The sequence below is a fragment of the Arachis hypogaea genome, chromosome 17 (genome assembly GCF_003086295.3).
Source record: "Arachis hypogaea cultivar Tifrunner chromosome 17, arahy.Tifrunner.gnm2.J5K5, whole genome shotgun sequence".
Taxonomy (NCBI): domain Eukaryota; kingdom Viridiplantae; phylum Streptophyta; class Magnoliopsida; order Fabales; family Fabaceae; genus Arachis; species Arachis hypogaea.
The window spans coordinates 100,755,973-100,828,061 of NC_092052.1; the positions used below are offsets into that span (position 1 = coordinate 100,755,973).

Here is a 72,089-nt window from a genome sequence, read left to right on the forward strand (position 1 = left end):
CAATTTAAATATCAAAATGAAGGTCAAGTAGACTTGCAAGAAGAACGCTCTTGAAAGCCAGGAATCAAGGAATTGAGCATCGAACCCTCACCGGAAGTGTCTGCACTCTAGTCGCTCAAGTGTGTAGGGTCGATTCCCTCAATTCTCCCCTAATCATGCTTTCTAAGATTTGTTTTTCTTCTAACAATCAACATATATTTCATGCATGCATAAAATTATCATGAGGTCTTTTCTTTAGGGTGTAATGGGACTAGGGTCAAGGTAAGGATGCATATTTGGTCAAGTGAGCTTGAAATTTGAATCTTTGATAAGCTTAAAATTTCCACCTAACCTATGACATCCTATACAATTTCAAAGCTAACCTAACTACCCATTTTTCTCACTTTTTCACATATTCATGTATTCCTTTTCATTTCACAACACTTATGCATTGACCCTTATTGAGCTTTGCTTTGGGGCATTTCATCCCCTTTTATTTCTTTCTTTTTCTTTATTTCTTTATTTTTCTATTTTTTCTTTTTCATATTGTTTTTTTTTTCTTTTCCTTTTCCATTTTCTCATTTTTCTTTCTATATACATGATCATCAATGCATAAGGTTTTACATTCATTACACATGAGCATGTACCCAAATCCCAATATTTACAACAAAAATACAAAACTACCCTTTTATTCACCCAATCTCCCAAGATTTCCCACACTTAAATGACACACACACACACACACTCGCTTAAGCTAATCAAAGATCCAAATCAAGGAATTTTATTATTTTCCGCTTTAAGGCTTGTAATGTGCTAAAATTATGAACAAAGTGAGTTAAGCATAGGCTCAAATTGGCTAACAATGGAAGATAAAAGGTAAGGTCATTTGGGTAAGTGGGCTAAATGAAATGATGGCCTCAATCATATAAATGCATGAATATACAAAATAATGGACATAAAGAATCAAACAAATCAAAGATCACAATAATAGAAAGAGAACAATTGCACACAAAAAGGAAAAATAAGTGGTCATAAGATGTAACCACACCATTAGGCTCAAATCTCATAAGCTTGTGTTCTTAGCTCAAAAACCATGTTCTAAAATAAATTCTTTCAAGCAAGTTCAACAAAAAGTTTTCAAATTGGTAGGTTGCCCTAAAAACAATTTCTTGGAAAAGAAATCATCACCCTAACCAAGTAGTCTTAATAAGAAAGAAGTAGTAAAGATATGTACAAATTTTAACTAACATGCAACCTATCATGCAATGCAACAACTATCTAATGAAGAAAATAAAAAATTGGTGTTGAAAAGGAAATTGTTACCCATGGAGATCGGTCGAATGACCTCCCCACACTTGAAGATTGCACCGTCCTCGGTGCATGCAAAGAAGAGCAAGGTGGATGGGTTGCTACAATTGATGAGCTTCTTCGAAAGGTTGTGCGGATGACTTGTTCGTTGCCCCATTTTGAAGCTTTTCCTTTTCCTCCTTTCTTGATGGCCAACCTAAAGGAAAAGAAAAAGAAAGAAAATTAAGCCTATAACAAAGATATCAAAGCAAATAGAACATAGGCGGGGGCTAATGCCAAATAAGGGTAAGGTTCTCACTACATGGTAGCTACAACATGTGAGTGAGAAAACAATGTAAGCTAAGGCATATCAAGAAGTTTGATGCAAGAGTAAAGTCAAAGCATGAAGAACATATTAAGCATCAAGTTCAAATAAGAAAAAGTGGGTCATGAAGGACAATATGAGGTCATATCAATGCACAAAGACACAAGATTCATACGAGATGAAGCATTGATTTAAAAGTTTCATCACCCAACAATGTCAAACAAGTCAAGAGGCACCAAAATAATGCAAAAAAGTCTTAACAATTGAGTAGGGGAATGCAACACCATTATTAAAATAAGAAACTCGGAAAAAAATAAAGTAAAAACAAGCTATAAAAACAAAATGAAAATGTAAAGAATAAAAGTATGGGAATACAATGGACAAAATAAAATGGAAGATGAGAAAAAAAACTCCTTTTTTTTTACCAGCACGGACGCATCGTACACGCTTACGCGCCGATGTGCATTTTGGCCGAAGGGCGCGTACGTGCCAGGTGCGCGCACGCGTGAGTGAGGTTGGGCGTGGGGCACAGCGTCAGCCCAAGGTTGGCCCAACTCTCTAGTAAATGTACCAGGAGGGTAGGTGGCACTATCGGTGCACGCGCAGACAGCGTGTGTATGCGTGCATTGCGTAATTTGAATCAAGCGCGCGTACGCGCCAGAGGTGCACGTACGCGCGGGTTGGTTTGTGCCTTAGGCCCAATTTTTGCACAGTGCAGGCCTAACTCTCGGGTTTTTGGCTGGGGTGGATTTTTTTTGCATCTCCGACAATGGTGCCATTTTGATGAGAGGACTTTTGACGGTTTAGAATTCACAATAAATTCTCATTGCAATATAATTTCTAAACCAACATTAATCCTTTCATACAAAAATTTGTTTGTCACAAGTAACAAACCCCTAAAATCTATAAACCGAAGTATTGAACCTCAAGTCGTTCTCCCTAGGAATTGTAACAAAGTGTCTTGTTATTGGTTATGAGGTATGTTTTTGGGGTTTTGGATAAGAAACATAAAAAGTAAATGGCAATGAAAATAAACTAACAACTAACAAGGTCTTGACAAGGTTTGGTGGTCAAGGGTCTCTATCCTAATCACTAACCACAACATGAGAATTGGCAAGGACCAACCCACTAGGTTAACCCCTAACTAATAGTAGAGAAAAGTCAAGTGAGCTATGTCAATCCAAGTCCATAAGTCCTAGTTCTCCACCAAATCAATTAGTGAGATCTAGAGTTAATGGCTCCCAATCGTCAATCACTTGGACATTAGTAACTCAAGAGTTCCTAAGTTACCTTCCCAAGCCAAGAGCACTAAAATCTACTCTAAAATCCAACCAAGCATTTCATCAAACACTTGGAAGGCACAAAAGAAAAGCATAGTAAATTGCAAGAATTAAAGGAATCTACAACTACAAAAGTAAGAGATTAACAATAGAAAGGCAAAACAATAGAAAATTAAACTCATAACTAAAAGAAGCATTTTAACAAACACATAGAAGGCAATAAAAGTACACAACATGAATTGCAAGAATTAAAGAGAGATCTAACTAAAATAGCAAGAGATCAACAATAGAAAAGGAAAACAATTATGAAACAACAAAGAACTTACCAATTGCATTGGAGAAGTAATGTAGATCTACAAAAGAAAGTTCATAAACTACAAGTAACAATACAAAGAAATTACAAGAGAAGAAGAATTCTACAACTACAAGAGAACAATTAAGGAAAGGAAAGCAAAATTAGAAGAGAGAAGAAGAACTAGATCTAGATCTAAAACCTAATCCTAATTCTAGAGAGAAGTGAGAGCTTCTCTCTCTAGAAACTAACTTTAACTACTCCTAAAGCTTAAACTATGACTAATGATCTAAAGTATGTAAAGTATATTAATTCCCCTTCAATCCTTGGCTTAAATAGCATCAGAAATGAGTTGGATTGGGCCCACAAGGCTTTAGATTTCGCTGGCCACGAATTTGCATTTAATGAATCACATGCAAATCGACGCGTACACGTACCGTGTGCGTGCACGCCCCTATCCGCGCTGCAACTATGGCAAATCTTATATCATTTCGAAGCCTTGGATGTTAGCTTTCCAACTCAACTAGAACCGCATCATTTGGACCTTGGTAGCTCATGTTATGGTCAATTAAGTGTGAAGAGGTCGGCTTGACAACTTTTGTGATTCCTTCATTTCTTCATGAGTTCTCCATTTTTTTCATGCTTTTCTTTCATTCTCTTGATCCAATCTTTGCCTCCTAAGTTTGAAATCACTTAACAAACATATCAAGACATCTAATGGAATCAAGGTGAATTAAATTTAGCTATTTTAAGTCCTAAAAACATGTTTTCACTCTTAAGCACAATTAAAGGAGAAGTTATAAAACCATGCTATTTCATTGAATAAATGTGAGGAAAGGTTATCAAAATGCTCTAAAATCATTGCAAGATAAACCCTACGAATGGGGTTTATCAGTAGTTAGCTTAGGTTTTCTCTCTAGTTCATTAGGGTTTTAATTAGGTTTTCAATGTAGAGTGTTATACTTCAAGTTTTGATTTAGGATTATAGCAATTTTATTGTAAGTATTTCTTTAATTCTCTTTCTTTTATTATACCACTTGTTCTACACTTTCTTTTATTTTCATCTCTCTTGTCAATATATACATAGTTTTGGAATCTTGATTTCTAGTTGTTAATTTGATGTTTGATGATTATTACATGTTTGTTTATGTTGCTTTTATTGATTTTGAGCATTTGTGGTTCATAGCTTTTATCATTTTCCCAATTTTGCCATGTTTTATGATTATGCCCTCTATGTGTTTGATGAAATGCCAATTTTGATTATGGGATAATTTCCACCCCTTGGCTTGGGAAAAGTGAGTTTATGGATTACTAGAGCCATAATGTCTAATATTTAGTGATAATTCTTGGGTTGTTAGTTGTTATTGTTTCCACTAACGCTAGCTTTTTATCAATTAATTTGGTAAGTTAACTAGGATTTGTGGATTAATAACAATTATGCTCACTTGACTTATCCTTCGATGTTAAGGGTTGACTTAGTGAGATTAATCCATCAAAATTATCATAGTTGTAGTTATGATAAGGAAAGGATTCCATGACTCATCCCAAGTCAAGGTTTCATTTATGTTTTAAACTACTTTTCCATCAATTTTGAGTCTTACTTGTTTATATTATATACATAGTTCTTTTGTTCTTTCATTAGTTTATTAATTGCAAATTTTGTCTTGTTCTTTTATCTCGTTATTTGTTTGCTTCAATCATTGAAACCCTCTTGCTTCTCACAACCAAAATTGTGCTCCCTAGTTGATTTAATGAGTTCTTGTTGTGATGGTCTAGAATTTCTCTTCTAGAAATAAAAACTTCGTTGTAAGCATAGTTCTACACCAACAAACAATCCTCCCAATAGAAAATTTGTGGTTTTGTGTCACGAATAACGAACCCCAATAAGAATTAACCGAAGTATTTGGACTCCAGGTTGTCTCCCTAGGAAACAATAGAATTTTTAATTATTGGCTATAAAAGGGTAAGGGGGTTTTTGGTTCATAAGAGGGCAAGAAAAGTAAATTAGGCAAGTAATTAATGAAAACAAGATAAAGAACTCTTGGCTAAGACTTAGGTAATTGAGATCACCATCCTTGTCAACAAACCAAATATTGATAATCATGAGAGGCCAACCTATTAAGTCTACTTCCCAAAACTTTAAGTACGTAACATTTACTCCTAAGCTTTGAAGTACGTCAAATAGGTTTGATTATATCAACCCGTAAGTCCCAACCTACCTACTAATTAACTTAGTAGGGGGTTAGCGTCAATGGGTGTCAAATTGATCACCAAGGGTTCTCAAATCACCAAATCCATTATATCCAATAACTCAAGTTTACCCAATTCCCTTAGCTTAGACCAAGAGTTAACCAAACTAGTCAAAAACTAAGGAAAGCATTTCATCAAACACATAGAGTGCAATAAAAGTAAACATCATAAATTGCAAGAATAATAAAATCTACCAACTATTAATTGCAAGGGAAGGTAAATTCATAACTCAATTCATCAATAAAAAGAAACATCAATATCAAATTGCATTAAATGTAAACCAAATCCAACATGAGTTCATCATCACAAAAGAAGGCAAAAGGAGAAATTAACATCAGAAATAAGAGAATCAAGATGTAGAAATGAGAAATTATAAGGGAAATAAGAAGAGATCAACTAATTAAACATGGATCTAAGACAATCTAACCTAACCCTAACCTAATTCTAGAGAGAAGAAGGAGCTTCTCTCTCTAGAAAACTAACTAAAGGCTCATGTTGGCTAAACTAATTGCTCCCCTTTGCTTGGACTTCAATTCTGCATGAAATACACTCAGAAACAAGTTGGATTTGGGCCTGGGCAGCTCAGAAATCGCCCCCAGCATTTTGCCTTTAAGTGGGCCATGTGAGAGTATTGGCGCGTGCGCGTCGATTGGTAAATTTTTTCATCCGCACGTATGCAGCATGTACGCGTGCGCGTCTCTATGTAAAACCACTTTTGCGCGTACGCGCCTTGTACGCGTGCACGTCGATTGATGCATTCCCAATCTTTGTTTCTTCATGCATTCTCCACTTTGCATGCTTTTCTCCTCATTTTTTCCATCCAATACTTGCCTTATGAACCTGAAATCACTCAACAAACACATCAAGGCATCGAATGGAATTAAAGTGAATCAAAATCACCAATTTAAGGGCCTAAAAAGCATGTTTTTACACTTAAGCACAATTCAAGGGAGAATTACAAAACCATGCTATTTCATTGAATAAATATGGGAAAAGGTGGTAAAATCCTCTAAAATAAGGAGAAGATAAATCATGAAATCGGGGTTTATCAAATCTCCCCACACTTAAACTAAGCATGTCCTCATGCTAAAATCAAGAAAGAAGCAAAGGGTATTATCATTTATTGAATGCAAACTAACTAAATGCAATCTATCTATATGCAACCTATTCACATGAATGCAATGGTGTTGAGTTAAGAAATTAACTAAATTAATTAGTGATGACAAACATTATTTTTGGGCAAAATAAATAATTAGTGTTAAGTGTTAATAATTATATGTTGCTAATTATTTATTATATGTTGCAGGCTAAAACGTAGTTCAATAGCCCAAATTGGTATGAAAATAATATAGCAAGGCTGGTGGGTCAATAAATAAACAAAGCCCATGAGGAAACAAGGCTGAAAAATCAAAACGGGCAAAAAGAAGTGATCCGATCCAAGCCCGTGTCCATCAATTCAAGTTGATCCAAGCTTCTCATACAAGATTGAAGTCCTCATTCCCTCTCACTTGCTTTTACCAAAGCAACGTTCTTCTCCCCTCTAACCATGTCAAATCACAGAAGCAAGAGAAAGTGCTTAGCTCCTAAGCTATTCCTAGAAGAGGAAAGAATGATAAGGATAGGCAAGAAAGGTTGAGGTCAAATCAACAAGATCAAACCAAATCCAGCTTAGGTTAAAGGTAACCCATTTCCTCTTACATGCAACACACTTTCTTCTCTTCATCTTCAACTCTCTGTTTCTCCATTTTGAGCTATATGGAAAAGAGGATTTCTGTTCCTCTCTGCTGTGAATCCACGGTCTCAAACATGTCTTGGGGACCAAGTTGGTTTTCAAGGGCTCAGATTAAGATTACCATTGAAAGATTTTTGTGGTTGCTATTTTATGGCTTTCGGTCAAGGTGAGGAAGTCAGAAGGAGAGTTTCTACTCTAAGTTTTATTGAGAAAAAGTGAATCTGGGGGTTGGTGAAGCTCAAGGCTCAAGGTGTTGACCTTGGAAGAAGGACCCAACAACATGCAAGGAGATAAAAGAGGTTTGCTGTTCATTCAGAAACCAAGGAGAGAAAACCAGTGAATAGAGGTTTTGTTCTGAGAAGGGCTCTTTGAAAAAGTTCAACTAACTGGACAGTGTAACCTAATCAAAGGTGCATTCCGCCAGTATGAAGAACTAAATCAGAGGCTTGCTAATCTGGATTTTCGCATAGCACAGAGGTTGTTGATGATGTCAATCTCCTTCATCTTTTACAGATTGTGATGTACTTTTCTATGTTTATCTTTTTGTAATTTCTTGTGAGAAAAGGCATTGTGAGAAAGCTCAAGTAAAAGCCATGAGTGAAAAAAGGCTGAGTGAAACACTTGAGAGAAAAGCCTATAGTTATTTTCAGATTTCTTTAGGTATGTCTATGTCTTGTATCTTGTACTTGTGAGGTATCCCTTTCTTAGTTGGGTTAGTGATGCGTGAGCATTTTGTCTATATTTTTCTAGTGAATTTGCACCTAAATTGTTGAATTTAATTAAGAATTAATTATATTCTAGCCACTATGGATGCTATTTTGAGTTTCTGCAGAGAAAGAGAAGAAGTCAAAGAGATGACCAGCGAATACCGACGCGGACACATGGCTCACTCGACCGCGCGGAATGGAGGAAATCGCAATGACGCGATCGAGTGCCTGACGCGAACGCGTGGACTGGAATCTGCACAAATGACGCGAACGCATGGACGACACGGACGCGTCACATGTGCCACGTGCAGAAAAATGCAGAAAATGCTGGGGGCGATTTCTGGGTTGTTTTGACCCAGTTCTTAGCCTAGAAATCACATATTAGAAGCTGCAGAATGGACAAATCAAGTGGTCCCACCCATCAGCTAAAGACTTGTTAATTAATTCGAATTTAAATTCAAATATTAAATTAGGAAAAGATATTATTTTAAGTTTAATTTTAAATATTAGATTTTAAATTTATTAGGATTAGTTATAAAAAGGGATCTGATGCCATCAGATTGACGGACTGCACATTTTACCTGAATCCTTATTTTCTCTTTTCCATGAGCAACTAAACCTCCACTATTAAGGTTAGGAGCTCTGTCTATTTCTATGGATTGATTTTATTGCTTTTTTATTTTAATTTATGTATGGATTTATAATTTAAGAATTATTTTCGCTCTTTATTTTATGAATTTGGGTGGAACGGAAGTATGACCCTCTTTCTATTTGAGTTCCTGTAAAACTTGGAAAAGCTCTTTACTTGAACAACAGCTTGAAAACATATTCTCCTAAATTTTAATTATTTGGACTTAACGGGATACGTGACATATAATCCTTTTATTTTTGGGTAATTAGAGTTTTTGTGGCATATAAACTGAAATTTGATTTTCACCCTCTAATTGGAATTAATTGACCAAGGAATTGGCTGTTGATGAATTTTAGAGGAGACTAGGAAGGTCTAAGGAATTAGGGTCTAGTCACATATAGTATGCCATAAATTAAATCCTACATGATTAAAATAGTTAGTAAGAAAAATTAATCCGGAAAAATAGATAACTCTGAAACCTTAACTATTTTCTACATATTTTATTCCCAATTAATTATTTGCCCTTCTTCAATATTTTTGATATTGTTTAATGTCTTTTATACTGCATCTCAAACACTATTTTCTGTTTGTCTAACTAATCCTATCAAACGCTATTGTTTCTTAATCCATCAATCCTCGTTGGATCGACCCTTACTCACGTAAGGTATTACTTGGTACGACCCGGTGCACTTGCCGGTTAGTAAGTGTGGTTGTAAAAATACCGCACCAAGTTTTTGGCGCCGTTGCCGGGGATTGACTGTCATTAACAACTATTAGTTGCTTGATTGCTTAGATTAGATGTTTTAATTTTAATTAGTTTTATATTGTTTTATTTTTGTTTTATTCCCGTAAAAATTTTCCCTTGTTTTCCTTTTTTTGTTTCCCATTCCCCCTGTCCCGTTTCTTTATTTTTGTTACTTCTTTTTAAAATTTTTTTATTTTCTTAATTCTCGTCATTTTTTTCTTCTTTTTATTCTATTCTTCTTTTCATTTTAATTTTTTCTATTCTCGTTTTACTTAGTTTCTTTTTCGTTATATTATATTTTTTACTTTTTTATATTCTATTAGTTTTATTTTCTTTTTGCCTCTAAAAAAAAGAAATTTATATTTTAGTATTAATATTTTTCTTTAATTTCTGAAATTAAGTATGGTGTTACTCAGTTGATTCTATTTTAATTTTTCTATTTAATTTTTCTTTTAAATTTTTGAAATTTTTATTTATTTTCAATTATCATTTTCGAAATTTTATTTATTTATTTAGTTAGTATTTTTATTTTATTATTTTACACAGGTTACCTCACAGGGACTTCTCTCCACTCTGACGTAGAGAGTCCCATTTTTTTCTTGTTTTCTGCTTGTGTATGTGCAGAAATAGAAACAAAGAACATCTCTTAGACTTTGATCCTGAACCTGAAAGAACTTTCAGGCAACGTTTACAAGAAGCAAGACTTTGCAAGACTGCAGAATCCACTATGGCAAATAATAATGCTAATGCCAATGTGGTAAATCCGAATGGGGATGATCAGCAGAGAAGAGTGCTTGGCTCTTATTCTGCCCCTACTGCGGATCTTTATGGAAAAAGTATTGTGGTGCCTCCTATAACTGCAAACAACTTTGAGTTGAAGCCACAATTGGTCACCCTGGTGCAACAAAACTGCCAGTATCATGGACTTCCTCATGAAGATCCAAATCAATTTATTTCTGATTTTCTGCAGATATGTGATACTGTGAAGACAAATGGAGTAAACCCAGAGGTGTACAAACTCATGCTTTTCCCATTTGCTCTGAGGGATAAAGCAAAGCTATGGCTAGATTCCCAACCAAAGGAGAGTCTGAATACTTGGGAAAAGGTCGTTACTGAATTTTTCACTAAATTTTTCCCACCAAAGAAGCTGACTACGCTTAGGTTGGAGGTTCAGACTTTCAGACAGAAGGAGGGTGAAACTCTTTATGAAGCTTGGGAGAGATACAAGCTATTGACTAGGCAATGCCCTCCAGACATGTTCTATAAATGGACCCAACTGGATATCTTTTATGAAGGCTTGGGTGAGATGTCCAAGATGAGCTTAGATACTTCTACAGGCGGTTCATTGCACAAGAAGAAGACACCAGAGGAGACTATTGAGCTGATTGAATTAGTTGCAAGCAACCAATATCTCTAATCATCTAACAGGAATCCTGTGAATTCTGAGACCTCTCAAAAGAGAGGTGTGTTGGAAGTAGAAGCTGTTAATGCTCTTCTTGCTCAAAACAAGCTTATGTCTCAATAGATAAATCTACTTACTCAACAGATGGGTGGCATGCAAGTCTCAGCTATCAACACTCAAAATCCACCCCAAGATACCTCCTATGATATGACAGGTAACTTTATGCAAAATGATAATTATGATTATGCTCAACCTTCTTCTGAACAGGTGAATTACATGGGGAGTGGTCTTAGAAATCCCAACAATGATCCATATTCTAAGACATACAACCAGGGATGGAGGAATCACCTAAATTTTGGATGGAGGGACCAACCTCAGAGACCTCAGAACGTCAACAATAGTTCTCAGGGCGGTTTTCAGCAGAACAATTATTTGGAAGCAATATTGACAGGTTTTAGATAGGAAACCAGAGCATCCATCAAGAACCTGGAAATTCAAATGGGTCAATTAGCCACAAAGGTCAATAAAATTGATCAGAGGACCACTAATAGCCTTCCTGGTAACACAATTCCAAATCCAAGAGAGGAATGCAAGGCTATCACCATAATAAGTGAACAAGTGGCAAGTGCGGAAGCACAATTTATGCAGGAAACCAAGGCCTCCATTAGAAACTTAGAGGTGCTAGTGGGCCAACTGAGCAAGCAATTACTTGAGAGGTCTGCAAGTACAGTTCAAGGTGATACAGTGGTGAACCCAGGAGAAGATTGCAAGGGTATTCAATTAAGAAGTGGTAAAGTAGTTGGCTCGGAGACCAAGGCCAATGAAGAGCTAGTTGAAAAGGAAGCTCCAAAGGAGAAGAAGGAAGAAGTAGAACACGCCCCTCCCAGACTCTCTTGACACTTATCCTACTTTGCCAAAGGCTCCTGAATACAAGCCTAAAATGCCATATCCTCAGAGACTTCAAAAGGAGACCAAAGACAAACAATTCTCAAAGTTCTTGGAAATCTTTAGAAAGTTACAAATCAATATTCCTTTTGCTGAGGTTTTGGAGCAAATGCCTATCTATATCAAGTTCATGAAGGAGCTGTTGTCAAAGAAAAAGTGTTTAAAGGGAGATGAGACAGTGGTCCTGACTAAAGAATGCAGTGCCATCATTCAGAATAACTTACCAAAGAAGATGCCAGATCCAAGGAGCTTTCAAATTCCATGCACCATTGGGAGCACAACCTTTGAGAAAGCATTATGTGATCTGGGAGCAAGCATCAATTTAATGCCCTTGTCTGTGATGAAGAAACTGCAGATCCAAGAGGCACAACCCACAAAGATAGCATTACAGATGGCAGACAAATCCATGAAGCCAGCATACGGATTAGTGGAGAATATCTTGGTCAAAGTGGGTAAGTTCTTCCTCCCAGCAGATTTTGTGATTCTTGATACAGGGGAGGATGAGAATGCCTCTATAATTCTAGGAAGACCATTCCTAGCCACTGGAAGAGCTCTGATTGATGTAGAAGTGGGTGAATTAGTGCTTAGAGTGCATAATGAGCAACTGGTCTTTCATGTCTTCAAAGATGTACATTCAACAGGTGAAGAAGAGAGGTGCATGTAGGCTGAGCTTATTGATCCAAACCTTCAAGAGCCCCCTGATGATGCACAGTAGAATTTGCAACTCAAACCTCCTGTGGTGACAACCGATAAAATTCCACCTGACATCAAACCTAATTTTGGTGTTGGAACTGCATCATCCACCAAGGAGGAGGTCCCCAAAAAGAAAAAAATACCCAGAGGATGGAGAAATAAAAAGATCCCCACTGAAGGTTTCTCCCCAGGAATGAAGGTGGTGTTGACCAGCAATCTAGCATGGGTTTATACAGTAATCAGAATCCTCTCTCTGAAGCATATTGAGCTACGTTATGGAGACACAGGAAAGAAGTTCAAAGTAAGGGGTGAAGAGCTAAGCCCCTATGATCCTCCTCCTTAGAGGAGCTGACTGTCAAGCTAGTGACGATAAAGAAGCGCTTGTCGGGAGGCAACCCGATAATTTTGTATCCTTAGCTATTTTTTGTATTAGTAGTTTTCTTAGTTATTTTATTTTTTTTTTTGAGTTCTTACTAATTTTCTGATCATACAGCTATGTTCTTCCAGGAACCGAACACCTCAAGCTATATTTCAAAAAAAAAAAAAGCACTCGACGCACCAACGTCGCTGACGCAAATGCATCATCTAGGGGTGCGAGAAAAAAATAAAAAGTTACAGAGAGTTGCGCGGGAGTGGCGCCAGAATCGAGCCTTTCGCACAAACGATCCCATGCGATCGCGTACCTCACGCGTTCGCGTCGTTTGTAATTTTCGTCATTCACGCGGTCGCGTCACCGACGCGATCGCGTGACCTGCAAATTCGACGTAAAAGAGCGTTTGGGCAGAGAGTTGTGCCAGCTTGGGGCAAAAAGTGTGCTAAAAGCACAAATTTGGTCACGCGGACGCGTGACTGACGCGTTCACGTCAGTTGCATATATGGCCATCCACGCAAATGCGTGCCTGACGCTATCGCGTCATTATGAAGAATGCGCGACGTACGCGATCGCGTCATTGACGCGAACGCGTCGCTAGCGCCGCCCAGTTTTCTTTCTCTCTCTCCCAATCTTAATTCTCTCTTATTCTCTTATCCTTTTATTTCTTCTTTCATTTTAATATTTGTCTCTTCTGTTTTCAGTTCTTCTTTGCTTGAGGACAAGCAAACCTTTAAGTTTGGTGTTGACGCTGCGCTTATAGGTTTTCTAGTACAAAAGTGAGGTGAATCATCTTCGCAAAGGAGCACAACCTGAAGAATAAAGCGACCGCTAGGATAATTAAGGTGGTTGGGTTCCTTTCATTTTTTATTCCTCCCCTCTTTTTCTATGTTATGTTCCGGTTTCCTGTTATTTTGCTTTGTTTGTTGCATGATCCTTTATTAGTTAGAATCCTAGGACTAGTTTAGTTTTCTTTTATTTCTTTAATTCTGAAAAGATGTCTCATGTATTACTCACTGAGCTTAAATTCAAATAAAAAAAAATACAGGAGTGATATATTGCATGAGAAAGTGGGTCTATATTGAATAATAGTTTTATTTACTTAATTGTGGTGTGGTGGTATTTTCTGTGATTCTGAATGCATGACATAAATAGTGCATAATTTTTGATAGTGAAGTTTACGAATGTTAAAATTGTTGGCTCTTGAAAGAATGATGAAAAAAAAATGTTATTGATAATCTGAAAAATCATAAAATTGATTCTTGAAGCAAGAAAAAGCAGTGAAAAATACAAAGCTTGCGAAAAAAAATTTAATAAAATAAAGGAAAAAACAAGAAAAAGAAAAAGCAAGCAGAAAAATCCAATAACCCTTTAAACTAAAAGGCAAAGGGTAAAAAGGATCCAAGACTTTGAGCATTAATGGATAGGAGGGCCCTAAGGAATAAAATCCTGGCCTAAGCGGCTAAATCAAGCTGTCCCTAACCATGTGCTTGTGGCGTGAAGGTGTCAAGTGAAAATCTTGAGACTGAGCGGTTAAAGTCGTGGTCCAAAGCAAAAAGAGTGTGCTTAAGAACTCTGGGCACCTCTAACTGGGAACTCTAGCAAAGTTGAGTCACAATCTGAAAAGGTTCACCCAGCTATGTGTCTGTGGCATTTATGTATCCGGTGGTAATACTGGAAAACAAAATGCTTAGGGTCACAGCCAAGACTAATAAAGTAGCTATGTTCAAGAATCAACATACTGAACTAGGAGAGTCAATAACACTATCAGAATTCTGAGTTCCTATGGATGCCAATCATTCTGAACTTCAAAGGATAAAGTGAGATGCCAAAACTGTTCAGGATTGCAGTTGTAAACCCCATTATAAGAAAAAAAAAGGCACCCGACGCGCCAACGACGCTGACGCGAACGCGTCATCTAGGGGTGCGAGAAAAAAATAAAAAGTTACAGAGAGTTGCGCGGGAGTGGCGCTAGAATCGAGCATTTCGCACAAACGATCCCACGCGATCGCGTACCTCATGCGTTCGCGTCATTTGTAATTTTCGTCATTCACGCGGTCGCGTCACCGACGCGATCGCGTGACCTGCAAATTCGACGTAAAAGAGCGTTTGGGCAGAGAGTTGTGCCAGCTTGGGGCAAGAAGTGTGCTAAAAGCACAAATTTGGTCACGCGGACGCGTGACTGACGCGTTCACGTCAGTTGCATATATGGCCATCCACGGGAACGCGTGCCTGACGCTATCGCGTCATTATGAAGAATGCGCGACGTACGCGATCGCGTCATTGACGCGATCGCGTCATTGACGCGAACGCGTTGCTTGCGCCGCCCAGTTTTCTTTCTCTCTCTCTCCCAATCTTAATTCTCTCTTATTCTCTTATCCTTTTATTTCTTCTTTAATTTTAATATTTGTCTCTTCTATTTTCAGTTCTTCTTTGCTTGAGGACAAGCAAACCTTTAAGTTTGGTGTTGACGCTGCGCTTATAGGTTTTCTAGTACAAAAGTGAGGTGAATCATCTTTGCAAAGGAACACAACCTGAAGAATAAAGCGACCGCTAGGATAATTAAGGTGGTTGGGTTCCTTTCATTTTTTATTCCTCCCCTCTTTTTCTATGTTATGTTCCGGTTTCCTGTTATTTTACTTTGTTTGTTGCATGATCCTTTATTAGTTAGAATCCTAGGACTAGTTTAGTTTTCTTTTATTTCTTTAATTCTGAAATGATGTCTCATGTATTACTCACTGAGCTTAAATTCAAATAAAAAAAAATACAGGAGTGATATATTGCATGAGAAAGTGGGTCTATATTGAATAATAGTTTTATTTACTTAATTGTGGTGTGGTGGTATTTTCTGTGATTCTGAATGCATGACATAAACAGTGCATAATTTTTTATAGTGAAGTTTACGAATGTTAAAATTGTTGGCTCTTGAAAGAATGATGAAAAAAAAATGTTAATGATAATCTGAAAAATCATAAAATTGATTCTTGAAGCAAGAAAAAGCAGTGAAATATACAAAGCTTGCGAAAAAAAATTTAATAAAATAAAGAAAAAAACAAGAAAAAGAAAAAGCAAGCAGAAAAGCCAATAACCCTTTAAACTAAAAGGCAAAGGGTAAAAAGGATCCAAGACTTTGAGCATTAATGGATAGGAGGGCCCTAAGGAATAAAATCCTGGCCTAAGCGGCTAAATCAAGCTGTCCCTAACCATGTGCTTGTGGCGTGAAGGTGTCAAGTGAAAATCTTGAGGCTGAGCGGTTAAAGTCGTGGTCCAAAGCAAAAAGAGTGTGCTTAAGAACTCTGGGCACCTCTAACTGGGAACTCTAGCAAAGTTGATTCACAATCTGAAAAGGTTCACCCAGCTATGTGTCTGTGGCATTTATGTATCCGGTGGTAATACTGGAAAACAAAATGCTTAGGGTCACAGCCAAGACTAATAAAGTAGCTGTGTTCAAGAATCAACATACTGAACTAGGAGAGTCAATAACACTATCAGAATTCTGAGTTCCTATGGATGCCAATCATTCTGAACATCAAAGGATAAAGTGAGATGCCAAAACTGTTCATGATTGCAGTTGTAAACCCCACTATAAGAAAAAAAAAAAGCACCCGACGCGCCAATGTCGCTGACGCGAACGCGTCATCTAGGGGTGCGAGAAAAAAATAAAAAGTTACAGAGAGTTGCGCGGGAGTGGCGCCATAATCGAGCCTTTCGCACAAACGATCCCACGCGATCGCGTACCTCACGCGTTCGTGTCGTTTGTAATTTTCGTCATTCACGCGGTCGCGTCACCGACGCGATCACGTGACCTGCAAATTCGACGTAAAAGAGCGTTTGGGCAGAGAGTTGTGCCAGCTTGGGGCAAGAAGTGTGCTAAAAGCACAAATTTGGTCACGCGGACGCGTGACTGACGCGTTCACGTCAGTTGCATAAATGGCCATCCACACGAACGCGTGCCTGACGCTATTGCGTCATTATGAAGAATGCGCGACGTACGCGATCGCGTCATTGACGCGAACGCGTCGCTAGCGCCGCCCAGTTTTCTTTCTCTCTCTCCCAATCTTAATTCTCTCTTATTCTCTTATCCTTTTATTTCTTCTTTCATTTTAATATTTGTCTCTTCTGTTTTCAGTTCTTCTTTGCTTGAGGACAAGCAAACCTTTAAGTTTGGTGTTGACGCTGCGCTTATAGGTTTTCTAGTACAAAAGTGACGTGAATCATCTTCGCAAAGGAGCACAACCTGAAGAATAAAGCGACCGCTAGGATAATTAAGGTGGTTGGGTTCCTTTCATTTTTTATTCCTCCCCTCTTTTTCTATGTTATGTTCCGTTTTCCTGTTATTTTGCTTTGTTTGTTGCATGATCCTTTATTAGTTAGAATCCTAGGACTAGTTTAGTTTTCTTTTATTTCTTTAATTCTGAAAAGATGTCTCATGTATTACTCACTGAGCTTAAATTCAAATAAAAAAAAAATACAGGAGTGATATATTGCATGAGAAAGTGGGTCTATATTGAATAATAGTTTTATTTACTTAATTGTGGTGTGGTGGTATTTTCTGTGATTCTGAATGCATGACATAAATAGTGCATAATTTTTGATAGTGAAGTTTACAAATGTTAAAATTGTTGGCTCTTGAAAGAATGATGAAAAAAAAATGTTATTGATAATCTGAAAAATCATAAAATTGATTCTTGAAGCAAGAAAAAGCAGTGAAAAATACAAAGCTTGCGAAAAAAAATTTAATAAAATAAAGGAAAAAACAAGAAAAAGAAAAAGCAAGCAGAAAAAGCCAATAACCCTTTAAACTAAAAGGCAAAGGGTAAAAAGGATCCAAGACTTTGAGCATTAATGGATAGGAGGGCCCTAAGGAATAAAATCCTGGCCTAAGCGGCTAAATCAAGCTGTCCCTAACCATGTGCTTGTGGCTTGAAGGTGTCAAGTGAAAATCTTGAGACTGAGCGGTTAAAGTCGTGGTCCAAAGCAAAAAGAGTGTGCTTAAGAACTCTGGGCACCTCTAACTGGGAACTCTAGCAAAGTTGAGTCACAATCTGAAAAGGTTCACCCAGCTATGTGTCTGTGGCATTTATGTATCCGGTGGTAATACTGGAAAATAAAATGCTTAGGGTCACAGCCAAGACTAATAAAGTAGCTGTGTTCAAGAATCAACATACTGAACTAGGAGAGTCAATAACACTATCAGAATTCTGAGTTCCTATGGATGCCAATCATTCTGAACTTCAAAGGATAAAGTGAGATGCCAAAACTGTTCAGGATTGCAGTTGTAAACCCCATTATAAGAAAAAAAAAGGCACCCGACGCGCCAACGTCGCTGACGCGAACGCGTCATCTAGGGGTGCGAGAAAAAAATAAAAAGTTACAGAGAGTTGCGCGGGAGTGGCGCTAGAATCGAGCATTTCGCACAAACGATCCCACGCGATCGCGTACCTCACGCGTTCGCGTCGTTTGTAATTTTCGTCATTCACGCGGTCGCGTCACCGACGCGATCGCGTGACCTGCAAATTCGACGTAAAAGAGCGTTTGGGCAGAGAGTTGTGCCAGCTTGGGGCAAGAAGTGTGCTAAAAGCACAAATTTGGTCACGCGGACGCGTGACTGACGCGTTCACGTCAGTTGCATATATGGCCATCCACGCGAACGCGTGCCTGACGCTATCGCGTCATTATGAAGAATGCGCGACGTACGCGATCGCGTCATTGACGCGATCGCGTCATTGACGCGAACGCGTCGCTAGCGCCGCCCAGTTTTCTTTCTCTCTCTCCCAATCTTAATTCTCTCTTATTCTCTTATCCTTTTATTTCTTCTTTCATTTTAATATTTGTCTCTTCTGTTTTCAGTTCTTCTCTGCTTGAGGACAAGCAAACCTTTAAGTTTGGTGTTGACGCTGCGCTTATAGGTTTTCTAGTACAAAAGTGAGGTGAATCATCTTCGCAAAGGAGCACAACCTGAAGAATAAAGCGACCGCTAGGATAATTAAGGTGGTTGGGTTCCTTTCATTTTTTATTCCTCCCCTCTTTTTCTATGTTATGTTCCGGTTTCCTGTTATTTTGCTTTGTTTGTTGCATGATCCTTTATTAGTTAGAATCCTAGGACTAGTTTAGTTTTCTTTTATTTCTTTAATTCTGAAAAGATGTCTCATGTATTACTCACTGAGCTTAAATTCAAATAAAAAAAAATACAGGAGTGATATATTGCATGAGAAAGTGGGTCTATATTGAATAATAGTTTTATTTACTTAATTGTGGTGTGGTGGTATTTTCTGTGATTCTGAATGCATGACATAAATAGTGCATAATTTTTTATAGTGAAGTTTACGAATGTTAAAATTGTTGGCTCTTGAAAGAATGATGAAAAAAAAATGTTATTGATAATCTGAAAAATCATAAAATTGATTCTTGAAGCAAGAAAAAGCAGTGAAAAATACAAAGCTTGCGAAAAAAAATTTAATAAAATAAAGGAAAAAACAAGAAAAAGAAAAAGCAAGCAGAAAAATCCAATAACCCTTTAAACTAAAAGGCAAAGGGTAAAAAGGATCCAAGACTTTGAGCATTAATGGATAGGAGGGCCCTAAGGAATAAAATCCTGGCCTAAGCGGCTAAATCAAGCTGTCCCTAACCATGTGCTTGTGGCGTGAAGGTGTCAAGTGAAAATCTTGAGACTGAGCGGTTAAAGTCGTGGTCCAAAGCAAAAAGAGTGTGCTTAAGAACTCTGGGCACCTCTAATTGGGAACTCTAGCAAAGTTGAGTCACAATCTGAAAAGGTTCACCCAGCTATGTGTCTGTGGCATTTATGTATCCGGTGGTAATACTGGAAAACAAAATGCTTAGGGTCACAGCCAAGACTAATAAAGTAGCTGTGTTCAAGAATCAACATACTGAACTAGGAGAGTCAATAACACTATCAGAATTTTGAGTTCCTATGGATGCCAATCATTCTGAACTTCAAAGGATAAAGTGAGATGCCAAAACTGTTCAGGATTGCAATTGTAAACCCCATTATAAGAAAAAAAAAGGCACCCGACGCGCCAACGTCGCTGACGCGAACGCGTCATCTAGGGGTGCGAGAAAAAAATAAAAAGTTACAGAGAGTTGCGCGGGAGTGGCGCTAGAATCGAGCATTTCGGACAAACGATCCCACGCGATCGCGTACCTCATGCGTTCGCGTCGTTTGTAATTTTCGTCATTCACGCGGTCGCGTCACCGACGCGATCGCGTGACCTGCAAATTCGACGTAAAAGAGCGTTTGGGCAGAGAGTTGTGCCAGCTTGGGGCAAGAAGTGTGCTAAAAGCACAAATTTGGTCACGCGGACGCGTGACTGACGCGTTCACGTCAGTTGCATATATGGCCATCCACACGAACGCGTGCCTGACGCTATTGCGTCATTATGAAGAATGCGCGACGTACGCGATCGCGTCATTGACGCGAACGCGTCGCTAGCGCCGCCCAGTTTTCTTTCTCTCTCTCCCAATCTTAATTCTCTCTTATTCTCTTATCCTTTTATTTCTTCTTTCATTTTAATATTTGTCTCTTCAATTTTCACTTCTTCTTTGCTTGAGGACAAGCAAACCTTTAAGTTTGGTGTTGACGCTGTGCTTATAGGTTTTCTAGTACAAAAGTGAGGTGAATCATCTTCGCGAAGGAGCACAACCTGAAGAATAAAGCGACCGCTAGGATAATTAAGGTGGTTGGGTTCCTTTCATTTTTTATTCCTCCCCTCTTTTTCTATGTTATGTTCCGGTTTCCTGTTATTTTGCTTTGTTTGTTGCATGATCCTTTATTAGTTAGAATCCTAGGACTAGTTTAGTTTTCTTTTATTTCTTTAATTCTGAAAAGATGTCTCATGTATTACTCACTGAGCTTAAATTCAAATAAAAAAAATACAGGAGTGATATATTGCATGAGAAAGTGGGTCTATATTGAATAATAGTTTTATTTACTTAATTGTGGTGTGGCGGTATTTTCTGTGACTCTGAATGCATGACATAAACAGTGCATAATTTTTTATAGTGAAGTTTACGAATGTTAAAATTGTTGGCTCTTGAAAGAATGATGAAAAAAAATGTTATTGATAATCTGAAAAATCATAAAATTGATTCTTGAAGCAAGAAAAAGCAGTGAAAAATACAAAGCTTGCGAAAAAAAATTTAATAAAATAAAGAAAAAAACAAGAAAAAGAAAAAGCAAGCAGAAAAAGCCAATAACCCTTTAAACTAAAAGGCAAAGGGTAAAAAGGATCCAAGACTTTGAGCATTAATGGATAGGAGGGCCCTAAGGAATAAAATCCTGGCCTAAGCGGCTAAATCAAGCTGTCCCTAACCATGTGCTTGTGGCGTGAAGGTGTCAAGTGAAAATCTTGAGACTGAGCGGTTAAAGTCGTGCTCTAAAGCAAAAAGAGTGTGCTTAAGAACTCTGGGCACCTCTAACTGGGAACTCTAGCAAAGTTGAGTCACAATCTGAAAAGGTTCATCCAGCTATGTGTCTGTGGCATTTATGTATCCGGTGGTAATACTGGAAAACAAAATGCTTAGGGTCACAGCCAAGACTAATAAAGTAGCTGTGTTCAAGAATCAACATACTGAACTAGGAGAGTCAATAACACTATCAGAATTCTGAGTTCCTATGGATGCCAATCATTCTGAACTTCAAAGGATAAAGTGAGATGCCAAAACTGTTCAGGATTGTAGTTGTAAACCCCACTATAAGAAAAGACATGGGCTTAATTGAACTCTCATTCTCATGCAAATTCACATCCTAAGCTTATATTAGTGTTGGTTGCTTGAGGACAAGCAACAGTTTAAGTTTGGTGTTGTGATGCGTGAGCATTTTGTCTATATTTTTCTAGTGAATTTGCACCTAAATTGTTGAATTTAATTAAGAATTAATTATATTCTAGCCACTATGGATGCTATTTTGAGTTTTGTACAATACTGTTTATTTTAGGTAGCATTTGGCGAAATTTGATGGAGTTTCTGCAGAGAAAGAGAAGAAGTCAAAGAGATGACCAGCGAATACCGACGCAGACGCATAGCTCACGCGACCGCGCGGAATGGAGGAAATCGCAATGACGCGATCGCGTGCCTGACGCAAACGCGTGGACTGGAATCTGCACAAATGACGCGAATGCGTGGATGACGCGGACGTGTCACATGTGCCACGTGCAGAAAAATGCAGAAAATGCTGGGGGCGATTTCTGGGCTGTTTTGACCCAGTTCTTAGCCCAGAAATCACAGATTAGAAGCTGCAAAATGGACAAATCAAGTGGTCCCACCCATCAGCTGAAGACTTGTTAATTAATTCGAATTTAAATTCAAATATTAAATTAAGAAAAGATATTATTTTAAGTTTAATTTTAAATATTAGATTTTAAATTTATTAGGATTAGTTATAAAAAGGGATCTGATGCCATCAGATTGACGGACTGCACATTTTACCTGAATCCTTATTTTCTCTTTTCCATGAGCAACTAAACCTCCACTGTTAAGGTTAGGAGCTCTGTCTATTTCTATGGATTGATTTTATTGCTTTTTTTATTTTAATTTATGTATGGATTTATAATTTAAGAATTGTTTTCGCTCTTTATTTTATGAATTTGGGTGGAACGGAAGTATGACCCTCTTTCTATTTGAGTTCCTGTAAAACTTGGAAAAGCTCTTTACTTGAACAACAGCTTGAAAACATATTCTCCTAAATTTTAATTATTTGGACTTAACGGGATACGTGACATATAATCCTTTTATTTTTGGGTAATTAGAGTTTTTGTGGCATATAAACTGAAATTTGATTTTCACCCTCTAATTGGAATTAATTGACCAAGGAATTGGCTGTTGATGAATTTTAGAGGAGACTAGGAAGGTCTAAGGAATTAGGGTCTAGTCACATATAGTTTGCCATAAATCCTACATGATTAAAATAGTTAGTAAGAAAAATTAATCCGGAAAAATAGATAACTCTGAAACCTTAACTATTTTCTCCATATTTTATTCCTAATTAATTACTTGCCCTTCTTCAATATTTTTTATATTGTTTAATGTCTTTTATACTGCATCTCAAACACTATTTTCTGCTTGTCTAACTAATCCTATCAAACGCTATTGTTGCTTAATCCATCAATCCTCGTGGGATCGACCCTTACTCACGTAAGGTATTACTTGGTACGACCCGGTGCACTTGCCGGTTAGTAAGTGTGGTTGTAAGTTAGCACTAAGAGGAAATAGTTAGGTAGTAGCATAGCCAATGTCAAGTTAGGATAGAACTTGAGTGTGAAAGGATTGTGTCAATCCTGTGAAATTGGTGTATGTAATACTATTAACTATAGTGAAATTCTTCCATTGTTGTGGAGGAGACTGGACGTAAGTTGCATAGCACAAGGCAACCGAACCAGGATACATGCTGGTGTTAGCTTTTCTCTTCTCTGCTGTGTTCTGTTTTCTGATATTCATGAGACAAAAATAAATTGTCTCATAAATTTTCGCTGCTGAGTTCAAACAGAATTAGAATTGAAAGTTGGTTCAAAAAGGGCCATAACAGCAACTTAAAAGGAAGGCATAGATTCAACCCCCTTCTCTAAGCCTACCACAACCTTCAATTGGTATCAGAGCTAAGGTCTCAAGAATCAAGCTTAACCGCTTGGAGCAAAGATCCAATGGCGAACAACTTGGGCACAACCACAGTTGCCTACACCCTCACTGAAGGCTAGTCAAATAATCGGCCACCTTTCTTCAACGGGAAGAACTACTCCTACTGGAAAGAAAGGATAAGGATTTTCATCCAATCCATTGACTACAGCATGTGGAAGATTGTTGTGAGCAGTCCCAAGATCCTAACAAAAACAAGTGCTGATGGAGTGGTAACTCCAAACGAAGAAGCTGAATGGAATGAAGATGATAAGAAGAAGATAGAGCTGAATGCTAAAGTAATCAACCTTCTTCACTGTGCTATCAGCTTTGAAGAGTACCGGAAGGTGTCTAGATGCAAGACAGCCAAAGAAATTTGGGAAAAACTCCAGGTTACACACGAAGGCACTAAACAAGTCAAAGAAATGAGGATTGATATGCTGCGAAAAGAGTACGAGATGTTTAACATGAAGGATGGAGAAAGTATTGATAAAGCGTTTGAGAGATTCTCAATCATAATCAACAACCTTGATGCTATGGGTACAAACTATGCAGAACAAACCTTGGTGAGAAAACTCCTTAGAAGCCTTACAAAAGAATGGGAAAACATTGCCACTGTCCTAACCGAGAGCAACAACATAAGTTCCATAACCTATGATGAGTTGAGAGGAAAATCTTCTTGCTTATGAAGCCACACACACAAACAAAGACTCAAAGAAAAAGGGAATAGTCCTCAAGTCACAAATAGAACCAAAAGAGAGTGAGTCTAGTGATGGTATTTCATATGATGAGCTTTTGTTTTTTGCTAGGAGATTTAGAAGGATGATGAAGAACAAGGGCAAATACAAGGGTTTAAGTTCAAAGGAGCACAAGATCGACTTAAGCAAGGTGACGTGCCATCACTGCAAGGAGGCTGGACATTTCAAGCTAAACTGTCCAAAGCTCAAAAAGGAGGACAAAGAAAAGAAGGAAAGGAAGAGAGTACTCATGGCAACATAGGAGGATCTTGAGAACGACTCAAATGAAGAAGAAGAATCTGAAGGAGATGACAAAGACTGCTTCATGGCTGGAAACAACAATCTTGATGAGGTAAATTACTATGATTTGACCATTGAGGATTTACATGCTATTATTGATGATCTCACGTTAAATACCTCAAAACTGCTTGACAAGTACAATGAATGCAGATCTGAAAGAGATGTGTTAAGAGCTGAAAATTAGTTTTTAAAAGAAAAAATGAAAGAAACTGAATGTGCTTTGGACATCATTGAAGAAAACAGATTTCTGAAATCTGAACTTGAAAAATTAAAAGGAAAGCACATTGTGGATCCTTCTCATGAGTTAATTGCTGAAAATGAAAGATTAAATGATATGATTAAAAGGCTAAATGGTGACTTAGCAAAATTTGCTCAAGGTTCTAGTAACTTAGACAAATTACTTGCAAGTCAAAGACCATTGTTTGAAAAATCTGGTTTAGGCTACATAGCCAAGGAAGATGCAGTTTCAAATATTTCCTCTATAAAATTTGTAGCTTCTTCATCAAATACCAAAACCATATCAAACAAATTTGGTACTGAATATGCTCCAACATTTGAAGAAAAATTTGATGAAGTATATACAAGTGAAAATGAGACTTCACCAAGAACCGAACCGAGTTCAAACAGGCCAGGTTTGGGATACATTTCGAAAAATGAGGAAGCTTTTAAGAAACCATTTTTCTACAACAAAACCTCATTTTCGAAAAATCCAAAGATTTTCAAAAATTCTGGTGAAAATACTTTTGCAAAGAGGAATAATTATAACAAAAATCAGTTTGTCAAAAGAAATGCATCTCCTCCAAAAACCAGAAAATTTCAACCATTTAATCATTTCAAGAAATATAACTCACCTCAATTTCAGCAACACACATCAGAAAATCATTGTGTTAATTGCAAGAAATTTGGTCACTCATATGCACAATGTTTCATTGAAAAGAGAGTTGTAGAAAACAAAATTTACAATGTTGTTTGTGATTTCAATGCACTTGGGCAACCAAGATGGATTAACTTCAAAGGATCCAAATTAATTTGGATACCTAAGGCTACTTGAAACTCTTCATGCAGATTTGCTTAGCATCCAAGAACAAAAGGGACATGTGGTACATGGATAGTGGATGTTCAAGGCACATGACTAGAAGGTCAACTTACTTCATCAAACTAAATAAGTATGATGGAGGTTTTGTGACCTTTGGAGATGATGGTAAAGGTAAAATCATTACTGTTGGAAAAGTAGGTAATGAGCAATCTACTTTCATTGATGATGTACTTTTAGTATGTGGTTTGAAGAACAATCTTTTGAGTATAAGTCAGCTGTGTGATTTAGGATATTTAGTGACTTTCAAAAGATTTGAATGCTGTGTTGTTAATGAAAAAACAAATGAAGTAATGTTGCCAAGCGTTTCAATAATATGTATGGACTTACTCTTGATGAACTAAAGGATCAAAATGTAGCTTGTCTTCACTCTAAAGAATCTGAAAAGTGGTTATGGCACAAGAGATTGGGCCATGCAAGTATGTTTCAAATAAACAAAATTGTAAGGAAAGAATTAGTAAGAGGCCTTCTTTTGATAAAGTTTGACAAAGACATCACTTGTGATGCTTGCCAAATGGAAAAACAAACAAAAAGTTCTTTTAAACCAAAGGAAGACATCTCTACTAAAAGACCATTTGAGTTGCTACACATTGATTTATTTGGTCCAACAAGGACTCAAAGCCTAGGTGGTAAACATTATGATTTAGTAATTGTGGATGACTATACTAGGTTTGGTTGGGTTTTGTTTCTTGCACACAAAAATGAAGCATTTCCGGCCTTTGAACCTTTTTGCAAGAAAATTCAAAATGAAAAGGATTTGAAAATCTCTTCTATAAGAAGTGATCATGGAACTGAATTTGAAAATAATTTATTTGAATCCTTTTGTGAGGAATTTGGAAATCTCACAATTTCTCTAGTCCAAGAACACTGATGAGCGGATAATTTATACGCTTTTTGGCATTGTTTTTAGTATGTTTTTAGTAGAATCTAGTTACTTTTAGGGATGTTTTCATTAGTTTTTATGTTAAATTCACATTTCTAGACTTTACTATGAGTTTTTGTGTTTTTCTATGATTTCAGGTATTTTCTGGCTGAAATTGAGGGACGTGAGCAAAAATCAGATTCAGAGGTTGAAGAAGGACTGCTGATGCTGTTGGATTCTGACCTCCCTGCACTCAAAGTGGATTTTTTGGAGCTACAGAACTCAAAATGGCGCGCTTCGAATTGCGTTGAAAAGTAGACATTCAGGGCTTTCCAGCAATATATAATAGTCCATACTTTGGCCGAGTTTAGACGATGTAAAAGGGCGTTGAACGCTAGTTCTACGCTACTGTCTGGAGTTAAACGCCAGAAACACGTCACAAGCCAGAGTTGAACGCCAGAAATACGTCACAAACTGGCGTTCAACTCCAGAAAGAGCCTCTGCACGTGTAACATTCAAGCTCAACCCAGGCACACACCAAGTGGGCTCCGGAAGTGGATTTATGCATCAATTACTTACTTCTGTAAACCCTAGTAGCTAGTTTATTATAAATAGGACTTTTTACTATTGTATTAGACATCTTATGATCATATTTTGATCTATAGACCTCCATAGGAGGCTGGCCACTCAGCCATGCTTACCCTGTATTCACTTATGTATTTTTCAACGGTAGAGTTTCTGCACTCCATAGATTAAGGTGTGGAGCTCTGCTGTTCCTCAAAGATTAATGCAAAGTACTACTATTTTTCTATTCAATTCAACTTATTCCGCTTCTAAGATATTCATTCGCACTTCAACCTGAATGTGATGAACGTGACAATCATCATCATTCCCCCACGAACGCGTGCCTGACAACCACTTCCGTTCCACCTTAGATTGAATGAGTATCTCTTGGATCTCTTAATCAGAATCTTCGTGGTATAAGCTAGATTGATGGCGGCATTCATGAGAGTCCGGAAAGTCTAAACCTTGTCTGTGGTATTCCGAGTAGGACTCTGGGATTGAATGACTGTGACGAACTTCAAACTCGCGAGTGCTGGGCGTACTGACAGACGCAAAAGGAGGGTGAATCCTATTCCAGTATGATCGAGAACCTCAGATGATTAGCCGTGCTGTGACAGAGCATTTGGACCATTTTCACAAGAGGATGGGATGCAGCCATTGACAAGGGTGATGCCTCCAGACGATTAGCCATGCAGTGACAGCGCATCGGACCATTTTCCAGAGAGGATAAAAAGTAGCCATTGACAACGGTGATGTCCTTACATAAAGCCAGCCATGGAAAGGAGTAAGACTGATTGGATGAAGACAGCAGGAAAGCAGAGGTTCAGAGGAACGAAAGCATCTCTATACACTTATCTGAAATTCTCACCGATGATATACATAAGTGTTTCTATCCTTATTTTCTATCTATTTATTATTTATGTTCGAAAACTCCATAACTATTTTATATCCGCCTGACTGAGATTTATAAGGTGACCATAGCTTGCTTCATACCAATAATCTCCGTGGGATCGACCCTTACTCACGTAAGGTTTATTACTTGGACGACCCAGTGCACTTGTTGGTTAGTTGTATCGAAGTTGTGAATGAACAACAATTTATTAAGACGTGCGTACAGAGTTTTTGGCGCCGTTACCATGAGATCACAATTTCGTGCACCAAACACCACAACAAAATTGTGTTGTGGAAAGAAGAAATAGAAGCTTACAAGAGATGACAAGAGCTATGCTTTGTGAGAGCAATGTTCCAAAATTCCTTTGGGCTGAAGCGGTTAACACGGCTTGCCATATTTTGAATAGAACAATCATAAGGAAATTTTTGAAGAAAACCCCTTATGAACTTTGGAAAGGATACCCACCAAACTTAGACTACTTGCACATCTTTGGATGCAAATGTTTTGTTTTAAATAACAAGGATAATTTGGGAAAATTTGATCCAAAAGCATATGAGTGTTTATTTGTAGGATATTCCACAACTAGCAAAGCATATAGGGTTTATCATCAAGATGCTATGATTATTGAGGAGTCCATACATGTTACATTTTGTGATACTAACTTGGTACAAAGCATTTTGGAAGATTGTGATGCAGGAAATCAAGCTCAAAAGGAAGTTGAACCTGTACAAAATCAAGAGAATGGAAATTCTGTTCAAGCTGAACCAAAAACTGCTGTTGCTGAAAATTTAAGAGACGATTCCATTTTGTCTCATGAATCTGAAGGAAACCCTGAAGCCAGCAGCACCCAGAATCCCTTTGTAACTAAATCTGCCTCCAAATCAACCAGACCTTGTGAATGGAGATTCTTGAAGAATTACCCTGAGGAATTTGTCATTGGGGACATCTCTCATGGAGTGCAAACAAGGTCCTTCACTAGAAAGGCAAATGAAGGATCAAACATTGCCCTTCTCTCACAAATAGAGCCTCAAAACGTCAAGGAAGCACTTAGTGATCCCTCTTGGGTTAAAGCTATGGAGGATGAGTTTCTTGAGTTTAAAAAGAACCAAGTATGGACTTTGGTTCCAAGGCCAAGTGGAAAGAAAGTGACTGGCACCAAGTGGATATTTTGAAACAAGTTGGGAGAAGATGGTAGCATTGCAAGAAACAAGGCAAGGCTGGTGGCACAAGGATATGACCAAGAAGAAGGAATAGACTTTGATGAATCCTTTGCCCCTGTTGCCTGAATGGAAGCCATAAGACTTCTCTTAGCTTATGCTGCATTTTGTGGTTTTAAATTATATCAAATGGATGTGAAATGTGCATTTTTGAATGGTGTGATAGATAGAGAAGTGTATGTGGAGCAGCCTCCTAGTTTTGAAAATAAAGAGCATTCTAATCATGTTTTCAAATTATCTAAAGCTCTCTATGGTCTAAGGTAAGCTCCTAGAGCTTGGTATGAGAGACTTAGCTCTTTTCTTTTGAAAAATGGTTTTCAAAGAGGCACCACTGGCACAACTCTATTTATCAAGAATTCTAATGATTCTTTTATTCTAGTCCAAATATATGTTGATGACATTATTTTTGGATCAGCCAATGAATCCCTTTGTTCTGAATTTGGAAAGCTCATGACAAGTGAATTTGACATGAGTATGATGGGTGAACTTAATTTTTTCCTTGGGCTACAAATTAAACAAACTGAAAATGATATTTTCATTCATCAAGAGAAGTATGCCAAGGAATTAGTTAAGAAATTTGGTATGGTAAATGCCAAACCCATGGGTACTCCCATGCATCCTAATTCAAAATTAGATAAGGGAGAAACTAAGAAAGATGTTGATGAGACTAGGTATAGAGGAATGATTGGTTCTCTTATGTACTTAACTTCCTCTAGACCCGATATTGTGCAAAGTGTTGGATTGTGTTCTAGGATCCAATCCAAACCAAAAGAGTCACATCTTTCTGCAGTTAAGAGGATCATTAGATATGTTCATGGCACATCCAATTTTGGTCTTTGGTATCCTAAGATTCATAATTTTTCTGCAGTTGGTTATTGTGATGCAGATTTTGCTGGTGATAGAGTTGATAGAATGAGTACTTCAGGTTTATGTTGCTTCCTTGGAAAGTCCTTAAATGTTTGGTCAAGTAAGAAGCAACCAACTGTGGCCTTATCCACTGCAGAGGCTGAGTATATAGCTGCTTCTTCTTATTGTTCTCAGCTTTTATGGTTAAAAACATAGCTTGCTCATTACAAATTAAATGCTGAAAATATTTCCTTGATGTGTGATAATATGAGTGCCATTAATATTTCTAAAAATCTAGTTTTGCACTCTAGGACTAAGCATATTGAAGTGAAATTTCACTCAATAGGAGAACATGTCCAAAAGGGGGATATTAGTATTCAATTTGTTAAATCAGAGGATCAATTAGCAGATATTTTCATAAAACCATTAGCTGAGGACAGATTCTGCATGCCTAGGACTAGCCTAGGAATTTTAAGCTATGATTCATTGTTTGAAAATTACTGATGTGTTTGTTGAAGTCTTTGTCTCATAGGTTTGGATGAGACAATTCTGGGCAGAAGAAGAACCATCACTCTGAATTTTATCTTTTGGGCTCTGAACTTTCTTGGAATAGGGTTCTGAACTTTCTTTTTCCAAGAACACTCTTAACTTGCTGCAATTGCAAACCTATTCATGTATTGTGCAGGTCTTTTAACATTTCTCATTATCATCATTTCAATTTTTGGAAAACTGCAAGTTCTGTTTTAATTGTGCTAATGTCTTGTTTGAGAATTCTATTTTGCAGGTTCTGTTTTGTTGTATTTCTCCCACCTTGATAACAAAAGGGGAGAAAAATGTATATATGAAGCTTGATAAGACATAAGGCTTACTGAGATTATTGGATTTTAGTTTTGATTAGTCTTGTATTTGAAACTTAGCTGACTTGTTTGTGAACTAAACTTGGATGACTTTAAGTCATTTGAACTTTATGTTGTGCTGGTAAATTGTTTGTTACATGCTACCATAGTTTGCAATATATGCTTGTATGGATTATTAGACTTTTGTGCAACCATAGAATTCTAGATAAGCATGTATATACATTAGATTGTTGTGTTGGCATTATTGTCTGTATCCTCAGGTTAAGCGACATTCATATCTAAAAGGAGGTGGTTCAGTGAAACAGCAAAAGGGACCCACTCGTTCAGAGAGAGTGGTATTGGATGATGATGATGATGATGACTTTATCCCTGAGAAATCTCCTCCTCCTTCCACCGAGGGTACTTCCATCTCTACTGGCCAGAAATCTGCCCTGCTGAATGTTGTCAAGGATGTTGTTCAGGAGTTTGTCTCCCAATCAAATCACTTGATTGCTATGAACAAAGAGCAAAGGAAGCTAGCAAGCAAGCGCGAAAATTTCCTCCGTAAGTCAAGAGATAGAGTGGCTGTGTTCATGACTTTCATTGATAACCTTCAAAAGGATGAAGATCCTGCCACTGATGCTGATGAAGAAGTTGATTCGGAGGGACATAGTTCGGATGCCTAAGAATAGTTTCATGAAGCTGCTACTGTCTGCTCATTTTGACTCATGAATTCTGTTTCTTTTACTACTGTTGAACTGTTTTGTTCTCTTGGATGACTGTAATAACTTTGGATAACATTGCACCTTTGTTAATTCATTAGGACTGTGCACTAACTCCCTTCTGCAGGTTATAAGGTGCTATTTTTGTTGATCTTGCATATTATCCGCCCTTGATGACAAAAGGGAGAGTAATAGCAATAGGATAATAGGATGGTAAATGTGTCCTAGGAATTTTTTGGCATTGCTGCAGCTACTAGTATTTCTTTTGGGATTTTTGTCTGTTTGCTGCATTAAAAATTACTTTCACATGTTGAATCTTTGTGCTGTTGATATTAGCTTGATGTTGGGCTGATTATGTGATGTTGTTTGTTTGATATCCCTTAGACAAGATAAATGTGTGTAGCTCTTTATTGTGCTCTCTTTAAGTACAATGTAAAATAAGAACAACGAGGAAAGCATAAATCCAGGGGGAGCTAATCTTGAAAAGGAAAGGGGGAGCAACAAAAAAGCAAATGACAAAAATCAAAGGGAGTTTCTAAATCTTACTCAAATTCATTTCCTTTTGATTATTGCTTAAATCATGTTTGTCATCAAGGGGGAGATTGTTGAGTTAAGAAATTAACTAAATTAATTAGTGATGACAAACATTATTTTTGGGTAAAATAAATAATTAGTGTTAAGTGTTAATAATTATATGTTGCTAATTATTTATTATATGTTGCAGGCCAAAACTTAGTTCAGCAGCCCAAATTGGTATGAAAATAATATAGCAAGGCTGGTGGGTCAATAAATAAACAAAGCCCATGAGGAAACAAGGCTGAAAAATCAAAACGGGCAAAAAGAAGTGATCCGATCCAAGCCCATGTCCATCAATTCAAGTTGATCCAAGCTTCTCATACAAGATTGAAGTCCTCATTCCCTCTCACTTGCTTTTACCAAAGCAACGTTCTTCTCCCCTTTGACCATGTCAAATCACAGAAGCAAGAGAAAGTGCTTAGCTCCTAAGCTATTCCTAGAAGAGGAAAGAAAGAGAAGGATAGGCAAGAAAGGCTGAGGTCAAATCAACAAGATCAAACCAAATCCAGCTTAGGTTAAAGGTAACCCATTTCCTCTTACATGCAACAAACTTTCTTCTCTTCATATTCAACTCTCTGTATCTCCATTTTGAGCTATATGGAAAAGAGGATTTCTGTTCCTCTCTGCTGTGAATCCACGGTCTCAAACATGTCTTGGGGATCAAGTTGGTTTTCAAGGGCTCAGATTAAGTTGACCATTGGAAGATTTTTGTGGTTATTGTTTTATGACTTTCGGTCAAGGTGAGGAAGTCAGAAGGAGAGTTTCTACTCTAAGGTTTATTGAGAAAAAGTGAATCTGGGGGTTGGTGAAGCTCAAGGCTCAAGGTGTTGACTTTGGAAGAAGGACCCAACAACATGCAAGGAGATAAAAGAGGTTTGCTGTTCATTCAAAAACCAAGGAGAGAAAACCAGTGAATAGAGGTTTTGTTCTGAGAAGAGCTTGATAAACCCATATTTTATGATAGATATTATGCTCAATTTAAGAGATTTATTCAATCCTTCACCCACTTATTCATGTAAACTGCATGGTTTTACTTTCCCTTCTTTATTATGTGATATATGTGAAATACATGTTTCCTATGCTTTAAAAATAATTATTTTAATTACCTTTTATTACCATTCGATGCCGTGATTTGTGTGTTAAGTAGTTTCAGATCTTCTAAGGCAGCAATGACTTAAAGGATGGAAAGGAAACATACAAAAATGGAAGGAAAGCACAAAATGGAGTTTTTATAGAAACTGGCAGCGACGCGAACGCATGGACGACGCGGCCGCATGCCCAGCGCGAAAAGGCAGCGACGTGGATGCGTGATTGACGCGGCAGCGCGTCTCAAGCAGAACAGAGGTGACACGGACGCATGACTGAAGCGAGCGCGTTACAAGGAAAACTCCAGATGACGCGACCGCGTGACCCACGCGGCCGCGTGACAGACGCCACGCACCAGAAATTACAGAAAACGCTCCCAGCGATTTCTGAAAGCCCTTTTTGGCCCAGATCCAAGTTCAGAGAGCACAGATTAGATGATATAAAGTGGGGGAATGTATCTATTCATGGAGAGATCTCCAATTAGTTACTTTTGATGATTTATATGTAGTTTTTAGAGAAAGGTTCTCTCCTCTCTCTTTTAGGATTAGGATTTAGGATTTTTTTTTCTCGCTTTCATGATTATCCCTTTTTATCAGGTTCAATATTCCCTTTTATTATTTTCTCAATTTAATTCATGAATTTTTCCATGTTACAATTGATTTTCTATTTAATATCTTGAGGTATTTCAGACTTATGATTGCTTTCTTTAATTTATTAATGTTCTCGATTTATCCAAATTATTTTCATTCAAGTATAATTTCTTCCCTTTTGGCTTTGGTTAAGTAATTGGTGACTCTTGAGTTATCAAACTCATCGTGATTGATAATTGTTACAGTTGCTAATTGACTTGAATTCCAATAAATCTAGTCTTTCCTTAGGAATTGACTAGGACCTGAGGATCAAACTAATTAGTTCACTTGACTTTTCTTTGTTTAGCAAAGGTTAACTAAGTGGGATTAGAATCCAATTCTCATCACCATTGATAAGGGTAACTAGGATAGGACTTCCAGTTCTTATACCTTGCCAAGAGTTTTATTTTATAGTTATTTATTTATTTTACTTGTCATACTTCTTCCTTACTTTCAAAACCCCCAATCTACAAGACTTATAACCATTAATAAGAACATACTTCCCTGCAATTCCTTGAGAAGACGAGCCGAGGTTTAAATACTTCGGTTATCAATTTATTTAGGGGTTTGTTACTTGTGACAACCAAAACGTTTGTACGAAGGGATTTCTGTTGGTTTAGAAACTATATCTACAACGCGACTATTTTTATAAAATTCTTTACTAGCAAAAATCCTATCGTCAAAATGGCGCCGTTGCCGGGGAATTGCAAACGTGTGCCTTATTATTGGTTATTGTAAATATTTTTCTTTTGCTTGTTTATTTATTTTCTCCTTTTATTTCTATTAACTACTATGAATTCTCACCCCTCTCGCTTTGAGTTTGGTTCTAATATTGTTGAAAGGAGTGAAAAAAATAATAGGAATATGCATCAAGGTCTACGCAATCAACGATGGATGGAGCCAAGAGGATCTGATCACCCTTTTAGGCAACAACCCCTTCCAAGATATCATGGACAGAGACCATTCTACAATGCATACCAAGTTGATAGATATGGTGGACCACCTTGCAACTACCAACAAGCCCCACCATGTGCTTATAGACCACCCTCTCAACGTAGATTTGAACCACCACACTCACAAGTTCCTTTTCACCATTCGCCACCATATGACCCTTATCCACCACAATCCCAATCCGATTACTCCCGAGAACCACCACATTCTTGTTCTGAACCCCCCTTCCTAACCAATGAACCCTCACACCCACCCCAACCTCCTATGGACAACAGACTGCGTGTTCTTCTTCAAGGGCAAGCAATGATGGAAAAGAGTGTACTGGAACTCACTACTGCCATAACTGAGGTAGTAAATTTAATAGCTTCTCGACATCTGAGAACTCAAAGTACTCCCATAGCTGTATGTGGGAAATCAAAAGAAGAGCGTGGCATGAAGGAGACACTAGAGACCCCGGTGGACAATGAGGAGCATGGCTTTGTACTGGAACAAGTAGAGGAAGCCATAATAGTTGTAGAGGAAGAAGTGGTTGAAGATTTAGGAGACGCTGAACCGCTGTGGGAATCAAGAGCCATAAAGGATTGATGTCAAGGAGGACAGTGCACAACCTCCACAGCATATACTTTGTGAAAAATTGGACGGAACAGACCAAGAAGTTGATTCCATGGGCAGTGACGATCTTACCTCAAGCTCTCCTACTCACGAACTCACATCCGCAACTGAATTCCTTGAGCCTGAAGAACCTTATCCAAGTGAATACGAAGATGACGTCGAGGTAGATTTCTCTCAACCTCCAGCTTATGACTTAAGTGATGAGGAAGACATTGAAGACTTTGATCAGGACACAGATGCATGTGAAGAAGTTTGCAAAGAAGTGGAGGAATTCACAGAAGATTACAAGGGAGTTGAGCTTACAGAACCATTGGAAACACCTATCCCAAGGCCATTACCACCTAATACAAGCTTCAAGTGGGTACAATCCTTAACCTTTCTCTTTACTTTTCCACTTGAATATGGTTTACTTGAGACAGATGGCCAGCTTAGAGCTCTCTGCGGCTTTAAGAGTAAGAGGGAAATGGCTCGTACTCAGAGCTGGTGCACAAGGTTCAATAAGGTTCCACGCTTCAACTCAAAATACACGGATTGGTATCAAGTTCAATTGAATGGGTCACGGAAGACGTTTGGTCGTCTTGATTAGAATCTAATTTCTAAACCGCCCGGATGGAAAAATATAGATCAAAACAAAGGCGGATTTAAAAGCAAAGTTTGGAATCCTGGAATCTATTCTGACATTCGTCACCCCGGGAGCCTAAGGCAGTGTTTGGTTGTTGTCTCAAAAAAATAGAGACATAGACACAAAGACACAAATACACATGAACACAAAGATACACAAATTTTATAATATGTTTGGTGATAATACACAAGACACATGTATTTAATTCAAAAGTCCATTTTATCCCCAAACTAAAACAACTCAAGTGTTAAAGATAAAGGACAATGGTTGGAATTTTAAAAAATAATTAGGGATAGAATTGGAAAAATCTGTGTCTTATGAGTTGTGTCTTAGTGTCACAGCTTGAAAGAGATACACTAAATACATGTCTTTTATGTGCATCTGTGTGTAACCGTGTCTTTTAAAATTTTATGTCTCAACAAACAAACGGTGTACACGTACCACCATGTCCATGTCTCTGATGGACATGGACATTAACCAAACGGAGCCTAAGAACCTGTTTGAAGCTACTCAGAAGCTTCACATGCCTAGTTTGGGACCCCGGAGGCTGTTGGCAATCCAAAAATTGGTGGAGATTTCTGGATGAGTTTAAGCGCAAGCCACCATAACAGGAAGCTCATCCAATGTCCAACTTAAGGACTTTAACTAAAAGTGCTAGGTGGGAGACAACCCACCATGGTATGGTCGTTTCTTTTTCAGTTTTATTTGGTGTTATTTGTTTTTATATCATATTCTCTTTTATTGAACCTGGATGCTATTCATAACAATTGCATTTAGCATTGCATACTGCATAATTGCATACCTGCAAAAAAAAAAAGAAAAGGCGTGCAACGCGACCGCATTGCTCATGCGTTCGCGTCAGATGCGAAAACCACCTTCCGCGTGTCCGCATCATTCACACGGCTGCGTGATCTGGAAATCGGCATAAAGATCCCACGCCCAGAAAGTTGGGCTAGAATCATGCAGCTGTTGTGCGTTTAGCACAAAACGACCCACGCGGTCGTGTCCCTGACGCGAACGCGTCACTTGCACAACACCCATCCCACGCGGAAGCGTGAGCGACGCGTTCGCGTCGCGCGGATATCATGGCACCCCAGTGGAGACAGAGAGTTATGCTGAAACGACGCTGGAATTATGCGTTTCGCACAATTTCCAGCGACGCGATCGCATGCCTCACGCGACCGCCTCATTCATCCTTTTCCCATTCCATGCGATTGCGCCACTCACGCGATCGCGTCAACCCCCATCCCACCCCAGCCACGCGATCGCGTGCCCCACGCGTTCGCGTGGATTCAAATTTATTAACCCTCCAGTGACGCAAAACCCTACCCCATCGCGCCCCCCAACCCCTTCTTCTCCCTCTCTTCTCTGCAAACTCTCCAACCTCCACTACCACCGCACCACCAGTGACCGCCCAAAACCTCCACGAAACCCACCCCCTCTCTCCCCTCCCTTTCTTTTTCCTTCCCTCCCCTTCTTCTCTCTCTTCCTCCTTTGACCACCGCTGCCCCCACCACGACCAGCCACCACCACCGTGCCACCAGCACCGCCTCCCACCACCACCCTCACCCGCTCCCATCCCTCCCCCTTAACCCCTACCCTTCCCATTACCCTACCCGAAACCCTTACCACCGGACAGCCAGCCACCGCCGCACCAACCGCCAGCACCGCCGTGTCAGTAACTACACCACTACCCCTCAGCCATCTCTCTGCCCTACTTTCGTTCATACGCCTACCAGTTTCTGCAAAATGCCACTCTTCTTTCAATTCATAGTTAGTTGCATAGTTTTCCGTTTACGTTCAAAATTAGGCTAGTTAGATATGCATGTTTGTAGTGGATTCTAGGTTGTTCAGTAGACTAGGATGTGGTTAGTGGATTTAGGCCTGATAATTGCGCTGTTCGTACTTCTTGTTTTATCAATTTTGCAATTCTTATGTTGTTGTTGTTCATATGCTATTCTTTACTGTTGCATGCTACTTTTTACACTGCTTTTTCATGTTCATATTCCGTATTTGTATTTGCAGCTATATTTTAATTCATATGAATTGTTCTGCTTGCTGTTTATTACCCAGAAACATCCAATTTTAGCCGGAATACTATCAAAATTTCTATAAACTGTTTTGATTTTCCTTCATGTTTTGGTTTTGGCAATTTGAATTCTGCTTTACTCAGCTTTTACCAAACCAATTCATGAATCCAAGGGCAAGCTTTCTTATTCTTTTCGATTTCCTGGTTAATAAATTGCATTTTTGATGATTCAATTCCAATTTTGGCTATTTTCATATCTATATGAATCATCATCAACTTGATTCCTTGTTTGAATATGAGTTAAATGTTGCTTATAATTGTGAATTCTTGTTACTTAGAAACTGATCATCATGCCACTTATCCTGACTTTCTTTTTACTAACTCCCTGCTTTCAACTTTCTAACCTCTTTTTCAATCCTAACCAACCTAATTTTCCTAACATCTCTTCTTGGTTTTTTACTATTCTCTTTCACCTTCTAACCAAGGCATGATTATAGTTTTTCCTAATTAACATGAATTCTATTTCTATTACATTTTGGATTGTAACATTTTCTTCTCATATTTCTAACTCCTATATAATCCAAAATGCACAATTATTCACCTCATTTCATTATTCTACTGCTCCTTTGCCACCGTGTGCTTATTTTGTTATTTGCCTACTTATTTTTCTGCTTTTATTATATCCTATATTTCTATTTTTTAGGATGTCTGACACTCAAAGAAAAGGGTAAGGAAAGGCAACAACTGGCAAACGAAAAAGAGGTGAATCCTCTATGTCCATCCTGGACATCATGCATGATGACTCCTGGCGGGAAAAACACTTTACCCCGCAGGAGAAGGCTGACCAGCTCCTCCCTGCCAATGATCCCATTAAGTTTGCAAACCGATACTGCGAGCTGAAGTATCCGGTGTTTGCCACCTCCAGAAACCTGTACCTGGAGCGGACTCTGAAAATTCCGGAAGAACTCTGTAACAACCCTAGTTTTTAAAAATCAAATAATTAGTTATTTGTGATTTATTTTAAGAAAATTATTTTACTAAAGGTAATTAAATGGAGTTTCATAATAATTGGAGTTTAAATTAATTAGAATTTTTGTATAATCTTTATTAGATATTTGGTATAAATGAAATTATAATTTTGGTAATTGAAAAATAAAAAGAATTGTATAATTTAATTTAAATAAATTCTTTTTTGAATGAATTATGTTATTAATTTGAACTCCTAAAAATTATTTTATTAGAAATGATTAGATTAATATTTATAAATACTTTAAGTTTAAGTCAATTAATATTTATGTACAATTTTTATTATAATTAATTATTTTATAAATTGAAATTAAAGTTTCAGAGATAGAAAAATAATAGAGGTTTGTATGATTTAATCTAGAAAATTGATATTTGAATTTAAATTGTACTTTACAAAATATAATTAACTTGTTCATTTTATAATGTAAACTAGAAATAATTGATTGAACTTAGCAATATGATGATAAATAATGTTCTTAAATATTTTTAATAGAGTATATTTGATTTTAAAATTACTCTACCCCCAATTTTATCAAAATATCTATTCATACATATCCTTATTATTTTATAAAAATCCTAATTTCTAATCCCAAATTCCCAAATTGAATCAGAAACCCTAATTTCCAAATCACAGAAACCCTAACCTACTGTTTCCCTTTCCTCAGCCTCTGAAACACAACCTTCACCCCCTTTCTTCCTAAAACTAACGTAGAAATAGAATCAGACAGGGAGAGATAGGAAATCAGAGTGTGATCCAAGGAAGGAGAGGAGGGAGACACCGTTGCCACGCAGCCACCGTTCAGTCGCCAGAGCCGCCGCTGGGGGTTCTTCGCCGTCGCCGTCGTCAGCCCCGCGAGCTGCCACCCGCGTCACTGCCGTCGAAGCTCCGCGACACTGCTGCCATTTCGCGAGGAGAGGACCTTCACAGAGGGAGCCAGGGGAGAAAGGGAGAGACGAGCGCAAACCAGATCGGGAGGGAGAAGGCGCCATGTCTGGTAGCTGCCGTCGCATCGCCGCCGTCGCCCTCACTGCGCCGCCGTCGTCCTCGTCACAGAGCCAGCCGCCGCCACTTATAGCAAAGTCAGAGAGATGGAACTCAGGAACAGAGGAGACAGAGAGCTCGGAGGCTGAGTTGGGGTTCAACCACCGTGCCCAGCCGTGCTCGCGTCGTCGGCGCCGTTTTCGTCGAAACTGCCGCTGTTTGAGGGGCTATGCTTGGTCGCCGTTGTGCTGCCCTGCTTCACCGTGGCTGAGCTCTGCCACTCCCTGCTCTTTGGGCTTGTGATGCTAATGCGGGAATTACTACAGGAAGAGAAGAACACGAAGAGGAGAAACTGGGATCGTTGTTGTCGCCACCGCTGTTGAAGACCAGCCACCGCGCCGAGCTTTTACCGTCACCGTTCTGCCCGGTGTCGTCAGCACTGAAGTCAGCCGCTACCACCATTGAGCCTTGTTGGAACTGGTGTTGTTTTTGGAGATTTGGAAGGGAGGCTTGCTCGGATCTGCTTCTGGTCCTGGTTCTCATAACTGCCTGAGCCTCTGTCGCCATCAGAGATGTTGTTTGGTTGATGCAGCTGCTGCTGTCTACACCGGTGGAGGTTGAAGCTACCGTTACTGATGTGAATGAAAAATAAAAAGGGGTTCGTCACGTTTGATTTCTGCAAGTAGCAACAACGAGGTAGGGGATTTAACGTTTTTAATTTAGAATGCCTACAAAGTTATTTGGATAAGTGCAAATGGCTAAGAATTTCTTAATTGACATGAATGATTTGAAATGCATTTGAAATTAGTTAGTTGTTGTGATTATTCTGAGCTATGATTGAATTTAGATGCTGTTGTGTATAATGATTAATTTAGTATAGTTTATTAAATTGCAATATGCCGAGTTAATTATTGAAAAGCTGTGGTATGGATAACTGATGAATTGAGTTTTGATTATTGCTGTGAATGTAATTAGTTTTGTTGTTATGAGAGACTAATTGACAGAAATAAGCTTGGTTTGAGGTTGTGAAATTTGGAATAAGTTTGATGATGTTTTAGTGCTTCAATTGGATTATTGAATTCAGGTTAAGGCTGCGAATGTCTTTGGGCTTTGTTGTGAGTGTTTGAAGTTGTAATTGATATTGTTTTCTCTGATATGGATGGAATTGAGTTGAATTATAACTGTAGTTGGTGATTGATTTGATGATTGTGCGTACTGAATGTTGTAAGGGATAGAATAAATGGTGTTACTTTTGTTGCTGAGCTTGCTGGTGTGAATTGATGAGTTATTGTGTGTTTGAATGATGATGAGTGTATATGGAAAATTATGCTTGGCATAGTGTAGAAAAGAAAAGGTTTGATGATGCTTAAGTACTTGACATCGTGTGAATTATTGATTCTGGGTTCTTGGGCTGTGTTGGCAATGAAGACAATTTTGAATAACTGGAAAGAGGTTAAACGTGTGATTTTGGAAGGGTTATAAGTTCAAATGTGGTTTTTGATAAGTAAGGTTGTTGAAAATGCTTAAGGCAGAATTTCTGCATACATGACAGTAGAAAGAATCAATTTCTGGGAGCATCCCAGGTCATATACTTGAATGAAAATATTTTTGCATGAAACTTTACTGTGTTTTGAGAGTCTCATAAAAAATTCAGAATTTATTGATGAGTATTTTGGGAGAAATGAATTTTTGAAGATTGATGGTTTCTGCAGAAAATTCTGTTTCTTTACTGCAGAAGCACTAACTTCTAACTCACTTAACTTTCAATTCTGTTAAGTATTTGAGCTGAAACCAACGGCATTTTCAAGCTTCCTGTGTCCACAATCTTCATTTTGAATTTCATGTCAATATCCTATTTAACCAAGTAGATATGTTGAAAAGAGTATGGATAACTCACTGGATTTTGGAAACCGAATTCTAAAAGGCCTGGCTGTGTTTTTCACTTCATAACTTTTTTATATGACATGGTATTAATCTGGAATTTGATTCAATAAAAAGCTAAAAGAGTCTTTTTTGAGGTTGTGAATTTTGAAAGGCATTGGGTGAAAACGGGAATTTTAAGGAATTTATCAAACTTACTACTTGCTGCTATTTTTCTGTATTTTCTTAGGAAACAATAACAGAATTATAAGAGAGATGGTCAAGTTTTTATTGTGACCAAATTACCTCAACACCAAGTTTCTTGGAATACTAGTTTATTGAGTTTAATTTTGAAAGAATCCTATGATAAGTGAAAGTTAGTTACGAATTGATGAGGTGAAAGTTGAATTGATGGGTTATATGGGAATTGTGGGTTATGACCGAACTGTTGGCTATTGTAAATTGTGAATTTTCTGACTAATTTGAGAACCTCTTATTTGGTAGTTGTTGAGGAAAGGGGGAGACTTTTTGAGAAAGAGGGAACCCGTAAGGGTGGCTAAGTCCGAGTTTTAGGGGAGGTGCTGCCGAAATTTTATAAAATTTGAGGTTTTATTTGAGAAGTTATTTTGGAAGATTTGGATTTGAAAAATGATTATTTAAGTTTTATTTGATTACTTCTAATGAGAGGCTATGTTTTGAAAGGTGTTTAATGAAATTAAAATAAATGATTTTCTTGAGTCTTTTGATAGAGGACTAAACTGAAAAATAGTTTTAAAGTTGGCTTGACTTAAGGTTGCTAAAGCAGAGATTATGAACTGAATTGATGATTGAGATTTTTGCGAACGAATGCTTGAGAAAGTTAAGAAAGGTTTAAGAAAATATGTTAAGGATTCAAAGGGAAAGAGAGAATGAAGATTGATTTGTGGATTGTTGAGATTGAGAAAGGATAATGAAAAACAATAAAAGTCGGGAATACCCCACCAACTGTTAGTTGTTTAACTACGGGGAAAACCCATGAGTTGATAATTGGTTAAATTCGGGAAGTACCCACGAACTGAATGATCATTGATCTCGGGAAAACCTATAAATTGTTATTTGTTTTAAATGCGGGAAAACCCACGAATTGATAATCATTGATTACGGGAATAACCTACTAACTGTTATATGTTGATCTCGGGTATATCCCACGAACTGAAGATCGTTGTTTGCTGTGTATTGATCTCGGATATAACCCACGAACTGAGGATCATTGTGTTGTTGTGTATTGATCTTGGGGAAACCCACGAACTGAAGATCTCTATTTTGTTGAATGTTGATCTCGGGGAATAACCCACGAACTGAAGATCTCTGTTTTGTTTGTGAAATGATCTCGGGGACGCCCACGAACTGAGGATCGCTGTTTCCCCTTGGGCGTATATTATGGGTTCGGGCTTTGCGCCGACTGCCGGTAGTCACGAAGGAGTGGTATTCTTACCACCGACACATATGCACTAAGGACACAAAGGGAAGCCATATCTGGGACTTGTTCCTAGGTAATGTCGGGCTGTAGGGTGTAAACCGACACGTGAGTTCAGGGCCTGCTTAGGACAGATATGCATCATATTGGTTGTGCATTTGCATTTGATTGTGTTTGCTTATATTACTTCTCTGTGATTGTGTTGTTTGTTTTATTGTGATTTGTTTATGTGATTAATTGAGTTTCTTACTTGTGCTAGTAGTCTGTGAATGTATAGAGATGATTGATAACTGTTTGTTGTGACTGAGAATCAATTATGTGGCTGAAAAATATTTAATATGTCAAATTTTGTGATTGAGATTTGTTTTGGGTTTAGGGATCTAAAGAAAGTAACTATTTATCTAAAGTAAGATTAAAAAGTATTTCAAAAGGTTTGACTAAGATAGTTTATTAAGCAAAGTTAATTTTTTGCATGTTAATCATTATTTTTACGGCATTCCCATTCCCTACTGAGAACGTGTGGTTTGTTCTCACCCCAAAATCTTCCACCCTTTCAGTGACACAGGTTCGAAGACTCAGTTTGAAGCTGCGGGCGATTATAGTATTTATTTACGAGATAAGTTTTTGAGTTAGGTTATTTTAATAGAATTCCCTCGCCCTTGTTACTTTAGTTTTTATTTTATGCAGAGGGATAGGAGTTGTACCTGAATTTTATTTAAATCCTTTCGTATAATATTACTATTATTAATAATTATGTGATTATTATTACTTGGTGATGTTTGCTATATGATTTTAATTAATAAAAACAAAAAAATTTCTGGTATTTTTACTAAAATTGAATCGCGATATCGAACTAAAGGCTTAATAGTAAATAGTTAATAAGGAAAACAGGTCAGTAACGCCTTACTTTTGGTACGATCATGACGTATTGGAAGTTGGGTCGTTACAATATAGTATCAGAGCAGTTCGTTCCTGTTAGAGCCTTGGGAATGGACTGACTATGCTTCATTGCATACTCTGAGTGTCTGTCATGCTTAGTGACTTGTTCTGGTAACAAGAGTTTTAGTTTTATATGCATGACTGTCTGATGATTAATGCTGTTAGGTTACCATTTCATACTTCATGGTATTAGGTCTGGCCAACTTAATACTAATGATTTATATACATGGGAACACTAATGGGTTATCATAGACGAAATAGAAGTAATAGGTGATGCGATTCACGGGGTTTGGGGAGCGTTAGAGTTTGTGAAGTTAGCTTTGATTCGACGTATAATCTTTATTCGTGCCACATGGACTTGTGCTATCTTTTTCTTAGTTGCTTTCATTGGAATTCTCTGGATTGAATTTTCCTTAGAATGTGATTTGATTATTTTCCAACCATACCTTGTCATTTTTGTATACCTTTACTTGCCTTTGAATCTGATTGCTTACGTAATTCTTTGAATATTCATCCTTGACAATGCCTATGCTTCTGTTCATATATTCTGTTTTCTTTGATTTAATTTTGAACTTATTTTATTCTAGCAATTTTCGAGGGCGAAAATTTTTCTAAGGTGGGTAGAATGTAACAACCCTAGTTTTTGAAAATCAAATAATTAGTTATTTGTGATTTATTTTAAGAAAATTATTTTACTAAAGGTAATTAAATGGAGTTTCATAATAATTGGAGTTTAAATTAATTAGAATTTTTGTATAATCTTTATTATATATTTGGTATAAATGAAATTATAATTTTGGTAATTGAAAAATAAAAAGAATTGTATAATTTAATTTAAATAAATTCTATTTTGAATGAATTATGTTATTAATTTGAACTCCTAAAAATTATTTTATTAGAAATCATTAGATTAATATTTATAAATACTTTAAGTTTAAGTCAATTAATATTTATGTACAATTTTTATTATAATTAATTATTTTATAAATTGAAATTAAAGTTTCAGAGAAAGAAAAATAATAGAGATTTGTATGATTTAATCTAGAAAATTGATATTTGAATTTAAATTGTACTTTACAAAATATAATTAACTTGTTCATTTTATAATGTAAATTAGAAATAATTGATTGAACTTAGCAATATGATGATAAATAATGTTCCTAAATATTTTTAATAGAGTATATTTGATTTTAAAATTATTCTACCCCCAATTTTATCAAAATATCTATTCATACCTATCCTTATTATTTTATAAAAATCCTAATTTCTAATCCCAAATTCCCAAATTGAATCAGAAACCCTAATTTCCAAATCACAGAAACCCTAACCTACTGTTTCCCTTTCCTCAGCCTCTGAAACACAGCCTTCACCCCCTTTCTTCCTAAAACTAACGTAGAAATAGAATCAGACAGGGAGAGATAGGAAATCAGAGTGTGATCCAAGGAAGGAGAGGAGGGAGACACCGTTGCCACGCAGCCACCGTTCAGTCGCCAGAGCCGCCGCTGGGGGTTCTTCGCCGTCGCCGTCGTCAGCCCCGCGAGCTGCCACCCGCGTCACTGCCGTCGAAGCTCCGCGACACTGCTGCCATTTCGCGAGGAGAGGACCTTCGCAGAGGGAGCCAGGGGAGAAAGGGAGAGACGAGCGCAAACCAGATCGGGAGGGAGAAGGCGCCGTGTCTGGTAGCTGCCGTCGCATCGCCGCCGTCGCCCTCACTGCGCCGCCGTCGTCCTCGTCACAGAGCCAGCCGCCGCCACTTATAGCAAAGTCAGAGAGATGGAACTCGGGAACAGAGGAGACAGAGAGCTCGGAGGCTGAGCTGGGGTTCAACCACCGTGCCCAGCCGTGCTCGCGTCGTCGGCGCCGTTTTCGTCGAAACTGCCGCTGTTTGAGGGGCTATGCTTGGTCGCCGTTGTGCTGCCCTGCTTCACCGTGGCTGAGCTCTGCCACTCCCTGCTCTTTGGGCTTGTGATGCTAATGCGGGAATTACTACAGGAAGAGAAGAACACGAAGAGGAGAAACTGGGATCGTTGTTGTCGCCACCGCTGCTGAAGACCAGCCACCGCGCCGAGCTTTTACCGTCACCGTTCTGCCCGGTGTCGCCAGCACTGAAGTCAGCCGCTACCACCATTGAGCCTTGTTGGAACTGGTGTTGTTTTTGGAGATTTGGAAGGGAGGCTTGCTCGGATCTGCTTCTGGTCCTGGTTCTCATAGCTGCCTGAGCCTCTGTCGCCATCAGAGATGTTGTTTGGTTGATGCAGCTGCTGCTGTCAACACCGGTGGAGGTTGAAGCTACCGTTACTGATGTGAATGAAAAATAAAAAGGGGTTCGTCACGTTTGATTTCTGCAAGTAGCAACAACGAGGTAGGGGATTTAACGTTTTTAATTTAGAATGCCTACAAAGTTATTTGTATAAGTGCAAATGGTTAAGAATTTCTTAATTGACATGAATGATTTGAAATGCATTTGAAATTAGTTAGTTGTTGTGATTATTCTGAGCTATGATTGAATTTAGATGCTGTTGTGAATAATGATTAATTTAGTATAGTTTATTAAATTGCAATATGCCGAGTTAATTATTGAAAAGCTGTGGTATGGATAACTGATGAATTGAGTTTTGATTATTGCTGTGAATGTAATTAGTTTTGTTGTTATGAGAGACTAATTGACAGAAATAAGCTTGGTTTGAGGTTGTGAAATTTGGAATAAGTTTGATGATGTTTTAGTGCTTCAATTGGATTATTGAATTCAGGTTAAGGCTGCGAATGTCTTTGGGCTTTGTTGTGAGTGTTTGAAGTTGTAATTGATATTGTTTTCTCTGATATGGATGGAATTGAGTTGAATTATAACTGTAGTTGGTGATTGATTTGATGATTGTGCGTACTGAATGTTGTAAGGGATAGAATAAATGGTGTTACTTTTGTTGCTGAGCTTGCTGGTGTGAATTGATGAGTTATTGTGTGTTTGAATGATGATGAGTGTATATGGAAAATTATGCTTGGCATAGTGTAGAAAAGAAAAGGTTTGATGATGCTTAAGTACTTGACATCGTGTGAATTATTGATTCTGGGTTCTTGGGCTGTGTTGGCAATGAAGACAATTTTGAATAACTGGAAAGAGGTTAAACGTGTGATTTTGGAAGGGTTATAAGTTCAAATGTGGTTTTTGATAAGTAAGGTTGTTGAAAATGCTTAAGGCAGAATTTCTGCATACATGACAGTAGAAAGAATCAATTTCTGGGAGCATCCCAGGTCATATACTTGAATGAAAATATTTTTGCATGAAACTTTACTGTGTTTTGAGAGTCTCATAAAAAATTCAGAATTTATTGATGAGTATTTTGGGAGAAATGAATTTTTGAAGATTGATGGTTTCTGCAGAAAATTCTGTTTCTTTACTGCAGAAGCACTAACTTCTAACTCACTTAACTTTCAATTCTGTTAAGTATTTGAGCTGAAACCAACGGCATTTTCAAGCTTCCTGTGTCCACAATCTTCATTTTGAATTTCATGTCAATATCCTATTTAACCAAGTAGATATGTTGAAAAGAGTATGGATAACTCACTGGATTTTGGAAACCGAATTCTAAAAGGCCTGGCTGTGTTTTTCACTTCATAACTTTTTTATATGACATGGTATTAATCTGGAATTTGATTCAATAAAAAGCTAAAAGAGTCTTTTTTGAGGTTGTGAATTTTGAAAGGCATTGGGTGAAAACGGGAATTTTAAGGAATTTATCAAACTTACTACTTGCTGCTATTTTTCTGTATTTTCTTAGGAAACAATAACAGAATTATAAGAGAGATGGTCAAGTTTTTATTGTGACCAAATTACCTCAACACCAAGTTTCTTGGAATACTAGTTTATTGAGTTTAATTTTGAAAGAATCCTATGATAAGTGAAAGTTAGTTACGAATTGATGAGGTGAAAGTTGAATTGATGGGTTATATGGGAATTGTGGGTTATGACCGAACTGTTGGCTATTGTAAATTGTGAATTTTCTGACTAATTTGAGAACCTCTTATTTGGTAGTTGTTGAGGAAAGGGGGAGACTTTTTGAGAAAGAGGGAACCCGTAAGGGTGGCTAAGTCCGAGTTTTAGGGGAGGTGCTGCCGAAATTTTATAAAATTTGAGGTTTTATTTGAGAAGTTATTTTGGAAGATTTGGATTTGAAAAATGATTATTTAAGTTTTATTTGATTACTTCTAATGAGAGGCTATGTTTTGAAAGGTGTTTAATGAAATTAAAATAAATGATTTTCTTGAGTCTTTTGATAGAGGACTAAACTGAAAAATAGTTTTAAAGTTGGCTTGACTTAAGGTTGCTAAAGCAGAGATTATGAACTGAATTGATGATTGAGATTTTTGCGAACGAATGCTTGAGAAAGTTAAGAAAGGTTTAAGAAAATATGTTAAGGATTCAAAGGGAAAGAGAGAATGAAGATTGATTTGTGGATTGTTGAGATTGAGAAAGGATAATGAAAAACAATAAAAGTCGGGAATACCCCACCAACTGTTAGTTGTTTAACTACGGGGAAAACCCATGAGTTGATAATTGGTTAAATTCGGGAAGTACCCACGAACTGAATGATCATTGATCTCGGGAAAACCTATAAATTGTTATTTGTTTTAAATGCGGGAAAACCCACGAATTGATAATCATTGATTACGGGAATAACCTACTAACTGTTATATGTTGATCTCGGGTATATCCCACGAACTGAAGATCGTTGTTTGCTGTGTATTGATCTCGGATATAACCCACGAACTGAGGATCATTGTGTTGTTGTGTATTGATCTTGGGGAAACCCACGAACTGAAGATCTCTATTTTGTTGAATGTTGATCTCGGGGAATAACCCACGAACTGAAGATCTCTGTTTTGTTTGTGAAATGATCTCGGGGACGCCCACGAACTGAGGATCGCTGTTTCCCCTTGTGCGTATATTATGGGTTCGGGCTTTGCGCCGACTGCCGGTAGTCACGAAGGAGTGGTATTCTTACCACCGACACATATGCACTAAGGACACAAAGGGAAGCCATATCTGGGACTTGTTCCTAGGTAATGTCGGGCTGTAGGGTGTAAACCGACACGTGAGTTCATGGCCTGCTTAGGACAGACATGCATCATATTGGTTGTGCATTTGCATTTGATTGTGTTTGCTTATATTACTTCTCTGTGATTGTGTTGTTTGTTTTATTGTGATTTGTTTATGTGTTTAATTGAGTTTCTTACTTGTGCTAGTAGTCTGTGAATGTATAGAGATGATTGATAACTGTTTGTTGTGACTGAGAATCAATTATGTGGCTGAAAAATATTTAATATGTCAAATTTTGTGATTGAGATTTGTTTTGGGTTTAGGGATCTAAAGAAAGTAACTATTTATCTAAAGTAAGATTAAAAAGTATTTCAAAAGGTTTGACTAAGATAGTTTATTAAGCAAAGTTAATTTTTTGCATGTTAATCATTATTTTTACGGCATTCCCATTCCCTACTGAGAACGTGTGGTTTGTTCTCACCCCAAAATCTTCCACCCTTTCAGTGACACAGGTTCGAAGACTCAGTTTGAAGCTGCGGGCGATTATAGTATTTATTTACGAGATAAGTTTTTGAGTTAGGTTATTTTAATAGAATTCCCTCGCCCTTGTTACTTTAGTTTTTGTTTTATGCAGAGGGATAGGAGTTGTACCTGAATTTTATTTAAATCCTTTCGTATAATATTACTATTATTAATAATTATGTGATTATTATTACTTGGTGATGTTTGCTATATGATTTTAATTAATAAAAACAAAAAAATTTCTGGTATTTTTACTAAAATTGAATCGCGATATCGAACTAAAGGCTTAATAGTAAATAGTTAATAAGGAAAACAGGTCAGTAACGCCTTACTTTTGGTACGATCATGACGTATTGGAAGTTGGGTCGTTACAATATAGTATCAGAGCAGTTCGTTCCTGTTAGAGCCTTGGGAATGGACTGACTATGCTTCATTGCATACTCTGAGTGTCTGTCATGCTTAGTGACTTGTTCTGGTAACAAGAGTTTTAGTTTTATATGCATGACTGACTGATGATTAATGCTGTTAGGTTACCATTTCATACTTCATGGTATTAGGTCTGGCCAACTTAATACTAATGATTTATATACATGGGAACACTAATGGGTTATCATAGACGAAATAGAAGTAATAGGAGATGCGATTCACGGGGTTTGGGGAGCGTTAGAGTTTGTGAAGTTAGCTTTGATTCGACGTATAATCTTTATTCGTGCCACATGGACTTGTGCTATCTTTTTCTTAGTTGCTTTCATTGGAATTCTCTGGATTGAATTTTCCTTAGAATGTGATTTGATTATTTTCCAACCATACCTTGTCATTTTTGTATACCTTTACTTGCCTTTGAATCTGATTGCTTACGTAATTTTTTGAATATTCATCCTTGACAATGCCTATGCTTCTGTTCATATATTCTGTTTTCTTTGATTTAATTTTGAACTTATTTTGATCTAGCAATTTTCGAGGGCGAAAATTTTTCTAAGGTGGGTAGAATGTAACAACCCTAGTTTTTGAAAATCAAATAATTAGTTATTTGTGATTTATTTTAAGAAAATTATTTTACTAAAGGTAATTAAATGGAGTTTCATAATAATTGGAGTTTAAATTAATTAGAATTTTTGTATAATCTTTATTAGATATTTGGTATAAATGAAATTATAATTTTGGTAATTGAAAAATAAAAAGAATTGTATAATTTAATTTAAATAAATTCTATTTTGAATGAATTATGTTATTAATTTGAACTCCTAAAAATTATTTTATTAGAAATGATTAGATTAATATTTATAAATACTTTAAGTTTAAGTCAATTAATATTTATGTACAATTTTTATTATAATTAATTATTTTATAAATTGAAATTAAAGTTTCAGAGAAAGAAAAATAATAGAGATTTGTATGATTTAATCTAGAAAATTGATATTTAAATTTAAATTGTAATTTACAAAATATAATTAACTTGTTCATTTTATAATGTAAATTAGAAATAATTGATTGAACTTAGCAATATGATGATAAATAATGTTCCTAAATATTTTTAATAGAGTAAATTTGATTTTAAAATTATTCTACCCCCAATTTTATCAAAATATCTATTCATACCTATCCTTATTATTTTATAAAAATCCTAATTTCTAATCCCAAATTCCCAAATTGAATCAGAAACCCTAATTCCCAAATCACAGAAACTCTAACCTACTGTTTCCCTTTCCTCAGCCTCTGAAACACAGCCTTCACCCCCTTTCTTCCTAAAACTAACGTAGAAATAGAATCAGACAGGGAGAGATAGGAAATCAGAGTGTGATCCAAGGAAGGAGAGGAGGGAGACACCGTTGCCACGCAGCCACCGTTCAGTCGCCAGAGCCGCCGCTGGGGGTTCTTCGCCGAAATAGAAGTAATAGGTGATGCGATTCACGGGGTTTGGGGAGCGTTAGAGTTTGTGAAGTTAGCTTTGATTCGACGTATAATCTTTATTCGTGCCACATGGACTTGTGCTATCTTTTTCTTAGTTGCTTTCATTGGAATTCTCTGGATTGAATTTTCCTTAGAATGTGATTTGATTATTTTCCAACCATACCTTGTCATTTTTGTATACCTTTACTTGCCTTTGAATCTGATTGCTTACGTAATTTTTTGAATATTCATCCTTGACAATGCCTATGCTTCTGTTCATATATTCTGTTTTCTTTGATTTAATTTTGAACTTATTTTATTTTAGCAATTTTCGAGGGCGAAAATTTTTCTAAGGTGGGTAGAATGTAACAACCCTAGTTTTTGAAAATCAAATAATTAGTTATTTGTGATTTATTTTAAGAAAATTATTTTACTAAAGGTAATTAAATGGAGTTTCATAATAATTGGAGTTTAAATTAATTAGAATTTTTGTATAATCTTTATTAGATATTTGGTATAAATGAAATTATAATTTTGGTAATTGAAAAATAAAAAGAATTGTATAATTTAATTTAAATAAATTCTATTTTGAATGAATTATGTTATTAATTTGAACTCCTAAAAATTATTTTATTAGAAACGATTAGATTAATATTTATAAATACTTTAAGTTTAAGTCAATTAATATTTATGTACAATTTTTATTATAATTAATTATTTTATAAATTGAAATTAAAGTTTCAGAGAAAGAAAAATAATAGAGATTTGAATGATTTAATCTAAAAAATTGATATTTAAATTTAAATTGTACTTTACAAAATATAATTAACTTGTTCATTTTATAATGTAAATTAGAAATAATTGATTGAACTTAGCAATATGATGATAAATAATGTTCCTAAATATTTTTAATAGAGTAAATTTGATTTTAAAATTATTCTACCCCAATTTTATCAAAATATCTATTCATACCTATCCTTATTATTTTATAAAAATCCTAATTTCTAATCCCAAATTCCCAAATTGAATCAGAAACCCTAATTCCCAAATCACAGAAACTCTAACCTACTGTTTCCCTTTCCTCAGCCTCTGAAACACAGCCTTCACCCCTTTCTTCCTAAAACTAACGTAGAAATAGAATCAGACAGGGAGAGATAGGAAATCAGAGTGTGATCCAAGGAAGGAGAGGAGGGAGACACCGTTGCCACGCAGCCACCGTTCAGTCGCCAGAGCCGCCGCTGGGTGTTCTTCGCCGTCGCCGTCGTCAGCCCCGCGAGCTGCCACCCGCGTCACTGCCGTCGAAGCTCCGCGACACTGCTGCCATTTCGCGAGGAGAGGACCTTCGCAGAGGGAGCCAGGGGAGAAAGGGAGAGACGAGCGCAAACCAGATCGGGAGGGAGAAGGCGCCGTGTGTGGTAGCTGCCGTCGCATCGCCGCCGTCGCCCTCACTGCGCCGCCGTCGTCCTCGTCACAGAGCCAGCCGCCGCCACTTATAGCAAAGTCAGAGAGATGGAACTCGGGAACAGAGGAGACAGAGAGCTCGGAGGCTGAGCCGGGGTTCAACCACCGTGCCCAGCCGTGCTCGCGTCGTCGGCGCCGTTTTCGTCGAAACTGCCGCTGTTTGAGGGGCTATGCTTGGTCGCCGTTGTGCTGCCCTGCTTCACCGTGGCTGAGCTCTGCCACTCCCTGCTCTTTGGGCTTGTGATGCTAATGCGGGAATTACTACAGGAAGAGAAGAACACGAAGAGGAGAAACTGGGATCGTTGTTATCGCCACCGCTGCTGAAGACCAGCCACCGCGCCGAGCTTTTACCGTCACCGTTCTGCCCGGTGTCGCCAGCACTGAAGTCAGCCGCTACCACCATTGAGCCTTGTTGGAACTGGTGTTGTTTTCGGAGATTTGGAAGGGAGGCTTGCTCGGATCTGCTTCTGGTCCTGGTTCTCATAGCTGCCTGAGCCTCTGTCGCCATCAGAGATGTTGTTTGGTTGATGCAGCTGCTGCTGTCAACACCGGTGGAGGTTGAAGCTACCGTTACTGATGTGAATGAAAAATGAAAAGGGGTTCGTCACGTTTGATTTCTGCAAGTAGCAACAACGAGGTAGGGGATTTAACGTTTTTAATTTAGAATGCCTACAAAGTTATTTGGATAAGTGCAAATGGTTAAGAATTTCTTAATTGACATGAATGATTTGAAATGCATTTGAAATTAGTTAGTTGTTGTGATTATTCTGAGCTATGATTGAATTTAGATGCTGTTGTGAATAATGATTAATTTAGTATAGTTTATTAAATTGCAATATGCCGAGTTAATTATTGAAAAGCTGTGGTATGGATAACTGATGAATTGAGTTTTGATTATTGCTGTGAATGTAATTAGTTTTGTTGTTATGAGAGACTAATTGATAGAAATAAGCTTGGTTTGAGGTTGTGAAATTTGGAATAAGTTTGATGATGTTTTAGTGCTTCAATTGGATTATTGAATTCAGGTTAAGGCTGCGAATGTCTTTGGGCTTTGTTGTGAGTGTTTGAAGTTGTAATTGATATTGTTTTCTCTGATATGGATGGAATTGAGTAGAATTATAACTGTAGTTGGTGATTGATTTGATGATTGTGCGTACTGAATGTTGTAAGGGATAGAATAAATGGTGTTACTTTTGTTGCTGAGCTTGCTGGTGTGAATTGATAAGTTATTGTGTGTTTGAATGATGATGAGTGTATATGGAAAATTATGCTTGGCATAGTGTAGAAAAGAAAAGGTTTGATGATGCTTAAGTACTTGACATCGTGTGAATTATTGATTCTGGGTTCTTGGGCTGTGTTGGCAATGAAGACAATTTTGAATAACTGGAAAGAGGTTAAACGTGTGATTTTGGAAGGGTTATAAGTTCAAATGTGGTTTTTGATAAGTAAGGTTGTCGAAAATGCTTAAGGCAGAATTTCTGCATACATGACAGTAGAAAGAATCAATTTCTGGGAGCATCCCAGGTCATATACTTGAATGAAACTATTTTTTCATGAAACTTTACTGTGTTTTGAGCGTCTCATAAAAAATTCAGAATTTATTGATGAGTATTTTGGGAGAAATGAATTTTTGAAGATTGATGGTTTCTGCAGAAAATTCTGTTTCTTTACTGCAGAAGCACTAACTTCAAACTCACTTAACTTTCAATTCTGTTAAGTATTTGAGCTGAAACCAACGGCATTTTTAAGCTTCCTGTGTCCACAATCTTCATTTTGAATTTCATGTCAATATCCTATTTAACCAAGTAGATATGTTGAAAAGAGTATGGATAACTCACTGGATTTTGGAAACCGAATTCTAAAAGGCCTGGCTGTGTTTTTCACTTCATAACTTTTTTATATGACATGGTATTAATCTGGAATTTGATTCAATAAAAAGCTAAAAGAGTCTTTTTTGAGGTTGTGAATTTTGAAAGGCATTGGGTGAAAACGAGAATTTTAAGGAATTTATCAAACTTACTACTTGCTGCTATTTTTCTGTATTTTCTTAGGAAACAATAACAGAATTATAAGAGAGACGGTACAAGTTTTTATTGTGACCAAATTACCTCAACACCAAGTTTCTTGGAATACTAGTTTATTGAGTTTAATTTTGAAAGAATCCTATGATAAGTGAAAGTTAGTTACGAATTGATGAGGTGAAAGTTGAATTGATGGGTTATGTGGGAATTGTGGGTTATGACCGAACTGTTGGCTATTGTAAATTGTGAATTTTCTGACTAATTTGAGAACCTCTTATTTGGTAGTTGTTGAGGAAAGGGGGAGACTTGTTGAGAAAGAGGGAACCCGTAAGGGTGGCTAAGTCCGAGTTCTAGGGGAGGTGCTGCCGAAATTTTATAAAATTTGAGGTTTTATTTGAGAAGTTATTTTGGAAGATTTGGATTTGAAAAATGATTATTTAAGTTTTATTTGATTACTTCTAATGAGAGGCTATGTTTTGAAAGGTGTTTAATGAAATTAAAATAAATGATTTTCTTGAGTCTTTTGATAGAGGACTAAACTGAAAAATAGTTTTAAAGTTGGCTTGACTTAAGGTTGCTAAAGCAGAGATTATGAACTGAATTGATGATTGAGATTTTTGCGAACGAATGCTTGAGAAAGTTAAGAAAGGTTTAAGAAAATATGTTAAGGATTCAAAGGAAAAGAGAGAATGAAGATTGATTTGTGGATTGTTGAGATTGAGAAAGGATAATGAAAAACAATAAAAGTCGGGAATACCCCACCAACTGTTAGTTGTTTAACTACGGGGAAAACCCATGAGTTGATAATTGGTTAAATTCGGGAAGTACCCACGAACTGAATGATCATTGATCTCGGGAAAACCTATAAATTGTTATTTGTTTTAAATGCGGGAAAACCCACGAATTGATAATCATCGATTACGGGAATAACCTACTAACTGTTATATGTTGATCTCGGGTATATCCCACGAACTGAAGATCGTTGTTTGCTGTGTATTGATCTCGGGTATAACCCACGAACTGAGGATCATTGTGTTGTTGTGTATTGATCTTGGGGAAACCCACGAACTGAAGATCTCTATTTTGTTGAATGTTGATCTCGGGGAATAACCCACGAACTGAAGATCTCTGTTTTGTTTGTGAAATGATCTCGGGGACGCCCACGAACTGAGGATCGCTATTTCCCCTTGTGCGTATATTATGGGTTCGGGCTTTACGCCGACTGCCGGTAGTCACGAAGGAGTGGTATTCTTACCACCGACACATATGCACTAAGGACACAAAGGGAAGCCATATCTGGGACTTGTTCCTAGGTAATGTCGGGCTGTAGGGTGTAAACCGACACGTGAGTTCATGGCCTGCTTAGGACAGACATGCATCATATTGGTTGTGCATTTGCATTTGATTGTGTTTGCTTATATTACTTCTCTGTGATTGTGTTGTTTGTTTTATTGTGATTTGTTTATGTGTTTAATTGAGTTTCTTACTTGTGCTAGTAGTCTGTGAATGTATAGAGATGATTGATAACTGTTTGTTGTGACTGAGAATCAATTATGTGGCTGAAAAATATTTAATATGTCAAATTTTGTGATTGAGATTTGTTTTGGGTTTAGGGATCTAAAGAAAGTAACTATTTATCTAAAGTAAGATTAAAAAGTATTTCAAAAGGTTTGACTAAGATAGTTTATTAAGCAAAGTTAATTTTTTGCATGTTAATCATTATTTTTACGGCATTCCCATTCCCTACTGAGAACGTGTGGTTTGTTCTCACCCCAAAATCTTCCACCCTTTCAGTGACACAGGTTCGAAGACTCAGTTTGAAGCTGCGGGCGATTATAGTATTTATTTACGAGATAAGTTTTTGAGTTAGGTTATTTTAATAGAATTCCCTCGCCCTTGTTACTTTAGTTTTTGTTTTATGCAGAGGGATAGGAGTTGTACCTGAATTTTATTTAAATCCTTTCGTATAATATTACTATTATTAATAATTATGTGATTATTATTACTTGGTGATGTTTGCTATATGATTTTAATTAATAAAAACAAAAAAATTTCTGGTATTTTTACTAAAATTGAATCGCGATATCGAACTAAAGGCTTAATAGTAAATAGTTAATAAGGAAAACAGGTCAGTAACGCCTTACTTTTGGTACGATCATGACGTATTGGAAGTTGGGTCGTTACAATATAGTATCAGAGCAGTTCGTTCCTGTTAGAGCCTTGGGAATGGACTGACTATGCTTCATTGCATACTCTGAGTGTCTGTCATGCTTAGTGACTTGTTCTGGTAACAAGAGTTTTAGTTTTATATGCATGACTGACTGATGATTAATGCTGTTAGGTTACCATTTCATACTTCATGGTATTAGGTCTGGCCAACTTAATACTAATGATTTATATACATGGGAACACTAATGGGTTATCATAGACGAAATAGAAGTAATAGGTGATGCGATTCACGGGGTTTGGGGAGCGTTAGAGTTTGTGAAGTTAGCTTTGATTCGACGTATAATCTTTATTCGTGCCACATGGACTTGTGCTATCTTTTTCTTAGTTGCTTTCATTGGAATTCTCTGGATTGAATTTTCCTTAGAATGTGATTTGATTATTTTCCAACCATACCTTGTCATTTTTGTATACCTTTACTTGCCTTTGAATCTGATTGCTTACGTAATTTTTTGAATATTCATCCTTGACAATGCCTATGCTTCTGTTCATATATTCTGTTTTCTTTGATTTAATTTTGAACTTATTTTGATCTAGCAATTTTCGAGGGCGAAAATTTTTCTAAGGTGGGTAGAATGTAACAACCCTAGTTTTTGAAAATCAAATAATTAGTTATTTGTGATTTATTTTAAGAAAATTATTTTACTAAAGGTAATTAAATGGAGTTTCATAATAATTGGAGTTTAAATTAATTAGAATTTTTGTATAATCTTTATTAGATATTTGGTATAAATGAAATTATAATTTTGGTAATTGAAAAATAAAAAGAATTGTATAATTTAATTTAAATAAATTCTATTTTGAATGAATTATGTTATTAATTTGAACTCCTAAAAATTATTTTATTAGAAATGATTAGATTAATATTTATAAATACTTTAAGTTTAAGTCAATTAATATTTATGTACAATTTTTATTATAATTAATTATTTTATAAATTGAAATTAAAGTTTCAGAGAAAGAAAAATAATAGAGATTTGTATGATTTAATCTAGAAAATTGATATTTAAATTTAAATTGTACTTTACAAAATATAATTAACTTGTTCATTTTATAATGTAAATTAGAAATAATTGATTGAACTTAGCAATATGATGATAAATAATGTTCCTAAATATTTTTAATAGAGTAAATTTGATTTTAAAATTATTCTACCCCCAATTTTATCAAAATATCTATTCATACCTATCCTTATTATTTTATAAAAATCCTAATTTCTAATCCCAAATTCCCAAATTGAATCAGAAACCCTAATTCCCAAATCACAGAAACTCTAACCTACTGTTTCCCTTTCCTCAGCCTCTGAAACACAGCCTTCACCCCCTTTCTTCCTAAAACTAACGTAGAAATAGAATCAGACAGGGAGAGATAGGAAATCAGAGTGTGATCCAAGGAAGGAGAGGAGGGAGACACCGTTGCCACGCAGCCACCGTTCAGTCGCCAGAGCCGCCGCTGGGGGTTCTTCGCCGAAATAGAAGTAATAGGTGATGCGATTCACGGGGTTTGGGGAGCGTTAGAGTTTGTGAAGTTAGCTTTGATTCGACGTATAATCTTTATTCGTGCCACATGGACTTGTGCTATCTTTTTCTTAGTTGCTTTCATTGGAATTCTCTAGATTGAATTTTCCTTAGAATGTGATTTGATTATTTTCCAACCATACCTTGTCATTTTTGTATACCTTTACTTGCCTTTGAATCTGATTGCTTACGTAATTTTTTGAATATTCATCCTTGACAATGCCTATGCTTCTGTTCATATATTCTGTTTTCTTTGATTTAATTTTGAACTTATTTTATTTTAGCAATTTTCGAGGGCGAAAATTTTTCTAAGGTGGGTAGAATGTAACAACCCTAGTTTTTGAAAATCAAATAATTAGTTATTTGTGATTTATTTTAAGAAAATTATTTTACTAAAGGTAATTAAATGGAGTTTCATAATAATTGGAGTTTAAATTAATTAGAATTTTTGTATAATCTTTATTAGATATTTGGTATAAATGAAATTATAATTTTGGTAATTGAAAAATAAAAAGAATTGTATAATTTAATTTAAATAAATTCTATTTTGAATGAATTATGTTATTAATTTGAACTCCTAAAAATTATTTTATTAGAAATGATTAGATTAATATTTATAAATACTTTAAGTTTAAGTCAATTAATATTTATGTACAATTTTTATTATAATTAATTATTTTATAAATTGAAATTAAAGTTTCAGAGAAAGAAAAATAATAGAGATTTAAATGATTTAATCTAGAAAATTGATATTTAAATTTAAATTGTACTTTACAAAATATAATTAACTTGTTCATTTTATAATGTAAATTAGAAATAATTGATTGAACTTAGCAATATGATGATAAATAATGTTCCTAAATATTTTTAATAGAGTAAATTTGATTTTAAAATTATTCTACCCCCAATTTTATCAAAATATCTATTCATACCTATCCTTATTATTTTATAAAAATCCTAATTTCTAATCCCAAATTGAATCAGAAACTCTAATTCCCAAATCACAGAAACTCTAACCTACTGTTTCCCTTTCCTCAGCCTCTGAAACACAGCCTTCACCCCCTTTCTTCCTAAAACTAACGTAGAAATAGAATCAGACAGGGAGAGATAGGAAATCAGAGTGTGATCCAAGGAAGGAGAGGAGGGAGACACCGTTGCCACGCAGCCACCGTTCAGTCGCCAGAGCCGCCGCTGGGGGTTCTTCGCCGTCGCCGTCGTCAGCCCCGCGAGCTGCCACCCGCGTCACTGCCGTCGAAGCTCCGCGACACTGCTGCCATTTCGCGAGGAGAGGACCTTCGCAGAGGGAGCCAGGGGAGAAAGGGAGAGACGAGCGCAAACAAGATCGGGAGGGAGAAGGCGCCGTGTCTGGTATCTGCCGTCGCATCGCCGCCGTCGCCCTCACTGTGCCGCCGTCGTCCTCGTCACAGAGCCAGCCGCCGCCACTTATAGCAAAGTCAGAGAGATGGAACTCGGGAACAGAGGAGACAGAGAGCTCGGAGGCTGAGACGGGGTTCAACCACCGTGCCCAGCCGTGCTCGCGTCGTCGGCGCCGTTTTCGTCGAAACTGCCGCTGTTTGAGGGGCTATGCTTGGTCGCCGTTGTGCTGCCCTGCTTCACCGTGGCTGAGCTCTGCCACTCCCTGCTCTTTGGGCTTGTGATGCTAATGCGGGAATTACTACAGGAAGAGAAGAACACGAAGAGGAGAAACTGGGATCGTTGTTGTGAGTGTTTGAAGTTGTAATTGATATTGTTTTCTCTGATATGGATGGAATTGTGTTGAATTATAACTGTAGTTGGTGATTGATTTGATGATTGTGCGTACTGAATGTTGTAAGGGATAGAATAAATGGTGTTACTTTTGTTCCTGAGCTTGCTGGTGTGAATTGATGAGTTATTGTGTGTTTGAATGATGATGAGTGTATATGGAAAATTATGCTTGGCATAGTGTAGAAAAGAAAAGGTTTGATGATGCTTAAGTACTTGACATCGTGTGAATTATTGATTCTGGGTTCTTGGGCTGTGTTGGCAATGAAGACAATTTTGAATAACTGGAAAGAGGTTAAACGTGTGATTTTGGAAGGGTTATAAGTTCAAATATGGTTTTTGATAAGTAAGGTTGTTGAAAATGCTTAAGGCAGAATTTCTGCATACATGACAGTAGAAAGAATCAATTTCTGGGAGCATCCCAGGTCATATACTTGAATGAAACTATTTTTGCATGAAACTTTACTGTGTTTTGAGCGTCTCATAAAAAATTCAGAATTTATTGATGAGTATTTTGGGAGAAATGAATTTTTGAAGATTGATGCATTCTGCAAAAAATTCTGTTTCTTTACTGCAGAAGCACCAACTTCCAACTCACTTAACTTTCAATTCTGTTAAGTATTTGAGCTGAAACCAACGGCATTTTTAAGCTTCCTGTGTGCACAATCTTTATTTTAAATTTCATGTCAATATCCTATTTAACCAAGTAGATATGTTGAAAAGAGTATGGATAACTCACTGGATTTTGGAAACCGAATTCTAAAAGGCCTGGCTGTGTTTTTCACTTCATAACTTTTTTATATGACATGGTATTAATCTATAATTTGATTCAATAAAAAGCTAAAAGAGTCTTTTCTGAGGTTGTGAATTTTGAAAGGCATTGGGTGAAAACTGGAATTTTAAGGAATTTATCAAACTTACTACTTGCTGCTGTTTTTCTGCATTTTCTTAGGAAACAATAACAGAATTATAAGAGAGATGGTACAAGTTTTTATTGTGACCAAATTACCTCAACACCAAGTTTCTTGGAATACTAGTTTATTGAGTTTAATTTTGAAAGAATCCTATGATAAGTGAAAGTTAGTTACGAATTGATGAGGTGAAAGTTGAATTGATGGGTTATGTGGGAATTGTGGGTTATGACCGAACTGTTGGCTATTGTAAATTGTGAATTTTCTGACTAATTTGAGAACCTCTTATTTGGTAGTTGTTGAGGAAAGGGGGAGACTTGTTGAGAAAGAGGGAACCCGTAAGGGTGGCTAAGTCCGAGTTTTAGGGGAGGTGCTGCCGAAATTTTATAAAATTTGAGGTTTTATTTGAGAAGTTATTTTGGAAGATTTGGATTTGAAAAATGATTATTTAAGTTTTATTTGATTACTTCTAATGAGAGGCTATGTTTTGAAAGGTGTTTAATGAAATTAAAATAAATGATTTTCTTGAGTCTTTTGATAGAGGACTAAACTGAAAAATAGTTTTAAAGTTGGCTTGACTTAAGGTTGCTAAAGCAGAGATTATGAACTGAATTGATGATTGAGATTTTTGCGAACGAATGCTTGAGAAAGTTAAGAAAGGTTTAAGAAAATATGTTAAGGATTCAAAGGGAAAGAGAGAATGAAGATTGATTTGTGGATTATTGAGATTGAGAAAGGATAATGAAAAACAATAAAAGTCGGGAATACCCCACCAACTGTTAGTTGTTTAACTACAGGGGAAAACCCATGAGTTGATAATTGGTTAAATTCGGGAAGTACCCACGAATTGAATGATCATTTATCTCGGGAAAACCTATAAATTGTTATTTGTTTTAAATGCGGGAACACCCACGAATTGATAATCATTGATTACGGGAATAACCTACTAACTGTTATATGTTGATCTCGGGTATATCCCACGAACTGAAGATCGTTGTTTGCTGTGTATTGATCTCGGGTATAACCCACGAACTGAGGATCATTGTGTTGTTGTGTATTGATCTTGGGGAAACCCACGAACTGAAGATCTCTATTTTGTTGAATGTTGATCTCGGGGAATAACCCACGAACTGAAGACCTCTGTTTTGTTTGTGAAATGATCTCGGGGACGCCCACGAACTGAGGATCGCTGTTTCCCCTTGTGTGTATATTATGGGTTCGGGCTTTGCGCCGACTGCCGGTAGTCACGAAGGAGTGGTATTTTTACCACCGACACATATGCACTAAGGACACAAAGGGAAGCCATATCTGGGACTTGTTCCTAGGTAATGTCGGGCTGTAGGGTGTAAAACGACACGTGAGTTCATGGCCTGCTTAGGACAGACATGCATCATATTGGTTGTGCATTTGCATTTGATTGTGTTTGCTTATATTACTTTTCTGTGATTGTGTTGTTTGTTTTATTGTGATTTGTTTATGTGTTTAATTGAGTTTCTTACTTGTGCTAGTAGTCTGTGAATGTATAGAGATGATTGATAACTGTTTGTTGTGACTGAGAATCAATTATGTGGCTGAAAAATATTTAATATGTCAAATTTTGTGATTGAGATTTGTTTTGGGTTTAGGGATCTAAAGAAAGTAACTATTTATCTAAAATAAGATTAAAAAGTATTTCAAAAGGTTTGACTAAGATAGTTTATTAAGCAAAGTTAATTTTTTGCATGTTAATCATTATTTTTACGGCATTCCCATTCCCTACTGAGAACGTGTGGTTTGTTCTCACCCCAAAATCTTCCACCCTTTCAGTGAGACAGGTTCGAAGACTCAGTTTGAAGCTGCGGGCGATTATAGTATTTATTTACGAGATAAGTTTTTGAGTTAGGTTATTTTAATAGAATTCCCTCGCCCTTGTTACTTTAGTTTTTGTTTTATGCAGAGGGATAGGAGTTGTACCTGAATTTTATTTAAATCCTTTCGTATAATATTACTATTATTAATAATTATGTGATTATTATTACTTGGTGATGTTTGCTATATGATTTTAATTAATAAAAACAAAAAAATTTCTGGTATTTTTACTAAAATTGAATCGCGATATCGAACTAAAGGCTTAATAGTAAATAGTTAATAAGGAAAACAGGTCAGTAACGCCTTACTTTTGGTACGATCATGACGTATTGGAAGTTGGGTCGTTACAATATAGTATCAGAGCAGTTCGTTCCTGTTAGAGCCTTGGGAATGGACTGACTATGCTTCATTGCATACTCTGAGTGTCTGTCATGCTTAGTGACTTGTTCTGGTAACAAGAGTTTTAGTTTTATATGCATGACTATCTGATGATTAATGCTGTTAGGTTACCATTTCATACTTCATGGTATTAGGTCTGGCCAACTTAATACTAATGATTTATATACATGGGAACACTAATGGGTTATCATAGACGAAATAGAAGTAATAGGTGATGCGATTCACGGGGTTTGGGGAGCGTTAGAGTTTGTGAAGTTAGCTTTGATTCGACGTATAATCTTTATTCGTGCCACATGGACTTGTGCTATCTTTTTCTTAGTTGCTTTCATTGGAATTCTCTGGATTGAATTTTCCTTAGAATGTGATTTGATTATTTTCCAACCATACCTTGTCATTTTTATATACCTTTACTTGCCTTTGAATCTGATTGCTTACGTAATTCTTTGAATATTCATCCTTGACAATGCCTATGCTTCTGTTCATATATTCTGTTTTCTTTGATTTAATTTTGAACTTATTTTATTCTAGCAATTTTCGAGGGCGAAAATTTTTCTAAGGTGGGTAGAATGTAACAACCCTAGTTTTTGAAAATCAAATAATTAGTTATTTGTGATTTATTTTAAGAAAATTATTTTACTAAAGGTAATTAAATGGAGTTTCATAATAATTGGAGTTTAAATTAATTAGAATTTTTGTATAATCTTTATTAGATATTTGGTATAAATGAAATTATAATTTTGGTAATTGAAAAATAAAAAGAATTGTATAATTTAATTTAAATAAATTCTATTTTGAATGAATTATGTTATTAATTTGAACTCCTAAAAATTATTTTATTAGAAATGATTAGATTAATATTTATAAATACTTTAAGTTTAAGTCAATTAATATTTATGTACAATTTTTATTATAATTAATTATTTTATAAATTGAAATTAAAGTTTCTGAGAAATAAAAATAATAGAGATTTGTATGATTTAATCTAGAAAATTGATATTTGAATTTAAATTGTACTTTACAAAATATAACTAACTTGTTCATTTTATAATGTAAATTAGAAATAATTGATTGAACTTAGCAATATGATGATAAATAATGTTCCTAAATATTTTTAATAGAGTATATTTGATTTTAAAATTATTCTACCCCCAATTTTATCAAAATATCTATTCATACCTATCCTTATTATTTTATAAAAATCCTAATTTCTAATCCCAAATTCCCAAATTGAATCAGAAACCCTAATTCCCAAATCACAGAAACTCTAACCTACTGTTTCCCTTTCCTCAGCCTCTGAAACACAGCCTTCACCCCATTTCTTCCTAAAACTAACGTAGAAATAGAATCAGACAGGGAGAGATAGGAAATCAGAGTGTGATCCAAGGAAGGAGAGGAGGGAGACACCGTTGCCACGCAGCCACCGTTCAGTCGCCAGAGCCGCCGCTGGGGGTTCTTCGCCATCGCCGTCGTCAGCCCCGCGAGCTGCCACCCGCGTCACTGCCGTCGAAGCTCCGCGACACTGCTGCAATTTCGCGAGGAGAGGACCTTCGCAGAGGGAGCCAGGGGAGAAAGGGAGAGACGAGCGCAAACCAGATCGGGAGGGAGAAGGCGCCGTGTCTGGTAGCTGCCATCGCATCGCCGCCGTCGCCCTCACTGCGCCGCCGTCGTCCTCGTCGCAGAGCCAGCCGCCGCCACTTATAGCAAAGTCAGAGAGATGGAACTCGGGAACAGAGGAGACACAGAGCTCGGAGGCTGAGCTGGGGTTCAACCATCGTGCCCAGCCGTGCTCGCGTCGTCGGCGCCGTTTTCGTCGAAACTGCCGCTGTTTGAGGGGCTATGCTTGGTCGCCGTTGTGCTGCCCTGCTTCACCGTGGCTGAGCTCTGCCACTCCCTGCTCTTTGAGCTTGTGATGCTAATGCGGGAATTACTACAGGAAGAGAAGAACACGAAGAGGAGAAACTGGGATCGTTGTTGTCGCCACCGCTGCTGAAGACCAGCCACCGCGCCGAGCTTTTACCGTCACCGTTCTGCCCGGTGTCGCCAGCACTGAAGTCAGCCGCTACCACCATTGAGCCTTGTTGGAACTGGTGTTGTTTTTGGAGATTTGGAAGGGAGGCTTGCTCGGATCTGCTTCTGGTCCTGGTTCTCATAGCTGCCTGAGCCTCTGTCGCCATCAGAGATGTTGTTTGGTTGATGCAGCTGCTGCTGTCAACACCGGTGGAGGTTGAAGCTACCGTTACTGATGTGAATGAAAAATAAAAAGGGTTCGTCACGTTTGATTTCTGCAAGTAGCAACAACGAGGTAGGGGATTTAACGTTTTTAATTTAGAATGCCTACAAAGTTATTTGTATAAGTGCAAATGGTTAAGAATTTCTTAATTGACATGAATGATTTGAAATGCATTTGAAATTAGTTAGTTGTTGTGATTATTCTGAGCTATGATTGAATTTAGATGCTGTTGTGAATAATGATTAATTTAGTATAGTTTATTAAATTGCAATATGCCGAGTTAATTATTGAAAAGCTGTGGTATGGATAACTGATGAATTGAGTTTTGATTATTGCTGGGAATGTAATTAGTTTTGTTGTTATGAGAGACTAATTGATAGAAATAAGCTTGGTTTGAGGTTGTGAAATTTGGAATAAGTTTGATGATGTTTTAGTGCTTCAATTGGATTATTGAATTCAGGTTAAGGTTGCGAATGTCTTTGGGCTTTGTTGTGAGTGTTTGAAGTTGTAATTGATATTGTTTTCTCTGATATTGATGGAATTGAGTTGAATTATAACTGTAGTTGGTGATTGATTTGATGATTGTGCGTACTGAATGTTGTAAGGGATAGAATAAATGGTGTTACTTTTGTTGCTGAGCTTGCTGGTGTGAATTGATGAGTTATTGTGTGTTTGAATGATGATGAGTGTATATGGAAAATTATGCTTGGCATAGTGTAGAAAGAAAAGGTTTGATGATGCTTAAGTACTTGACATCATGTGAATTATTGATTCTGGGTTCTTGGGCTGTGTTGGCAATGAAGACAACTTTGAATAACTGGAAAGAGGTTAAACGTGTGATTTTGGCATGGGTTATAAGTTCAAATGTGGTTTTTGATAAGTAAGGTTGTTGAAAATGCTTAAGGCAGAATTTCTGCATACATGACAGTAGAAAGAATCAATTTCTGGGAGCATCCCAGGTCATATACTTGAATGAAACTATTTTTGCATGAAACTTTACTGTGTTTTGAGCGTCTCATAAAAAATTCAGAATTTATTGATGAGTATTTTGGGAGAAATGAATTTTTGAAGATTGATGGTTTCTGCAGAAAATTCTGTTTCTTTACTACAGAAGCACCAACTGCCAACTCACTTAACTTTCAATTCTGTTAAGTATTTGAGCTGAAACCAACGGCATTTTCAAGCTTCCTGTGTGCACAATCTTCATTTTAAATTTCATGTCAATATCCTATTTAACCAAGTAGATATGTTGAAAAGAGTATGGATAACTCACTGGATTTTGGAAACCGAATTCTAAAAGGCCTGGCTGTGTTTTTTACTTCATAACTTTTTCATATGACATGGTATTAATCTATAATTTGATTCAATAAAAAGCTAAAAGAGTCTTTTTTGAGGTTGTGAATTTTGAAAGGCATTGGGTGAAAATTGGAATTTTAAGGAATTTATCAAACTTACTACTTGCTGCTGTTTTTCTGCATTTTCTTAGGAAACAATAACAGAATTATAAGAGAGATGGTACAAGTTTTTATTGTGACCAAATTACCTCAACACCAAGTTTCTTGGAATACTAGTTTATTGAGTTTAATTTTGAAAGAATCCTATGATAAGTGAAAGTTAGTTACGAATTGATGAGGTGAAAGTTGAATTGATGGGTTATGTGGGAATTGTGGGTTATGACCGAACTGTTGGCTATTGTAAATTGTGAATTTTCTGACTGATTTGAGAACCTCTTATTTGGTAGTTGTTGAGGAAAGGGGGAGACTTGTTGAGAAAGAGGGAACCCGTAAGGGTGGCTAAGTCCGAGTTTTAGGTGAGGTGCTGCCGAAATTTTATAAAATTTGAGGTTTTATTTGAGAAGCTATTTTAGAAGATTTGGATTTGAAAAATGATTATTTAAGTTTTATTTGATTACTTCTAATGAGAGGCTATGTTTTGAAAGGTTTTTAATGAAATTAAAATAAATGATTTTATTGAGTCTTTTGATAGAGGACTAAACTGAAAAATAGTTTTAAAGTTGGCTTGACTCAAGGTTGCTTAAGCAGAGATTATGAACTGAATTGATGATTGAGATTTTTTCGAACGAATGCTTGAGAAAGTTAAGAAAGGTTTAAGAAAATATGTTAAGGATTCAAAGGGAAAGAGAGAATGAAGATTGATTTGTGGATTGTTGAGATTGAGAAAGGAGAATGAAAAACAATAAAAGTTGGGAATACCCCAGCAACTGTTAGTTGTTTAACTACGGGGAAAACCCATGAGTTGATAATTGGTTAAATTCGAGAAGTACCCACGAACTGAATGATCATTGATCTCGGGGAAACCTATAAATTGTTATTTGTTTTAAATGCGGGAAAAACCACGAATTGATAACCATTGATTACGGGAATAACCTACTAACTGTTATATGTTGATCTCGGGTATATCCCACGAACTGAAGATCGTTGTTTGCTGTGTATTGATCTCGGGTATAACCCACGAACTGAGGATCATTGTGTTGTTGTGTATTGATCTTAGAGAAACCCTCGAACTGAAGATCTCTATTTTGTTGAATGTTGATCTCGGGGAATAACCCACGAACTGAAGATCTCTGTTTTGTTTGTGAAATGATCTCGGGGACGCCCACGAACTGAGGATCGCTGTTTCCCCTTGTGCGTATATTATGGGTTCGGGCTTTGCGCCGACTGCCGGTAGTCACGAAGGAGTGGTATTCTTACCACCGACACATATGCACTAAGGACACAAAGGGAAGCCATATCTGGGACTTGTTCCTAGGTAATGTCGGGCTATAGGGTGTAAACCGACACGTGAGTTCATGGCCTGCTTAGGACAGACATGCATCATATTGGTTGTGCATTTGCATTTGATTGTGTTTGCTTATATTACTTCTCTGTGATTGTGTTGTTTGTTTTATTGTGATTTGTTTATGTGTTTAATTGAGTTTCTTACTTGTGCTAGTAGTCTGTGAATGTATAGAGATGATTGATAACTGTTTGTTGTGACTGAGAATCAATTATGTGGCTGAAAAATATTTAATATGTCAAATTTTGTGATTGAGATCTGTTTTGGGTTTAGGGATCTAAAGAAAGTAACTATTTATCTAAAGTAAGATTAAAAAGTATTTCAAAAGGTTTGACTAAGATAGTTTATTAAGTAAAGTTAATTTTTTTGCATGTTAATCATTATTTTTACGGCATTCCCATTTCCTACTGAGAACGTGTGGTTTGTTCTCACTCCAAAATCTTTCACCCTTTCAGTGACATAGGTTCGAAGACTCAGTTTGAAGCTGCGGGCGATTATAGTATTTATTTACGGGATAAGTTTTTGAGTTAGGTTATTTTCATAGAATTCCCTCGCCCTTGTTACTTTAGTTTTTATTTTATGCAAAGGGATAGGAGTTGTACCTGAATTTTATTTAAATCCTTTCGTATAATATTTCTATTATTAATAATTATGTGATTATTATTACTTGGTGATGTTTGCTATATGATTTTAATTAATAAAAACAAAAAAATTTCTGGTATTTTTACTAAAATTGAATCGCGATATCGAACTAAAGGCTTAATAGTAAATAGTTAATAAGGAAAACAGGTCAGTAACGCCTTACTTTTGGTACGATCATGACGTATTGGAAGTTGGGTCGTTACAAACTCCAGCAATACACCTCTGATCAGATCAAACAATGAGGCTGGTTCTTCCTGGAGAGAAACATGACTGAGGTAAATGCTTCCTGGGTAAGAGAGTCTTATTGTAATTATTTCAAGACTTCCCTGGATGCAGTGCACCTCAGAGGGAAGGAGATACTGATCACTGAAGAGGCCATTGAGGATATTCTGCAGCTTCAGCCTAAATCAGATCAGCTTGATGGTTATCGAAAGGCTGAGGAGGACATGCGCTTTATGAGGTTTGACTGGGACGCAGTCAAGGCCAGAATAGCCCTTGACCCGACTGTCCCATGGGTCATGGGTCAGAACACCACCATGCCTAAGGGAATCAAGCGGATATACTTGAATGATGAGGCTCGGCTCTGGCACCAGATCTTGAGCAACTTTGTTATGCCGAGTACTCATGAGACGGAGCTACCTGCCACTATGATCACCCTCCTCTAGTGTGTGATGGAGGGTAAGGACCTGTATCTGCCACGATTCATCCGGTACTACATGGCCAGGGTCCACGTCAGAGGCACTCTCCCCTTCCCATATCTGATTACTCAGCTCAACCGTCGAGCTGACGTGCCTTGGGAGGATGCTGATGAGAAGCCACCTGCAACTTTCAGACTTTGGGCTACAGACCTCCATTCCTCACTGCCCCTGATGAGACAGCCACACCTTCCGCTGGCCCTTCTTCATCTACTGCTACCCCAGCCACCACCACTCCACCTCCACCTGCCTCAGAACCCATTTATCACCTAGTGCACCGCCTATTTCAGCAGTTGGACCAGATGGAGCACCGCAACCGGCGCCGATATGAGAGATCTGAGCGTCGCAACAAGCGACGCTATGAGCACCTAAAGCTAATGATACGATCTGGCGGCGACATCCCCTCCGAGCCTGACACACCATCAGAGCCATCTGAGGAGGAGGCGGATGATCATGAGGCGGAGACCCATCCACAGAGAGAGGCTGAGCGGGCAGGCCCGGAGCAGGCGGCGCTACAGCAGGAGGAACCACATCAGATTCAGACTGCCGACCCAGAGATTCCTATACAGTCAGCACCTCCTCTGCAGCAGGCAGATCCTCAGGACACCACCGAGACTCCTGCCAACCATCCTTCCAGTGATGACACTCCTTCACACCCGACTTAAGCGAGCATCAGGGACGATGCTACATTTTAAGTGTGGGAAGGTCGCCATCTCTGGCGTAATTTTTGGTGAACCACTACAGACTCTTTTATTTTATTTTGGTTATTTTTCTGTATTTTTATCTTTATTTTTATTTTTATTTTTTGATACTTATACATTGTCCTTTTTTATGATATTTCTGCATTGTGCACCTTAGTTCATATTTTAGCCATCTAGTTAGTAACTTATTAGTTATAGAATATGTGGATTAATTAGTATAGTTTACCCTTTTAGCATATGATAGTTTGGTTTAAATTGAAAATAAAAAGGAAGTAAGCTAGAGACTTTAACAGAATCAAAACAATCCACACACTTTGTATATAACATTACATGTTAGTTAGTTAACAACATTTCATCAAGGAGGAACACTAAAACTTTAAAGCCACCCAAAAGTTTTTACATTGAGAATAATGGAAACTCTTAATTTCTACTTGCATGACATGTATAATTGATATATGATTTTTTGAGTTAGAGAACACACAGCCTGTGAGTTTTGAGATTCATTATATGGTTACATTCAAACCATAAACATTCTGATGTTTTTTGCTTTGTTTTAATCTATATGTCCGATTATAGAATATAGATACATACCAAGAAAGTGATTGAGGCCATTACTTGAATTATTTACTCACATATCCCAAAGTAGCCTACTTTTTACATCACCCTTGTTAGCCCCCTTGAGCTTCTTAATCCCCCCTTTTTCTGTAAACCACATTACTAGCCTTAAGCAGAAAAACAAAATAAAAATCCCAAGTTGAATCCTTAGTTAGCTTAAGATAGATATTGTGTATAATTTAAGTGTGGAGAATTTTGTGGGAACATGGGATGATATGAAAAAATAGGGAATTAAATTGAATAAATTATTTGAAAAATTGGGAAGCATACTCATATGAAATCAAAATAATTAAATTACCATGTGCATTAAAAAAAATATTAAGTAATTAAATAAGGGGATACAAAAAAAAGATAGAAAAATAATATTACCCCAATTGTAAAAATAAAAAAAAATTAATGCACATGGGATAAAATTAAAAGTTAATGCATGAGCTTGCAATACAAAGTGAGAAAACTGTGGGCAAATCGGTTGAGAAGCTTTAAATTACAAAATATGTGTGTTAGGTGAGATCTTAGACTAATCAAGGATTCACTTATTAGCTCACTTAGCCTTATACATATACCCTTACCTTTACCTTGGCCCCATTACAACCTTGGAAAAGACCTCATGATTTTTGTATGCCTATACTCTATAATTGTTGATTGGTTAGATAAAGAACAAAGTTATAGAAAATAAGGATAAAAGGAAGAATAGAGTGATTAACCGAATAAACAC

At 37.0% G+C, this 72,089-nt stretch overlaps 3 long non-coding RNA genes and 1 other non-coding gene across 4 annotated transcripts; 3 read left to right on the forward strand and 1 right to left on the reverse strand.

The window, feature by feature from the left end:
- Nucleotides 1-10,381: 10,381 nt before the first annotated feature.
- On the reverse strand, nucleotides 10,382-10,488 carry LOC112768033 (small nucleolar RNA R71). Its single transcript, XR_003185472.1, has one exon. It is a non-coding gene; the product is annotated as a small nucleolar RNA R71 (small nucleolar RNA).
- A 34,893-nt stretch (nucleotides 10,489-45,381) lies between these two features.
- On the forward strand, nucleotides 45,382-49,851 carry LOC140180979 (uncharacterized). Its single transcript, XR_011875395.1, has 2 exons — nucleotides 45,382-46,463; nucleotides 49,641-49,851. It is a non-coding gene; the product is annotated as an uncharacterized lncRNA (long non-coding RNA).
- A 2,680-nt stretch (nucleotides 49,852-52,531) lies between these two features.
- On the forward strand, nucleotides 52,532-57,035 carry LOC140180980 (uncharacterized). Its single transcript, XR_011875396.1, has 2 exons — nucleotides 52,532-53,646; nucleotides 56,825-57,035. It is a non-coding gene; the product is annotated as an uncharacterized lncRNA (long non-coding RNA).
- A 7,707-nt stretch (nucleotides 57,036-64,742) lies between these two features.
- Nucleotides 64,743-70,869, forward strand: LOC140180981 (uncharacterized). Its single transcript, XR_011875397.1, has 2 exons — nucleotides 64,743-65,997; nucleotides 69,177-70,869. It is a non-coding gene; the product is annotated as an uncharacterized lncRNA (long non-coding RNA).
- The last annotated feature ends 1,220 nt before the right edge of the window (nucleotides 70,870-72,089 follow it).